We start from the raw sequence: 72,089 nt of genomic DNA, 5'->3' as shown, positions 1-72,089 counted from the left end.
CTTAAAAGAGGCAGAAAAAAGTCATTAATGGAGATGCAGCAAAACTCTTGCAGGGTTTTAGGAGTAAAATGTAAGTCATTAGCAAAGGGCTGTGGGTTTCTCATATGTTATATTTGACAGTTGTACCACTTGAAAAAATACCATCAAGATATTTGTTCTGTCTCACTTGAGTCTTTTGACATGTATAATGATTATTTTCCTTTTCTCATCAATAATCTCTACAGGATAAATCCATTAAGTGTATTTTTCCCCCATTTTAACTTGACTGCCTCAGCAACACATAAACATTATTTGAAGGGTAGAAATAATGTTTATTAGTCTTGGAAGAATAATTCATTATGACGCTGTAGTCTGTCTGGCTGTGGGGACGTTAGTGGACAGTTGCAGCTGGTAGGGGACTCAGTGGGGTTTTCAGTATTTTGCACAAATACAGCATACAAATAGGCTACACTCCATCACAGGATATGGAACCTGTATTTCCTATTTGAAGCAGCAGTCTTCATTCTGACTACACATGTTGATATTCCAAGTCTTTGTCTTTGGTTAATTTGTCTTAAAATGGCAAAACATGGGAAAAAAGAGAAAATGACATTAAGGCTTGGATCCTAATGTTGGCCTGTCGTTCTGTAGTCCGGCTTGAGACTACATGTGTTGCCTACGCCATTGACGTGAGAGAAAAACTGATGTACTGAGAAATTATCATTTGATCAACACAAAAATATGTTGTGCTCAAATTCACATGACAATGTGACAGCTCACTGAGTTCAGATTTCATGAGAAATTTGTGACCTATAAAACATGGTCACATGCCAGAAAAGGCTGAGAAACCCTGGTGTAGTGACACCACAAAAATGTCATCTTTTTTTTCAGTCTGTTGCACAGCAACCTAGCTAAATTTACTAAAGCTAAAATGCTATTGTGAATTTTTCTTCGTTAAGACAGATGAAAGGTCATGATGCCTGGAATAGTTTGTCATACCAGAGAGGATGTTGCTCATTAGTGGCTATTAGCAGGAACACTGGAACAAGATGTACAGTGATGGTGGCTGGGCAACTCAACGGGCCATAGCATTCAGATTAAGCTAAGCCAACTGGACCAGCCACTGTGGTTTAGCCTGAGCAGATAACGTAGATATAAGGCCAGGTCAAGACACAGAGTATGTGCTCTTTGAGTGGGAATAGGATTCAAAGGCAGGTAAAAGGTATGTTAGGTCAGGACTCCTGTCAACTGTCAAAGGGCTCACTAGGATTACAGCCTGATGCCCTCTGCAGGGCCTGATGATGGGTCGGAACATCATTAACATAAATACTGGGCTTCCATAGACATGCTCAATAAACTTTTTTGCACATTTCACATTTCACAGTTTCAGTGGAAGCGCCACTGTCAGCGGTGGCTGTGTTGAAATAAATCATGTGCAGCATGGTTTGCAGTAAATTTTTCATAGCATGTCAACCATAACATATGATACAGTCCATACCAGTGGCCAAAATCTTTTAATGCTCCGTTAAGGCCTCTTATGGCAATCTTTGGCTGGAGGCATTGAAATGACGAATAAAACATGGACACAGGTTCCACAACTTGATCATTAGTGAATTGCTTTCAACAGTCAAAAGTGGTAAAATGTTAGGATAAACAAGTTTCATTTATGAAAGCAAATTTTCCATGTAACAATACCCTGATGCCAGAGACAGCATCAGAGGAAACAGGTTTTTAGGATGTAAATTTGGCAACACAATTTTATTATCCAAGTGGTGGGAATTTGTCTTTGACTAAAACAACATAATGACATACAAATGTTATTGAAATGTGAATCATGTGGTGCGTTCCACCAAAAATACCAGATGACACCATTGCGAGAAAGCAAGTTAAGTAAGTTGAGTAAAATAAAATAACACTTAACAACAATTGTATGTCTAAAATTAAAATTGCATTGGGAATAATGAACTGTTAAAAAATATTCTCCTTATGCCAGAGGCATCTTAAAAAGCGTCCCACAAGGCAGCAGTACAAACTGTGGTGGAATTAATACCAGCTGAACCTTTGTGTGATAAATCTTTGTTTATACGAGCTTCACGAGGAGCAACTGAACGCACCACACCTCCGGGTCTCCGTGGTGGTCAGGTGACCCAGCAGCAGGCAGGCCATCCTCGGCTTCTCCTTCGCTTTGGCTCCAATGTCGGAGGTGTTTGCGCCTGGAAGAAATGGACTCTGGCAATGCACGAATTTGATCATTCAGAGATCCGATCAGCTGAGTCTGTGAATGGCGCCAAAACAGGACCCTAAACCTAAATTTCAAGAAGGTAGGTAGAGAAAAACAACACGGATGAATCCCTGTTAACGTCTGTGAGGGGGGCGGGTTTGTTGATGTTGATGCTGCTGCTTTTAGCTCGACAATAGTGGTCTCCAGGGAGGGAGACACGGCTCCAGAGCCTTTATTACTGCCCATATACGTGGGGAATTCATTTAAAACATAAAGCAGTTAACGTATATAAAAGGCGAATCGCCTTAAAATAAAGCTGAAGAGGTAAAAGAGACGTTATTGTTTGGCTAACGGTTTGCTAGCTTGCTAAAATGCTATGTCTGAGCTAAATCTTTATTTATTAGTCGCTGACAAACAAAAGAATCGCCGGAGCCATGTTAGTCCAAACTACATTAGTTCAACGTCTACCTGAGGACTTTAATGGTAGTCTAACGAGTTATTCCACTAGATTATGTTGTGATCATTTTGCGTTTTTTGCCTCTCATTTGTGTTTCTCTTTTCTCGCAGGTGAAAGAGTCCTGTGCTTTCATGGGCCATTGCTCTATGAGGCAAAGGTGTGTTTCTGTGCTAGCGTTAAATGTGTGTTATTAAATAATTGCTTATTAACTGCAAAACAAATGTCAGCCAACGACTGAAGCAGGCCTGTGTGTTTTCCTGTTTCACAGTGTGTAAAGATCAACATAAAGGAGAAGCAGATTAAATACTTCATTCATTACAGCGGATGGAACAAAAAGTGAGCAGATTGGTTTAGATTAATTTCCTGTCTGCAATTCTATCAGACTGCTGTGCTAATTTTCAAATTTTATTTTTAAAGTTATGGAAATTGTAATTTTTCTTTTTCAGCTGGGATGAATGGGTTCCTGAAAGCAGAGTTCTCAAATATGTGGACAGCAACCTTGCGAAACAAAAAGAGCTTCAAAAGGCCAATCAGTAAGTTCCCCTTTTTGTGCGTAACGTTAAGAGTAACATAATTTTCACTTTGTCAATTAAATTTTGACCATGAATGTATTATTTCCTTTATGAGTTGGAACTTAGTGCTCTTCGACAGTACAGTATATGAACAAATATCACTAAAGTATATTATTTAATGATCCTCACTCACTGTTTCTTCCCCAGGGACCATTATGTTGAGGGAAAGATGAGGGGTTTAGCACCAAGTAAGAAGATTGCTGCTGTGCAGCAGAAAAATGTTGATCTGTAAGTGTCCACCTTGTTTTCCCATCTCTAATAACGCAACATATTGTAAACACATCATAAACGTTGACATAGTGTTGGCCTGACAATATATATTGAATGGAGTAACGCATGTATGTACTGGATGTAGTCATTGTGTAATAACATATTTATCACACTTATAATGCTTCTCTTTTGCATCCTAGGAAAGTGAAAAAGGCAAAACAGAAGAGTAAGTAAACAGTTTCTACATGTTTGTAGTAGCTGTAACTCAAGTATATTTTGTTTATTTAACCCAAAATCACACATTTATCCTGAAAGGATTGTTTGTTTAGTCACCCGTAAGGCACACTGACATTTAAATATCACAAATAAATGTTCACAGTCCATTTTAGTGAGTATCAAAGTATCTACGATATGGCAAAGATGTTCCATCAGTTTATGATATTAGGTGATATTTGTAATTTGTAATTACACCTGTGCAATACCCATGCTGTCTGATCAGTATCTTGATGTGCCACACCTGTGAGGTGGATGGATTATCTTGGCAGGGGAGAAGTGCTCACTAACACAGATTTTGACAGATTTGTGAATTCCTAGAAGTAGATAAAATTGGCTAAACCACGAACTACCTCGATCTCAGGTAGTTTGTATTAAAACCTCTAACTCATTTCTACATGACTTGTTTAGCCCCAGGGCCGGGTGAAGGTACTAGCAGTGGAGAAACGCCCCAGGGACCACGGAAGAAGAGGGCTCGGGTCGATCCCACTGTGGAGAGTGTACGTATCATTGGTTATAATAAACATAACTACCTGATTATATAGCTTAAACATGTCATAGCATGGCATTTCTTTATGTGTAAAGCTGGGAAAAATTTACTAACTTTATTAAGAAGCCATTTTGAGGCTTTTGTAGAGTCATAGATTGAAACAATAACTGAGTATTTGACCCAAGACATCCTTTCATAAAACTGCACAGTGAGCGTCCTTCCTGAGGTGTAAGCAGAGTGGGGACATATTGAGATGTCAGGGTGAAAATACACTTAGTGTCCAGATGACTGTGAAATTTGAAATGAAGGGCTATTAAAAATTGTTCATTCTTATATCATCCTGCTCGCAAAGTTGTTTGTGGAGTCAGTTATTTGTGCATGAATGTGACCGCTGTCCTCTGTGGGCCACAAAACCTGAACATTTGAGGGTGGTGGCTGGTTTCAACCACATTATTCTCTTCTTGCTGCCAGTTTCTAGCAATAGGAAAGATGCGTTGGGATACTGGGATATTATTGTTAAAAATAAAACACGATTAATATGCAAAGCACCTGTATTACATCATAATCCAAGATCTTGATATTATTTTAGTTATATTGAAAGAAATGTAAATATATTATGAAAAATATATTTAGAAAATGTCAGTATGATAAAAAACAAAACTCATACATATACCTGCATAGCAATAAGAACTGCAACTGCAATTTATACCCTTGTACAGTTACGTTAAGTGCCTATCTGTACTGTTATTAGCGCTTTTATCCTTTTAAATTTCACTCTCCAGAAATCCCTATCGTATACTGTGGCAGTAAAGCCTTGCAGTTTTATATGTTTGTGTTTTTGTGAAATGTTCTCTACAGACCCTTGAACACTGTAGCGATAAAGGAGAGGCATTGCCGCTCCCACACACCCATTGAAATAATCAGTGTGTCTGTGTACAGGAGGAGATGTTCACTAACCGTGTGGAGGTGAAGGTGAAGATCCCTGAGGAGCTGAAACCCTGGCTGGTGGACGACTGGGACCTCATCACCCGACAGAAACAGGTAAAAAGAAACACCCATACAAACCATAACAAGTTGGTGTGTTTGCTGGATATTTACTTCAGCTATGATGACTTGTGGACATTAGAACGTTGGCTCCACAGTAAAGGAAATGTGTGTATAGAAAAAAGTTCATATAGACATCCTGCTTTTAAAATCTACCTGCGGTAAATGTGAATTATAGAAATATCTAATTAACAACCGTTTTTATACTAATTGATTTTTGACTAAACCAGGTAGTGAATCACAGTGTCAATCTTGAACTCTTTTGTCAGAAAATGCTTAAAATCTTCTTAAAGGTTGCCATGAAAACTCCCCTGCAACAGGTGGTAGAGTGGTAAGATGTAGGCTACATCAAAGTCAAAACAGGATGCTTTAAATGTACAATTTAGCATTGACAGTAAATGTCACAATTAATTTGAAAATTACCGTATTTTCCGCACTATAGGGCGCACTGGTTTATAGGGCGCACTGTCAATGAATGGTCTATTTTTGAACTTTTTTCATATATAAAGCGCACCGGACTATAAGGCACAGTAAGCGAAACAAATCAGTCAGATAAGTCAGTCAAACTTTATTAAAAAACAGGTGCAGGTATACCGTGAACAAGTCACCAGTTCATCACAGAGCACATAGAGACGAACAACCATTCACACGTACGGACAATTTACTGTCACCAATTCATGCAGATACAGGGATGTGTTCAACACACACACATACACACGTTAAATCAAACGTTAGCGTATCACAATAAAGCGGATGGAGAGATTATGTCTTTTCATAAAACGAAAGCACCAAGAAGGCCCGCCTCGAAAGTCATTGATATTAATGTCCCGTGCTAACGCTGTTGCCTTCATTCGAATCAAGACTGTAGAGGCGCTTCTACTTGCTGCTCTCTGTTCAATAACCCACTGTTCAATTTTGTCCTCTAACTGTGGCCATCTCGCGTTGTTCCTGCGGAAACTCTGTGTGGTCTTCTTTACTTGGCGCAGGTCATCTTCTTGCTTCCTCCACTTCCGTACCATTGATTCATTAATGTTGAATTCTCTCGCTGCTGCTCTATTCCCGCGTTCTACTGCCTGAGTGATAGCCTTGTGTTTAAAGTCTGCGTTGTAAGCATGTCTCTTGACAGGTGCCATTTTGGGGTCACACTGTAATATTATGGTGAAGCACAGTAGGCCTACTGTATGTATTACTCCCCGACGCTCATGACTACGAGCGCCGTGTACCACACAAAATCGCTTCGCGGTCATTAAGCACAACTAGTCCATATATAGGGCGCTCCGGATTATAAGGCGCACTGTCTGGCTTTTAAGTGCGCCTTAAAGTCCGAAAAATACGGTATGTGTGGAGACCATTATGCTTGAAATGTCTTTTAAAGTGAGGATCACCGTGATCTTTTGACTAAATTAAAGTTTTGGATAAAGAGAAGACTTTTCTATTTGTTTCTAACAGTTATTCCATCTGCCTGCTAAGAAGAACGTAGAGACTGTCTTGGAGGACTATGCAAACTATAAGAAATCTAAAGGAAACTCGGACAACAAGTAAGAATAAATACCCTTAATTCCTTCAAATTATGTGAAAGTAGAGGGACTTCAGTATCCTGTGATAATCTGTTCCACCTCATCAAGCCACCCATCACACAATATTAATTTTTCTGCATTAGTATCCTTAACTTCCTTGGAATAGTATGGAATAGATTACAGGCAGTTTTGACAATCTTGGGCAATTTAACCAGCGTGTTAAATTATGGAGCATTTCCTCAGCCATAATTGGACATCCTGCAGATCGAAGTCTATAAATAACCATCATTATTGTAGTTACCTCTTTTTAACTCATTTACAGCAAATCGTATATGCTGCTGGCCATTTTCCTTTACATAACTCATTTACATGTGTCTGTCTTCTAGACTACCATGATATTTTATTCATTTCAGTAGATTATGGAAATTAACTTGCTAAGATTGGATACTTGCTTTGAATATAAAAGCATGCAATGAAAGGGGGATACCCAGTTAAATCTAAGCTGACACATTGGAAAATGGTAGTGAGACTGGTGTGTTGAAGTGCTCCTTTATAAATGATAAACAGTTCCTTTCTTGGAAGGTAGCAGGACAAATGTTGTGTTTCAGGGGGAAAAGCAATGAAATTCACCAAGTATTTTTTGCAGCATCCCTTAAGTTAATGTTTTTCTTCTGAGTCAGATCATGGTTTGTGGTGTTAGGTTAGTTAGTTATTTATCTCAAGCACGTTTTCAAATATGTATAATTTATGGTTCTTTAAAGCTGCCATCTCTGAAGTCTCCATGGAAGCTAACAGAGAAACTTGACTTTTCTCTCCCCATCCACTTAGGGAGTATGCAGTAAACGAAGTTGTGGCAGGGATTCGGGAGTACTTTAACGTCATGCTGGGTACTCAGCTGCTTTACAAGTTTGAGAGGCCACAGTACGCTGAGATCCTGGCTGAACACCCAGACATGCCAATGTCCCAGGTGTACGGAGCTCCCCACCTGCTGCGCCTTTTTGGTAGGGACACAAAGTGAAACACACACACACACACACACCCACCTGTTTGTTCCTCTATCCCTGTGGGAACATCTCATTGACATTCTCTAGCCCCTTAACATAACCTTAACCATCACAGCTACTTGCCTAACCTTAACCCTACCCCTAACCTTAACCCTACACCTAACCTAACTGGAACCTGAACCTAAAACCAAGTCTTAACCCTAAATTTTTGTCCCCATGGTGACACGAGTCCCAATCAGTTAGTGTACATTCAGGTTAAAGTCCTCACCGGGAAATAAAAGCATGAAACACACACACACACATACATTAGACACCACTACAGGCAATCAGCATGAATGCAAATGACTTAATTTGATTCCTATGTATGTACTATGGTTGCATGAATAAATTAATTTTTTTTTTTTTGTTATTGTCTGTGTTTTTGTAAAAGAAATGTCAAATGGTCTCTACCGAAGCTTGTGTATTGTGAACACTGAGAGGCATCGCTGTTCTTCACGTTAACATTTTAAGTAAGGCTTGTGAAATTATGGGAAACAGTCTTCGTTGTTTCCGCTGTTTCGTCCAATGTTAAATAGGCTTTTTGTTCAAGATAACCCACAGTGGGATGTCTTGGACAAAAAGCTTGATGTATATTACAGCATAAATACAGCATGATGTTAATTGAAAAACATGACCTATCAGTGAATTGTTCAGATTTCACAAATGAATAAGCAAATGAATCATTTTAACAAAGCTTGTGTGGTGGTTCAGATGAGCTCACCACCTTTAAAAATTGATTGACAATAGACTCAAGTTGGGAAACACTCAAAAGGTCATGACCAAGAGGGTATCCTCCACATGAAAGTAGCAGTGAGTGTTTAACTATGTCCTTTGATACCCAATTAGAAATTATCATTTTAAATGTATGAATAAGTTTGTTATTTTTAGATTATAATAACTGCTCTTTATGTCTTCTGTGAAGTTACACTATAGTGGCTAACGTCAAATTGCACCAGCTAGTGTTGGGCAATTTTACAACACGTGCTGTGAAAATAGAGATTTGTCATCTGGTAGAGATTTTGCTAGATGGTTTCTACTGAGGTACTGTAGCTATCTCTTAGATATTTCTCGTTGTATTCGGCATGATCAACAATAGACTGCTCTATGGTAATATGTACAAGATTTGTGCATCGATGTGATTAAGTACCTTGATTTGTCAGGTATTTAATTTACTGGATTAGCCAACATTCCCCTTTTTGTTATTTTATCAAAGTAGTTTTGCATTCTATAAAATGTTTATATAAATTATATAATAGGAAATATCGCTTTTGCAAAATAAAAATACTAAATATTTTATCCTGTTATTGCAACAAACTGTACTCAACAGCTGTATCCCTAAAACAGCAGATTTACTGTATTGTTGCAGTTTCATCAGGATGCCTCGGTTGTTTGTGTATACATACGTGTATATACACATGTATACATATGTGTGTGTATATATATATACATGTATACATATGGATACACAGGTGCATCTCAAAAAATATGAATATTGTGAAAAAGTTTTTTTCTGTACTTTATTTCAAAAAGTGAAACATTCATATTTTTATATTCATTACATATAAAATATTTCAGGCTTTTTTTTTATCTCGATGATTACGGCTTACAGCTCATGGGAATCAAAAATTCATATTTCAAAATATTAGAATAAAGAATGTATAATACAAAAATGTCGACCTGAGAAGAGCCTTTTAATCTCTTAGTCGGGTTCAGTACACACAACCACAAGCATGGGGAAGTCTTCTGACTTGACAGTTGTTGAGAAGACACTCGTTGACACTAGTGTTGGGCTGATAGACGATGCCATCGTCCATCGGTGATGGCTGACAGACATCATGACAATGAGCCAGCATCGTGATTGTAACACCCCAACCCCTGGCCCTGATTCTCCTTCAGCCTGAAGTCTCCCTCTGGATTGCTCCTCACATATGTTTTCCTCCCCTGACAGTTCGTATTGGAGCCATGCTGGCCTACACTCCACTGGATGAGAAGAGTCTGGCTTTGCTGCTCAGTTACCTCCAAGATTTCCTCAAGTAAGGTTTAACTCAACTTCTGTGTGAATATATATTTGTAAATGTGTAAAGTGAATTTCTTTTGACCTACCTCATGCTTGTGTAAATTGTGTTTGTTTTGGAACTGTAATTGTATTCTATGTAAACTGCTCCTACTGCAACACTGAACTTTCCTTTTGGGGATGAATAAAGTACCTATTTATTTATCTATCTGTCTACCTCCCAGCACACCGCCAGACTCTCCATGACTTGTTCGGCTGATTCTCAAATGTCATGTTACATCCACATTCATATTAGTGCAGCCAAGCTTGTTGCAGATCCCCAAAACATAAGCCAACAAATCGATTTTCTGCTCCGGGAAATATTTTTATAAAAATATTTTTGCTGAGACCAATTCGTATGACAACATTATTAATTTCAAAATGCTGATAACATCAATTTGTAAACAACATTTTTTCTGTTGTAGCTGCTCAAGGTGGAGAATCCAAAGATTCACAAGATGAATCTGAGGCATTGATTGATTAATAGGAGAGGAAAGAAGAAAAACAACATTCTGATGCACAAATTAGTTTGTTTGTTTTACTTTTCATCTCATCATTTTTTTGCGAAATATTGGACAATTTTACCTTTTTGAGTCTTAAACAGTTTTTCAAATAAAAGTATCTAAGAATTTCAGAGGGGAAATCTCAACAAGTGCTCAACAACTGCATCAGCTTAGACATCCAAAATGTGACAAGGGGCCCCCGACTTGACACCTTTTTTTTGTCATAATGGGGTCATAATCAAAAGATGTTGGGAACCACTAGTTTAGTCTTTAACAGTATGTTGTATTTTATAAACTTATCGTCTCTGATATAAAATCTTCATCTGTAAAGTAACTACTAACTCTAGCTATAAAATAAATGTAGTGCAAAAGGGAGTAAAAAGTTAAATATTTGAGTCAATATTTCTGTCTGAACTGTAGTATAGTAGAAGTTTAAAGCAGCATGAAATGGAAATACTCACTTAAAGTACAAGTTCCTCTAAATTGTACTTGAGTCCACCACTGATCACATAATTCATATTCAGAAACATAATGAACAAACGTAACTGAGCAAAAGCTCTCAAGTAGCTTTTTGCTCCTTGCTGAAGTGCCGAAGTGTTTTCAGCTGGAGCACCAGAATACAACAGTGACAAATGGTGAACACACAGAGGATTTCTTTTCTTCAGTTACTACATTACTATGTATGGCAGTGTGGCTTTACCAGTATCATTCATACCGTTAATGAAGCAGAGGCAACACATTAGCTGTAGACAAGAAAGGACAAACATTGTAGAGAGCCGTGTTAATTCAGCCTGATTATCAGGCTAGAAAAGCCAATCATCAAAAGACTAATCATGTCGCAGATGGATTTAAGTAGCTGTAGTTGTACGAAACAGTGGTGAAGGTCACATCAGTTGGCACACTGCTGATGAAGTATATTGGGGAAAAAAACTGTTGTGATGATGTTTTTTATACATTTTCTATGGAGTCAAGAAAGCTGTCTGACATTTTCTGAATTAAACATGCAATTTCCAGTAGAACTTGAACTGGACAAGACTCCTGTCAGGACTCTAATCTGACAGGATGGAGGGTAGAGTAATAACTTCCCATTCTTTTAAATCCTGTTAAAGATCATCAGACTATCTTATATTAGTATAAAAATAACTTTACATATTTGTTGGTAATTTGATACCAAGCTTGACATGAGGAATGTTGAGGGACAAATTTGTTTAATCTTTCAGCAATAACCAATTTCTATCCCACTCCACAATGACAATCAATGTAACGTTTTCCTCAGGTACCTGGTAAAGAATTTATCCACCCTCTTCAGTGCCACTGACTACGAGGTCGCGCCCCCAGAGTACCACCGCAAGGCTGTGTGAGAGCTCTCAGCACACAGCACTCCTACTGAGGCACATCATCCACATCTCCCAGACCACATGTAAAATAACCAGTACCACCCTTTTGAGTGCAGACTTGGATGAGATTTTTCACTTGAACTGATACACTTCCTCCACAAAGGTCTCAGGAGCTTGTCACCGCTAAGAAGTAAAACAAAATTTAGGAAACTGTTTTTAGCAGAATCTCACCCTTTATCTCTCACTTCCTTGAAAACACACAAGAAAAAAAAAGTGTTTTCGGTTGTAAAGTTTCCACAAGCAACTTTTTGGTGTTTTTGTGCATTCCATCTGATAAATATTTGTTACTGTTGCATGTGTGTATTTATTTGTGCTTATTCTGCCACATGAGGTGCAATTTAATGCTGGACCACATGGTCAACATTTGGCAGTTCATGTTTTTGTATCTGTATCTTGTGTATTTGTATTAATTTGTTAAAAAAATGTTTCTACACAATCTCTGCATTGCTTGCTGGGTTTTCTTGTTCATATCTTGTAAATTATTTGGGGTCATGGCTGTTCTTTCAAGATGCATTTTGAAAAGTGTCACTCACTGATGAAATAAGATGGGGGAAATGGAGGAAAGGCTCTCAGTCACATTAAGGAACATCAGACATCAAAGACTAACACTGTAGACTGTGGTTTAATATTCATCTGACAAGGCAGCGAGCAAAATCATCCATCTTTCATGTACATGTTTAGTTCATGAAAAATATAAAATTGTGCAAGTGTGTGCCACATGAAGGAGTGGTAATCAAGACAATTTAAATCCAAAATGCCCATTACTATACAGTGACAAAAAAGCTTGGTTTAATTTGTGATTTTGTCTTAAAGACTTTCTAAGACTTTCATGCCCAAGAGGCATTACTGGCAGTGAGTTACTGATGTAACAACACATGACAGACTACAAAATACATATCCCAAGATTAGTATGGATAAATGATTAAGAACAAAAACAGCCTGCAATAGAAATCCATTCCCTAATTTACATATTTGTTTTAAATTAGAAAGTTCATTCAAAGTCATTCTGCAGAAGTAGAGGAAGCAACATGCTGTGCGTGTATGTGTATAAAGTTTTTTATACAGGTCAGTAGATGGGCCCTGTAATATGTGCTGGAAAGGACTCCAGGGGACCTGAAAGACGTACTGTGTGTCAGCTGAGTTTTTATTTTTGTAATTTAATAGAAAAGCAGTTTGGGAATATGCACACTAAAAGGTCATAATTTAAGGTCATCTTTAAGCCTTTTTTTGCTGTGCTGAAAGAAATATCCAGATACTTACACATAAGTAAACATAACAGTACCACACTGGAAAGTTATTCCATTACAAATAAAAGACCTCGTAATTTTACTGAAGTACAAAAGTATTAGTAGTATGTACTTAAAGTGTTCCTTATGAATGCTGTATTATACATATTATTGGAAAACTATTGTTGCTTTCATTTGTAAATACTGTTGTAGATGGTCATGGTGGGGCTAAATTGAACTATTGTTGTGTAGTAAATATTTTATAAGGTCACATGTTTTGTATGTAAATGTGTGATCGAAAAAAAGTAGTGATTAAAAAGTAGACAGGAACATGAAATGGGAATACTCAAGTAGAGCATTTCGGTAAACGTACTTAGATACTTTCCACCACTGCTGTCTTGACCACATTTTTGCCTCAGGGTTCTTTGCAGGTTAGTCCTACCGTGACATATTTATAAATATTTAAAACAAACTATATTACTATCTTAGTTAGATTCAATGCATGTCCGGATTTGCTTTGTGCTTGGGCAGTTTCACGTTTAAGGACCCAAATGCAGGACATGAAGGCAGAAGAGTGACCAAACTTACTGCGGTGACAAAACTCAACAAAGGAAATCCACAAACAAAGGTAATCCACAGGACAGCAAGTCCATAAACAGAGAATAACGTGGCTGTTGAGAAAGGCAGGCAAGCAGACACACGCGACAGAGAGACAAACAACAGCCCAGCAAGGACAGAACAGAAATGACAAACATTTAAGCACGATGATTGACATACTGAACACAGACAGGTTAAAGAATACAAGAAAAGAATCAAACTACAATTAGAACCCGAACCCAGAACAGACAAGGCAAAACTGATTACAAGCATAGACCAAAACCAAACAAGACAGGAAACAGACTGAAACAACACTCATAGCACAGAACAAACAAGCAGACTAAATAACTAATACAGACAGACTAACTCCAAACAAAACAGGGAAACAGACTAAAACGAGGATCAGGACATAGAAACACAGGGCAAACAAGATCAAAATAATACAAGTCCAGACAGACTACACCAGGATCGAGACGATGCACTAAATCAGTCCCCCGTCAACCATTTGGGCAACAGCTCGGGTTCAACTTAAAAAAAACAAACACTGCAACAGACGTGGATCCATTTGAAATATTTATGCCTCAAACATGTTAAACTATACATTGACACTCTGTTTATATAATAAGTAAGTAAGTACATTTACTCAAGTGCTGTACTTGAGTACAATTTGATGTCTTTTCTTTTCATGCCCCTTTCTGTTTGTACATTTCAGAGGAAATATTGTAATTTTTACTCCACTACAGTTATTTGACATCTTTAGTACCTACTTACTTTATAGATTTTTGCTAACAAAACATCTGAAAATATCCAACAGAATATAAAGTAGAGCTGAAACAATTAGCCACTAATAAGTCACTTTTAATGCAAAAAAAATGTCATGATTCCTTTTTTTACTTTATTATTTATGTTAAATTATTGTAACAATTCTAATTTATATTTAATCATTCTTAATTTTTAACTATTTGGTTAGATAAAAGAAGCATCTCTGTGTCTTTGGGCTCTAATTAATTGCGATGGGCATTCAGATTAAATTAATCCATATGAACATTAATCCATAATAAAATTAATCATTTGTTGCACACCTCAACTAACTACAACGGTAAAGTTTTGCTTTTACATAAATACATAAGTATTACTAATCTAATGATATAATACATAATAGTATAACAGTCAGAGGCCATTTTTCTGTATTGATTACTTTTACTTTAAGTAAATTTTCAAGTGGTTTTCAAGTTTAATTTTCAGGATATTTACTTGTAACAGAGTGTTTTACAGTGTGATATAGCAGTGGTGGAAGACATACTGGGAGCTTGTACTTACTTTTTATTTAAGTAGCCTAAAAGTACAAAAGTCGCCTATTATGGGGCTAATTGCGAATGTACTTAGAGCTGTCCACCACTGGGTATTAGTACTTAGATTTAAATAAAGGATCTGAATATTTCCTACGCCACCAGTCCTCCATAGTCTCCTCTGGGCTGTATCATCACTTTTTTACAGTCCCAAAATTATCGGCAGGCTAATGTGTTTTTGCGCCTCCGGCCGAGACAAACGTCACAGCAACGGCAGCGATGCCTCCATGGTGACGCTGCTACACAGTTTGCTCAGACAGAGACACATTTCACAGTATGTAGCATTTAGCTAAGTAAATATTTCCTCAAAGTAAATTATGCCATGCAATAAACGACGGTAGGGGACGGAGGGCAGCTGGAAACCACAAAAACAGCCCCTCCACTGCATGTTGCAGTAACCCTCCTATTATCTATTGGTTGATTGATTGACTGGCTGTTTAAGTAAACCTATGAGTGAGAAGAGAGCCCTAGCAAACGCGAGATGATTAAAGACCACAAGGAGGCAGCATTTCCCCCTCCTTTTGATCGATTCTCCCAAAAACTCAATATCCACCTGTTTTACCCATATCTGTTGATTTGTATTTCAAATGATGGCAATGTAGGCCCTAGTTGACAACTAATTTATTTATATGAACATAGCCAGTGGTGGAGGAAGTACTCAGATCAATTACTTAAGCAGCATAAAAGTACTAAAAGCCTACCACACTGTAATAATATGTAATTATTATTACTCATGTATTAATGTAAAAGGATATTACTTGTTGGTTGAGGTGGAGCTATTTTTTAAAACTATTTGTATAGGACTGCAACTAATAATTATTTTAGTTAAGGATTAATATCCCGATTATTTTCTCAATTAATTGATTGGTTGGTTTGTAAAGAAGAGGAAAATAGTGAGAAATGCCCATTACAAGTTATCATAATCCAAAGTGACATGTACTCACAATGCTTGTTTTGTCCAACCAACAGTAATCAATATTGTACTACCAATGATTGTACTTTCTTAACTCTACCTTGTTAGGAACTGATTTGCTCATTTGAATGTCTCTGCTAATTATTCCGGCTTGTGTACCAAAGGAAATAAATAAGCCTAAACCAAACTTAGATATTTTTATTTATATAAAACCTGAAGTCTAAATTGTCTTTGGTATAAATACTATTTTAAAGAGCAACTTACATCAACGGATGATGTAACATCTTATTTACTGGTTCTAGTTCAGGCGTAAACAGTAAATACTTTTATAACCTATATAATCATGTGTAATATCTGTTTATCTTCCAGTCCTATTGTATATTATTTTATATTTGTGTAAAATGGCAGGATAATACGTTTCTAGGACCAATCACAGACAAAACTGTGTAAAAGTGTCCTGTACTGGTGTAAGTCAGCTGGATGGTTTTATATAACGACATATCGGAATCAGAATCAGAATCAGTTTTATTGCCAGGTATGTGTACACATACGAGGAATTTGACTCAGGATTGTATATTGCTCACGATGTGCTTACTTATACAATAATAAAATAATAATATAATAAAATAAAATCAGACACAAACTACAGAGTAGACAACACTAATATACACACAGTATGAAAAAAACAATATAGACATATAGACAAATATTGCAGTAATCAGAGTGCAAAGGATGCAAGAGTAAACTATTCTCATTATGTACATGTTGAAGTACGACCTTATGACCTGACGTAGGTGTATTGGTATACAGTATATACAATATGACATAGTATGAGCAGCACTGAAATAAAGAATGGTGAATAAAAAAATAATAAGTGGAAACCAGTGAACAGGTGCTGATTAGAGACAGAGTTACTGGGTTATTGCACAGGAATTGTTCCTGACACTGTGAGTCAGAAATCAACTGTTCATCAGAGTGATGGCTTGTGGGAAGAAACTGTTCCTGAGTCTGCTGGTTTTGGCGTACAGTGCTCTGTAGTGCCTACCGGAGGGGAGGAGCTGGAACAGGTTGTGTCCGGGGTGAGATGGATCTGCAGTGATGTTTCCTGCCCGTTTCCTGACTCTGGAAATGTATAAGTCCTGAATGGAGGGCAGGTTGGCACACTGTAGAGTGAACAGCACAGTATAAGTGTCATAATTTCTTATCTACATTTCAAGCATTTTTCTCACAGATGGTTATTTTTTATCCACCATGATAATTGGAGATAGTAGGTAGTCTGTGTTTGTTCTAGAAAGTATATTGCTAAGTTTGAGATATTTCAGTCGACACATATTTTTATTCCAAGTATAACTTACAACACTGTTTGTATAGTTAAGTAAATAGGTTTAATCACTGGTATTTATATTTAGATGCAGATAGACATGATTGTTTATATTAGATAATAAATGCAGATAGTAAGGACAGTTCATTTATTCTCAGGGTTTATTGGAGGTTGTAGATTCCATTCTACTTGTCTAATCCAGGCAGAAATGGTGAATCAATACTTCAGCTGCTTCACTGAGGTAAAAGCAGCAATAGGTCAGTGTGAAAACACATTCTTAAATGTCTATTTTCTGTTATAGTAAATAATAATATTAAAGTATGTTGTTCCTAATCCAATTGTTGAAATATTTATATATAGCTACTATAAATATCCTGTATATTATGACAGTTAATGTGAATTCAACAGTGCTGTCATAGCCTCTATACTGACAAATATAAATATTTAGGCTTTATATTGGATGAGGATCTCACTCTTAGGGAATGTGTTGGCAGGTATAGCACTGAGATCAGTATTGAAACTGCAGTCTTTGTTTGCGATGAAATGTTAGTATAAAGACTTTACGTTATTTTCCAACAAACAATGTAGTTTTGTCACTGCAACTCTGTTTTTGGTGACTTATTAGTCTGTGTGGTCTGGACACTTATATGTGCAAACACATAAAAACTACTTCTAGCCTAGTACTACTTACAGAACGTGGTCAAAGTAGTGGTAGGTCTAACTCTTTTATATGGTCTTGCCCGGTTTGCAGTAAATCACACCATGTTTTATGAGTTTATACGTTTTGTGTGTAAAGTAATAACAACAGCCATCAGATAGATCTAAATGGTGGCGTTAAAGGTAGGAATATTCCGCCTGAAATTTGGGCTGGCCTAGAAAGTGTTATTAAGTGTAAGGTTAAGATAGGTGTTCCCTGACACCTAACAGACAGCTAACTAGGCAACAGACAGTTTGTGTAGTTATTAAAATAAATTACTGTAAATAACAGATAAGGAGAGTTTTTATTCCAGCTTGTTTATACATTCATAAGCACTCTCTACAGGTGTTTCGGCTTCAGGTAAGTCTGACGTCATGCCAGGTTACACCAGCGCCATCAGAGAATGTCTAAAACTGCACTTTGCAAGGAAGTCCCGCCTTCAGACGTCGCCGATTGGATCAAAAATAAACAGGACCACGCATGGTTCAATTTGATTGGCTCCACCCCTTGTCAATCAAAGTGCGAGCATAGTTTGCGGTTAGGCGTCAGGTGAAACTCGCTGTCTAAGGAGAAGGAGACAGATAAAACTGACTTCGTCTGAACTTTCTGGAAAGTTTATTGTACTATCTATGAACTTACTCACCAACGGAAGCTTTTAACACCAGAAACCAACACATGATACAAGATGAAGAGCCTCAAGTATCGGTTGAAAAAGCACGAAGTTACAATCACAGTAAGTTGTTTTTTCCTCTATTGACTAAGTTTTGCTAAGATTCTTTGTCTCTTACCATTGAATTAGCTTTGTGTTAATCGACCTCCACCACCTTATGGTAGACGTTGTGTTTTAAGAGCGGGGGGTTATTGTTTGTATCCCTGACCTGTCCTCAACAACCACGTTAACCTCGGTCATGTTCCCACGGCGGCTGTTGTGTGGTTGGAAAATACACCGCCAGCAAGTTTAAGCACCTGCACCTTTGCTCGAGGGGTGGATGTGGCCGATTGTTATACTGCGTGCAGTCAGGTTCACTTTTTTTTTATTGATCTGGCCTAAATCTATGGCAGCTGACTGTGTTGTTGTTCTTCACAAAGGTCAGAAAGAAATCTCCGTGAATCTGTGCACCAAAATGCCTCCTGGTTGTTATTACCGGGGACTGCCATGGTCTCTTGTGTGACTGGAAATACAACCTCACGACCCCAAGAATCTGGGTTTTCAAACTGTGACTTTTATTGAAGCATCATCTCACCAACAGATATAAGATGTTTGGTAGGATGAAGGCTTAGCCCAACTTACTTGTTTATTAGGTACAACTAGGTAGCCTAAAACTAATACAGTCTAATAAGACAGTAAGTGGTTATGTAATGTAAACATCTTTAGAAAAGGTGTTTAATCAACTTTATTATCATTTTAAGGATGTAGTTTGTGGTGCTGTTGAATAATATGTTGTACTGAGGGGTGTTTCAAATATTTTGTCCACCCCATTTATATCAATAATGGCAGATTAAATGAAGCTTTTCTCCGTATAACACCACATCACCACAAACTAGGGCTGCAATAAAGGATTATTTTCTGGATTTATTTGTTTTGCCTGTAAAATGTAAACTGCAGCCTCAAAAATGACCGTAAAGTTGAATCAACAGGTCTCCTTTCAGCAAAAACATTATAACCTACATAGAGGTCATATTTTGCAGGATTGTTGTTAAGCTTCACTGGTTTTAGCTCGGTGTTCTTGATAAACTGGCAACTAAGTGTATATCCTTACATAATAGAAATGCAATAATCCTGCAATAAGATATAGGATGCTTGTATTAAAATATTACATTAAAACCTCAAATGTCTATAGACTTTTTTGCACTTTGTCGCAGAGGCACCGTGGCACCATGGACGCCCCATAAGTTCCTCCAGGAATGTTACAGTGACTTTGTTCACAGGTTGTGTTGCAGCCAAGAGTATTGAATGAATAACACAGTATAATTAGACATACAGTATATGAATTCATCAGGTCTATGCTTTTCTGCTATGTTAAGTAACCCCATCATAGGCCTTAATGTTGAATTAATTCTTCACAATCTAGCAATGGCCCTCTGAGCTTAATGGACAGTCATTACAATTCTGCCCAGTTCAACGTGCAGTGGGTGTTTGGCACCGCACTCTGTTTTCAGCTCCCAGCAATTACCATGAGAAAGGCACAAAGCCAGAGGAGCTGTGTGTGGTAAACTATCTGCCCCATTTTAACGGGAGGGAGGGGGGGGCTTTCAGGAATGAAATGGTATTGTGTCCTCATTGATAGTTGTCTCACTCCTTCATCCGGAAGCAGAGACTCCCATTTTCAAATTCAAGCAGGCATTTTTTTGTACCTAGGAAACACACAAGACATAGAGGTCTCAATGATGATTTTATAACATTCCCATTGCATTCCTCTTTGCAGACAAATACCAAAGGAAAAACAGACAGATAGCGGTGCCCTTACAGCCATCACTATAGGTCTATGTCGATTTAAATGTTTTTAAAGACAGTTCTGATGCGTGTCTTGCTAAAGACAAAGGCATAGTATCATAGGATCATCACTACCTGTTCCAGCTACGTCCTGAAATCTTTTGATGTTCATGGAACATAAATTAAGAAAATCAGTCAACATGGCATTACATTGACAGCAGTGAGTCTTACTGCAAATGTTTCGGAAGCGTTCTTCCCTCATTGGTTCACAATGCCTGGGAGCTGAACTGACTCACTCTTTCCTGGAGGGGTGACTAATAATTAAGAAAAATACTTTTTTCCCAGTAGGAGAGGCGAGGGGGAATTCAAAGGACACTTGCTTTTAATATGCAAACAACAGTAACTGGCCAGAGAAAACAGATCATTTGAGGACAATGTATCTTCTTCCAGTCCCTGCACAGTCTAAATTTATTATTTAACTTATCTAAAGTAAGAATTTATGGATTTACTCTTTTGCTAAACTGAATTTCCAGACACAAGCCATACACTTCCTTTTCACACTCCACTTGACATTGTCTTGCAGTGATACTTGTTGAATTGCATTGTTTTCTGACATTGTTCTACAATCAGGTTTGCCTATCAGGTATTGGCAAGAACTTATTTCAGCCTGGGAATGCTACCTGTTAGCATTCCAAACTATTTAAGGTAGCTGGAAAAGAAAACTGAAAACTTTGTGACCAGGATATAAAATGCCAAGGCACTCCCTCAAAACCAGCTGTAGATTAGAGGCAGGGTAAGGTCTTTAGTTTGGGTTGAGTTTATGGTAATTTCTTGTGTACAATTTTTCTGTTAAGAGTGATTAATTGCAAAGCTTCTCGTGACTAGCATTGTCATGTAGCTAGCATTGATATATAATTATTGATTAATCTGTTGATTATTTTCTTGTAAAGTCAATTAATTGTTTGATGTAAAAATAGTTAAAATGGCCAAACAGCCCAAAGTGACATCTTCAAGTGTTTTGTTTTGTCCAACAAACAGCAAAACTTGGAGATATTTTGGAACCTGGTGAAATTTAAAAAATGTCTTCCCTTAAATCACTTTATAAAATAGTTGCTGATTAATTGTTGCTTGATTAATGGAGTTATTGATTAATCGCCGAGCATTAGGCCTAGAATATTCCTTAAGCTTTCATGTTTAACCATTATTAGTTTTTGACACATTTTGTCAAAGGTTTTAGCAAGAAATTAAAAAAATATAATTATTCTGTCATTGGCCTATGATAAGCATAAAAAAAGCAAAGGAAAATATCTAGATAAGAATTTTCCTCAGCAAGATAAAGAGAAAATGGCTGAACTGGTCAGACTTACATTCTCCAAACACCTTAGTAGACCACAAACCCAGATTTGTGGAAAATGTTTCAGCCTCAGCAAAACCTGATGGTTTTTCTGAGCTGTATCTGCAGAGACAGGAGGAGACAGAACAGCTTAGGGATGAAAATAAAAGAAACTGGATTTCCTGGTTAGATTTGAGATTGGTCTGAGCTGCCTCGCACAGTCACAACTTGTTGTCACAGTGATCATCTGTCGTGTCAGTTGGGGAGCTCCGCTGTGTTTTGGGTGGATGGCCAAAATGCACTAAAACCACTTTGTCGGACAGGTGAGCTGATTCACACTATTATCTCAGACATTGTACTTGTGACTCAAATATTCTGCAGCCTACATGAAATGAGGTCTTTCTGAGGCAGATTGGAAAGACTGGTTGTGATTGGCTCTGGCTTCCGTGACCCAGCAGTGCCCAGTGGATGTTCAGGATAACACACTTTGAACTATTGTCGGTTTAGCTGTGATGGATTATCTTCTCATAAGCTGCAAAGCATTGTTAACAACACACTCTGCTGGAGAAACAACAGTATATTGAATATGAAACAACATTTTTACGAGTTTTCTTTGAGTTTTGCACATGCATTCACACTCTCCTCTTCAAGTGGGCCCGGGCATGGTTAGGCTGGACTCCGGCACGGTACGCATCTAGTGCACAGCCTGAATTCTACCAGAAGTAGAACAAAGACAAAGTAGTGACGAAACGCGCTCTGTAGTGCTGTTTGTCCGTTTTCAGCTACTGTAGAAACATGATGATGCAACATGGCGACGTCCATGGAAGGGGGGGCCCCGCGGTGTATGTAGATATAAATGGCTCATTCTAACTTAATAAAGCATAATGGTTTATTATGTAAGGTCTTTATACACCACTGAAAACATAGTTATGGATCCTATATTGCATTTCTGTCGATAGATATTCAGAAATATTGCACACTGAACTGGATGTGGGTAATGTTGCAAATCAATGAACAAGATGGTCAGACATATTTGTGTGATGAAGTCGCTAGATTTCATTTGTTGGATTATCCCCCAGAAAAAATCATATTGCGATTATTTTGACAAAAATTGTGATATAAAATCATGATTTTACTGGGAATGGTCATATTTGCATTTCATTTTCACTGAAAAAAATGTTTTTGATTAATTGATCAGCTCCATATTGTTATGTTTCAAATCTATATTGCCTTTCCCTATCAGCCAACGTACAACAATTTGTTATAGCTGTGATCATCCAACAATACATTTGAGTAATGTTGGTGCTTGTGTAGTCTTGGTATAAATGTTGGGAATGTGATGGAAACGGTTATGGTTAGGGCTCTGAGGGAGGGCAGTGGGTTACTCACTACAATTGTGCATAACGTGTGTGTGCATGTCTGTCTGTGTGTGGGTGTGATTACAAGTGAAGTGTGCTCAAATGAAAGTCATTCAGTGCCACACCCAATATGGTTCGCCGCCTTTTGGGTTAACCATCCCATCAAAGACATGTTGGAATGTGTGCAGCACTCCCTGTGATACAAAAAGACAAATTTATTCCAGCTATTGACAAAGATGTCTGATCACTGACTACATTTTCAAACACATTCACAGTCAGAGAAAGGCATTGTTCTGATAAAAATAATTTCTTCCTGTGCTTTTTGATGGGTGAAGAGGCCTCTCCACATCACCTAACAGTGTTAGTTATCCCTGATCTTTCTGTCATGATGCTATGTTGTGGTGACGTGGCTGTCTTTGTGCAAATATTGGAGAAAAACTTTGCTCTAAGCTGATGTTTGTATGGTAGCTTTAACGTTGTAGAGAGTGTTTCACACCAAAGAGGCAAGAAACCCTTCAAAGTGCTGCTTGAAGCACAGAAAGAGTGTTTGGCAGAACAATGGAAGATTAAGTGAGGTCTGAGTCTCACCAACAGGATATCTTTGGCTTGTGCAGCAGTGTGATTTCAGTTTGTTGCAAATCCTACGAACTGAAATCACACTCAATAAAAACACCCAATCTGGCTTATTTGTCCTCATATTTAGGCTGCTATGAACAGTAATTTGTCATAAATTAAATGGTACTTTGTGGTTCTTGTTGGTAAAATAAAGCAAAATATTATACTCTATGGTGCCATGTACAAGCTGCATTTTGACTGTTTACATGTTTTTACTAAGATTCTGATTTTGGGGAATTATATCTACAGTTAGGTTCATTAATATATTATGTTCCAGTAAATGCTTTATGTTAGAGATAGAGTGCTGCCTTGCTTAAATTTCACTAAAATGGAAGCACTAAAAGAGAGTGAAAGAATTGGATTTAGGTGATTACATCAAAAATTCCACTGAGTAATGCAACTAATAATCCACCTATTTTACAGCGATTATGGCTTGCTTTGTATCTGAGCATAGTCACAGTAACTTTATAATGAAAGGATGCTGTTTCCATGGTTCCAGCTTACTCATATTTCAACCTTTACATTATGAGTGTGCATTAAAGGGAAAACCAACAAGAAATGGCTTAGTATGGAGTCAGGCTGCCACGAGCCTCCAGAACAGTTGTCATACTTTTGTAAATCATTTGGTCTTAAGTATATGGTGGTGGAGAGCATTATCTTATATGTTGGTCCAAAATCTTTCATAGGTGTGAAACAACATTTTATACACATCATTATCAAAGTGACCAAAGCCCAGCTGCACGGAAGCATCTGCATTTGAAATGTTTCTCACTCTTTTATTCAGGTTTTTCCTTTCATTTGTTCACCGTCAGTAGCTATTGTGGGAAAATAATCACGAGTCATTATTTCCGTAACATGAGATTTTATTGTTCATTTCTTTTGTTGCATACCTCCAGGAAGGATTAGCATTATTGTAAACACTGCCTCTGAAATTCTTCAACAGGGAGGGATTGAATTTCCCTCGGGATAAATAAAGTATATATATATCTCTCATCTATCGATATCTGAAACGAGATCATCCTGGTGAAGGACAGTTAGTTTGGTGTGTTTAGTTTGCTGTTAAACTAAAAACACAAATCCTTTAAGATAAGTTAAATCTTAAAGGATTTAACTTATCCTTTAAGATAAGTTAAAGGAGGTAAATTGCCTTTGTGTTTTATACTGTGTCAGTGTATTTTACCAAAATGCTTTTTATCTCACATAGTCAATTGTTTTGTATTCTGCGTTCACCTGGCATAAGTCGTTTGGTTTTGAAGGGCTTCATTGGGTGACAGGTTGAACACTTACCTATTGAGAGGCTTCCCTCAGGCAAAGACACAGCAAAATGTAATGAAAGGGGTAAGCATCCATTCAGGTATTTGCAGCCTCTCCAATATAGACAGCCATGTGCTCGACCGTTAATTATATTACAGCTTTAAGCAGTATATGTGACTCACAGCTTTAATGGCAGCAGGGCTGTTTATTAAACCTGGATCAAAAATTAATTTTGCTGCCCAGGGGATATCAGGCACTCACACTAATATCAAAAGATTTACGTCAGACTTGTCATTCTCTCTGCCTTGATAAGTTGCATCATGACCTCTCAAGGCTTTTAACATCCACTTGTATAGTTTCAGGACTCATGATTCAGAACTCTCTTTCATTTGTACTGCTGTATGTCTGCATATTTTCCTGCTTCTTTGTGCTCCTGATCACACCTTGGATACAAGTCTCACAATTGCATCCATGTTTCCCTCACTTGCTTTTGCTTGCATCTTAGTCCATCCATAGGAAACCATGCAAAGGGAGAAGAAACGAGGAAATATGTTTTTGTAGAAATGAGACATCCTTTCCTCAAAAGAATCATGTGAAGTGTTCACAGCTGGCTCAGCTGTTAGTCGGCTTTAACAGCTGTAGACTTTTGATGGAGTTTGTGTGTGCACATGTGCACTTTGATAATACAAAAAAAGGCGCAGTTATTGCTGCCCGAACAGCATGTTTTCTCTCTGTAGCTGTCACCTGTTAAACAAACACCTGCACATGAATAGCAACCTGCATTCTGTATTAATACTGCCTACTGTGTCCTGCTCATATTATTTATTAATTGTTTGCATCTGTATTTATTGATATTCAGATTGATATTAATTCATTATTGAATAACCCAGACTATGATTATGGTTTTGGAAATGATTTAGGCAAAATATAAAGGGTAACTCATATCAAACCCAAATCTCAATTATCAGCCTCACATGTGACTGAATGGAAATTACATTAAATGATGTAAAAAGGGTTTCTTGCTAACGGACAGATTTTCCGGCTTTCTGATTTTAACTTGATCCATAATAACAGCAGTAGGGAATAAAAATCTTAGTTATATTTTTCAATCTTTCTAAAACTGTCTATTGTCTGTGTAAAACACTCACTATCCTGACAGTAGTACTTGAGACAGATAATCAGTATATTACAAAAATCAGGCTCCTCCTAATGCCATTTCAGTGGAGTCGCAACTCCCGGGTCAAAAAGATCAGAGCCAGGAGTCTTGCGGTAACGCGGTGGCTGTCACTGCTCGTGCACTCCTCCTCGTGCATGCTCTCATTATATCTGATCAGCATCTTGATATGCCACACCTGTGAGGTGGATGGATTATCTCGGCAAAGGAGAATTGCTCACTAACACAGATTTGTGAACAATATTTGAGATTGGGCTGGGCGGTATATAAGGTATACCGATATAATTTCAAAAGAGATATATGAAATTAGACAAAACCGTTTATACCGATATAGTTTGATGCTGAGTTAATGTTTCCGTAAAGTCCTGCCAGCATTTGCTCCTCTCTGTCTCCCTCACCGTGCAGCCCCGCCCCTCCCTCTGCATCTGCACACAGCCGTCTAATCACAAAGTCTCTAACAAGATGGAGGGAGACACAGTGCTGGTCGACACTGTTAAAGACCTGGCTTGTAAAAAAAAAAAATACGGTTCATTCACTGTTTCCCACACATACACATTACTTTGGCGGGCCGCCCAGATTAGGGGACACACTGTAGCAGTTATCAGAGAAACACAGTGATTACGTTACAAGTCGCAAAACTGTGGATATTTTACGAGAGCGGACCAGGTAAAGCAACAGTGAACACACCAGTCAGATGTTACTCGTTAGCTACCACGTTGGTTTTCTTTTGATAGGCTACGTCATCAACTCGCCTCCTCAACACGCAGCTCAGAATCACCATAAAAAAGCCCCTTTTCCACTGCACAGTACCAGCTCGACTCGACTCCCCGTTTTTTTGGCTTTTCATTGTGTAAAAGTTGTACTTGTACCTGCTACCAGGTACTTGTTTTCGTTATCACCTCGTCTTATCTGTCTTCACATTCTTATGTGAAGTATGTTGAAACGTTTTAACTTCAATCAAGGCAGTTGTGTGTGTGGTGTCACTATGACGACCGGCTACACTGAAGGGTACTATCTCCGGGTACTATCTGCAGTGGAAAACAGAGGACAGCCAAACCGAGTAGAGTAGAGAAGAAGAAGGGCACACTGGTGTGTTTGCAGCAGAGGTACCTTAGGTCTGTGAGTGGGAAGAGAACTGAAGGAGGTGAATTCAATAAGTGAGTGATACTTAAGATGGAGAATGCAGTAAAGAATATACAGTTCTGTTTTTTCTGCGACTTTATATAACGTTGCCCACCACTGATGGAGAAAATAAACGGAGCAGACATACATGGAGAGAGAGACAGAAAGAGGTGGGGCACGCTGATGTGTTTGCAACCGAGGTACGATAGGTCTTTGAGAGTGTGGAAAAGGGATCTGGAGGAAAAGGAGGCAGATTCAATTAGTGAGTACACACCTAAATGCTAGCTAGAGCCACCCTCTAAAATTCCAAACCCAAGGCTTCAAAAAGGTAGTCCACAAACTAATGCGTGACGTCACGGTGACTATGTCAACTTCTTATATACAATCTTTCAGGTTCAAGCAAGGACTGAGACTTGCGCACCCCTTGTCTTTTCACTGAGCGGGCATGAGCCTTAAGGGTGAAATGTAAGAGCCTCCTACCTCACCCTTGAAGTGGTGTTATTTTACAAAATAGATGGGAGGAGGTGATGATGGCACAGTAAGGTAGAGGAGCTAGATGGAAGACTGTATTGTTGGGAAGTCGAAACAGCTGTCTTTCCAGTGTTGTTTTTAACAAAAGGAGGCTCGGGGTGCGGCTGTGAGAGCGAGCATGATGGCTCCAAACCTCTGGAAGTGATCACTATCTGTTGTTTTAGGTGTGTCTTTATATTAGTGTCAAGATAATGGAATTGCTTAAATATTTATCAGATGAGCTCAACAAATTTGGAATTCATTTGCTTTTTCTTTGCCTTTTTCTTTCTGAAGTTTAGATCTCCTGTGCTTCTGTGTACAACACTGAGTTTTACAAAGTGATTTTACAATTTTAAATGCTACTAGTATGTACATAGTTTGAGCCATTACTGTGTCACATTTTTGTAAAATGGTGTAATCAGACCACAGCAAGAACTTAATTTCATCCACACAGGTGTGTGTCTCAACAAATCTGATACCTAACTCACATAACCACAGTTTTTATGGGTCATCAGAACTGAAACCGTCATGAAACTTTTTAAATGTGTGGGCCACTGCGACAGCTTGGAGAGGTCTGTAATAGTCTACTCCTCTGCAGCAGTAAGTGTATGTGGCTTTTTCCTGTAAATAACAGTTTATAGCAATATAGCAGTGCAGTAAAGAATATACAGTATATTCTATCAGCAAGTACAGTAGATGTGAGACAGAGATTCAGGTACAGAAAACTCATCTTTGTAAGATGTTTTTAAATTGAACATTTACTTGATTTTAAACCTGGATGATGTAACATGTCTGTGACTTATCTAATGGTAACCATATCTGTGCTACATTTAAGACTGTTTTCATATAAACGGAGAACTAGCATCTGAACAAAATGTCTGCTGAAGCAGAATCACTATTTTCAAAACTGCAGTGTTACAGAAAGAAAGATGAGAAGTTTGTTGATTTTTATAATAATAAACATCACCCTGGTGTGGGAACTTGTATGTTTTGCTGCCTCCTAAGCCCCTGAGGAATCTATCTCAAGCCGATGAGCAGCCGTTATGGCCTTGAGCACCTACTGAATTTTATCAAGCAGAAACCTCTCCTTCAGCAGGATTACGCTCCAACTTGGAAACGCCCAGCAGGCGTCCTTGCCCCTTTGCTGGTGGGGGGAGAAGGTTTGGGATTTTAAAAATCCGATTTTCCTCCCTCCCTACGTCATTGTCAAAGTATGCGGGGTTTTTTGCCTCTTGGGTTTGAGTTGGTATAGACTGAATGTTTAATTTTAGTTAATCATAGGTCAGACTACAATGCTGTTGAAATCTTCTTCTGAAAAACAAACGCCTGTCAGACTAAATTACTCATCTGCTTTCTGCCCTGTCAGGAAGATGTTCATGCTATACAATGGAGCAAAAACTGCTGTCAATACAAGGGATCTCACAGTACCCAATTTTGTCATTGAAAAGCACTTTCTTTTTCATCCACATCAATGAACTGTACAATTCATGACACATAGCTAAAGATTTCATTTCTGAAATGGCATTACCCAGGATCATTTATCCAGTGATGTTGTCCTTTTATACCAGTTATATGAGATGTATACCAATTTATTTAACTTTCATATAGAGCGTTTTAATCTGCTTTCAGATAAGTTCATGAAATGTGCTGACTGAAACAGCAGCAGTCACTTCATCACAATCAGTAAACCAAACACTTGACATAAAGAGAAGCTACTGGCTTGCAAATGTCACCCCCTGTAATGCAGAAGTACAAATAGAGGTTTAATGTCATGGCAATCAGCCTGTTACAGTATGTTTGTATTGTTTCTTGATAAAAGTGGAAATTGATGCCAGATGGTGGCTCTTTGGAAAACTCTGGGCTCAGCAAAGTCATTATGGGACCATGAAGTATATCTAATTTCATGACCCCTCAGTGGCCTAGTAGTTCATATCATCTTTGGTCAAAGGACCAGCTGAGATCCCCATAATGTCTCTATTTGATTTTTATTTATTTTCTGAAAAATAAAAAAATATTCCCTTATTTCTAGAGCAGATCTTACTGCATTTGTCACATAGACATATTATAGATATATTCACTGTAGGAGGCAAACTCTCAGACAGGATCAGCAGAAGTTTGTTTTAGGCTGGACGTTGTGTTGGCTGTAGGGTGTGTAGCGTGACCGTCTGTGTTTTTAGGATTAATGTCTGGCTCCATAGAGGCAGCCATGAGGTCATTTCAGCAGTGTTACCCGTCTTTGTTCCCATGGTGCAGAAGTGATTGCCTGCATGGGGCAGAGAGCTCACTCTGTTTGTGTGTGTCTTTGTTGGTATCTTGTTTTTGTCATGTCAAGTGTGGAGCTGCCTCTAGGGGGTGCACGGCAGGAAAAATGTAATGGTGACGTAGTAGTGAAACAACTACAACAATTATTGTTTTTGTGGAATTTTTCATGAAATATTACCCTGAATTGAAAAATTTACCTTTGTAAATTAAATTTCAAATTAAAAACGTTATTAATAGTTGGCTCAAAGGGAATGGCTACTCACTTCTTTCTTTCCCAAAATACCTCCCTCCGTACAGTTCGGCACGCAGGTGAACTGTGGATTGATTGCAAAGTTTAACCATCACAGTATGACAAAAGGTTTTACTGCCACTGTTACTTTTAAAGTAATAAATATCTAATGTTACAACGAGATGTAGAGTTGTAGTGAAAAGAAGACCGATGCATGCTGTGTTTAAGCGCAGAGAGTGGGTAAGGGGAGAGTGACTGATTTAAAAGCCGTTATTTTCAAGAGTCTCACGGAGTGAAACCCCGTAGCTGTGACTTTGGGCATGTTCACTGGTGTAACAGGGACACTGCACTGCTTGTCATCCCAGAAACAGATCATCATATTTTGATGTTTATTGCACCTTCAGTAATATCGACTGCTTTCTCTGCATTGTGTTGATAGGCTATTATTCACAACAAATATGCATTGCGCAAATAAATAAATGGATTAATAAGTAAAAACCTAGAGAGAGGGTTTGGGGGTGCCGCAACCCGGTCAAGATGTAGAAGGGGGTGCTTTGCCTAAAAAGTTTGGGAACCGCTGAGTTAGGGGAACCATGCAGTTTGCAGACTGTGTGTAATATGAATGGTGTGTGTGTGTGTGTGTGTGTGTGTGTGTGTGTGTGTGTGTGTGTGTGTGTGTTGATTAGTGATGGAGTGATTATCAGTGTTGGGGGAGGTTAGCATGTGAGAGAGGACTGAGCTTATTGACTGACTTTGGGTGGGCTGCATCTGACATCAGACCCCCACCACCCCACACACACGCGCATGCACACATACGTACAGTCATGCATGCTGAGCAACAGGAGCGCAAAGATTCTGCTGATAGAGGACATACTGCTGTGAAATGGCTCAGACTAAGCCTTGTCAAGCTGTTCTGTATGTGTTTTTTATGTTTGTCTTTCTGCAGATTAGAGAATGTCTGCCTTGTCAGAAACTTTAAGTCAGTAACACTTTTGGTAAACTTGATACGTTTTTGCAAAAATCACAATTGGGGCTGAAACGATTCATCGATTTTAATTTGATTAGTAAAATGCATTGACGCAAATTCTTTGCATCGAGGCTTCATTTAATACATCTAACTCTAGCACACTGTTTCGCACAGACAGTACTGTCGCACATCGCACTTACCTGTGTGAACACGACGTAATTAAGATGGCGCTGTTTTGGAAAGTGGAGGAAGAGAGAGAAAATAGCGGGGGCTGACGACGAAAGTGTACAAATGGGATTTAGCTTTCTTTTAGCTTGAAATAATGGGATTATTTCAAGCTAAAAGAAAACAACCACTCTGTAATGTTACAGTCCGTCCACCGTAAAATGAAACTTATATCGCCTCGGCAACAGCATGATGGCACCTGATCAGAAGGCACCCAGTGTTCTGCCAGCGACCAAAGACAAAGTAACAGTAACTTTAGCATTTAACTGAAATCATGATTGATTGTTGAGTTGAAGGCTAGCCAAAGTAAGCCACAATCCTCAGCTGAAAACACACGTGTGTTTGTTGTTCTCCTGGTTGGGCCGTGAGTTTGGGTCGTGACGTCACAGTCATGGGTTAACTGGGAGCTGCACCTTAGTATAACTTGTATAGCACTCAGGTGATGTTTGTGTTGGTTAAGCAGTTGTCTGGTTGTTGGTCTGTTGATGATGTTGGTCGGATGTTTGCTGTATGACACGCTATGAATTTCCAAAAGGACTAATAAATATCTATCATCTATCAACATACACAGCTGATCTCATTACCGGAGTGGGGAGCCACGCCGCCACCGCCAATCAAAAGCACTTCTTAAATTGTGAATCGATGAAATAATCTATAGAAGCTTTGAGTACTAAAATCATCATTAGCTGCAGCCCTAGTCACAATACCAAAGGCAGCATGAGAAAGAAAGTCGGGGAGCCAATTAGTGCCTTTGTTTTCAACACCACCGCTGGCTTCAGTGGAGTCGACAGGCTAAAGGTTATTACTGGGCTACTAGACAAATCACTCGTTGTTAACAATCACTTGAAAAAATGTCCTATTAGGTTAAGGTGTCTCATTTAAGTTTGCAAGTAGTGTAATAATTTATGAATTATTAATGTTCAATGTTTAAAGGAAGTCTGCTTAACAACGACGCTTTACCGTTATCTGCCGTCGAGTCAGTCAAAGTAAGGAAGAACAAATATATGCCCCGCTCTTGTTATCATATACACACTATGTCTTCTAACTTTATAGCCCTAAGTTGTCTGGTAAGAGTTGTGTTTGAATGAAGGTTTTCTTTTGACCTGACTGCTACTGCAGGATGTGAAAAGGAAAGCAAAAAAGAAGCAAAACGATGTTATTTACTGCGTGTCGACTTCATTTTCATGTATGTATGTTGTGTTGCATTTTTAAAAATGTGGAAAGTCGATCTCTTTATCATGGCTGCCTTGGCTCTGTTTAGTGAGTTTTGTTGAAAGTTGACTGTGATGTTCTTGTTGCTGATTAGAAAGAGGGCGATGTGCCGTCAGTCTGCTGCTTCTTCTCAAGGTCCACATATATTAAAGGCATTTTCAGATGTGGAAGGAGACTTTTCCAGGAAGACCTGCTTACTCAGAACTTGGTCATAGTAAAGAATAGGTGGAGGATTTGGCAAGTTACTACCTGCTCTGTATCTACCTGATCTTTATCTTACTCCCTGGGAGTCACATGTTCAGGAATTTGATTGCTTTCCTAGATTCTCTACAGCAGTTCAAATGTCATTTTCTACACTTTAATTATTTTTTATTCGTAATACATAAATGTGTTTCATTTTAGTTTGCTTATCAGAGGTATTTACTTTTATATAAACACAGATAATAACTTATAACAGTTGGCAGATGTGATTTGTATGAATCTATTTACTGAGGTTTCTTAAAGTGCAGTGTATTGCATAACTGGTTGCATACCTTATTGTGTTGTAACCTCTAACGAAAGTGATTTGTTACCAGATAGCAAATGAGAATTATATTATGGACATGTTTTTTTTGCTTAGCCTAGTCAATTTGACCATTCCTTCAGTCACATTCTTGCCTGTGTGTGTGTGTGTGATGACTTGTTTTGCTGGACAAGCAAGCATCATCACTAGTATTTGTGTTCAAGTACCAGCATGCCCGAAGACTTCCTGACTTAACCTAATACGGGCATGTAAGACAAAAGACTCCTGTGGTGTTTTCCCTATTATTGCCTCATCATTGCCTTGAGGTGAGAGTAAAACAACAGATTTCAATAAAATATTCCCTTCAGATACATGACCTTAAAGTACCACTGTCATGCGTACAAACATGGGTGGTAGACACTCCAATTATTCTGTCTATTTTCCTGTTTGTCTTCCACCCTGGTGTGTATTCCCTTATTGTTTCTAATGGCACTGAAAATGCAAATTTTAATGGTGTTTTGTTCTTAAAGAAAATTACTACCTTGTTGATTTACTGTAGTGTTTCTGCATTAGTGACCTAAATCGTTCCTTACTGGCTGATTAGAAATCATTTTATAGCCCCACGGCTGTCTGTCTGCCCTGTTTCTGCTCTCTTTTATTTCCACTTCATCACACCAGCTGGAATAATATCAGCCATATATCAGCAGGCATCTACAGCCAAAGTCCATATCCCCGCTTGTTTTTAATTCCTCTGCTTTGGGACATTGTTATTTCAATGATGGCTATTAAAGTGTGTCAGCTAAGCTGCTGACATTTTACAGGAAAAGGATAGGCTACTTTAACTTCACACAAAAGCTGCAGAACCGGTGCCTTCATAGTAGGCCTACACGATATGAGGAAATTCTGCAATGTAACATTGTTCAATAGACAATGAGTTGCAATCAATAAACAAATATTAAATTGTGCATATTAGCTATACAGTTCTTGGGTCAACCTGGTTGTCTTTAACTACAGAACAGGATTAGGAGGAGGAGGGGCTGGTTTGTCTCAGTTAGCAGCTAAGTTGAGCTGAGGGCGGCTGTTGCTCAGGAGGTAGAGCGGGTTGCCCGTTAATCGGAAGGTCAGCAGTTCAATCCCCGGCTCCTCCAGGCTGCATGTCGAAGTGTACTTGGTAAAACTGAGAGACTGCGGACAGTGCAGATTAAAATGCTGTTAAACAGGTGTATTGATAAAGTTGGCTTTTTAAATGTGTTTTATTGCATCTTACAGTAACAAGGAGGACACGAATTTTTGTTCTGAATTGTTTCAGTATACAGCCATGATAGCTCAGTCTCAGCATGCTAACCTTTGATAATTAGCACTAAACAATGTACACCTGACGGTTTTAGTTTTGCAGGTACTTCATCATAAGTACTGCCCTTAAAATTTTGACCTGATGATGATGATGCTAGAATAACCAAAGTTGTTGCTCTTCATCCTCTGGGCGCCATAAATGTCTGTATAAAATGTTGTCTCAATCCATCAATTTGAAATCGAGATATTTCAGTCTGGACCAAACTGGTGGATCAATTACAGTTTAGATGGAAATTTTCTCTATTTCTTTATTTCACTCTCTTCATAGAGTAATAGATTACTGACTTGCTTTATTAAAATGGATTTTTATGTAATAAATTCATCCTGTCATAAAATATGCAAGTTTATTTTGTGTATTGTAATTTCATACAGTTAATTCCATCTTATAACTTTTATCTTAATGATTCTGACTTCAGAAGCATGCAGTTCACTTACTAACCATGTTTTTAGAATATTTGACAAGTGTTCCCCTTAGAGCCCTCTTTGAAGGCATGTAGGTGTTCTCTCTTCTGAGATGAAACAAGTATTTTTAGCAACAATTCTTCAATAAGCTAAATGTCTAAAAAGCCCATTAAGGGTGCAGTAAAATCTCCCAAATCCATTAGGGATACAAAGCCAGCAGAGATAAAAAAAAATAAAAAATAAAATAAAAAATCATTACCTTGAGAGCGATTCAATAATAGACATCAGTATTTTCAGATATCCAAACTAGTGCAGCTAGTTTGGCATAACTCATGAACAACACTTTTGTCTTTCTAGAACTGTCTTTTAGAAAGTATATTATGGCCTCCCTGTTTTTCGTGATTCTGTGGAGTCTTTACTTTGGAGTTTGCAAGGGCAAAGTTCACAGGGTTTGGGCAACTGGAAAGCTAATCTCCTGCCCTGGCAGCGGGTGTCGGAAGTAAAAGGAAATGGCAAGGAACAGCTTTGCCCTCTGGGTCATAAGTCATCTAAAATGGTGTGACCCAGCAGCTGTACTGACTAGTCTCCATGTTGGATCTATGGGCAGCACAAGTGAGGATATCTAAAGATACTCGCCAGTATACGTTTAGTAATCCAGTTTACCACATGGGTTTTATTGTGGTTTTTAACAGGCTCAGGCTTAACTCAAATACTGTAAAACAGACCAAAGTTATCAATTTTGGAGGGCAGCCTGCTCTAGGCAGATTTACATAGTGTGCATACTTTTTTTTTTTTTTTAAACTGACTTTTCACAAACTTGTATGAATTATTAGATTACAAAAAATATTGGCTGCATTGGTGACGATCTAGGTGTGCCATAGCACATTTGGTGTATTCTGGTGCAATCAGTGCATTGGTTCTATATTTTTAGAGATTTGTTTACTTTTGAATAATTTTTTTTATTAGTTTCCTGTCGGTGTCATGGAAGCTCCATTACTGCACATTTGCTTTCACTCGATTCATTGTTGTAAAACAAGAGAACATGAAAAAGTCCCTTTTCATTTTTTAATGGGCAGTTTTATAGACACTTGTCACTAATCACATGATGCATACTAGTTTGTAATTTAGGTTCTTGTAATTTTGTAATATAGAAAAAGTTGTGTGCCACCCATAGTCACTCAGCATGTCATATTCAAAAATATTATGATAATCTGTTCCTCTCAGTATCATTTCTATCTAAGGGCGGCTGCGTGGTCCTCACGCCAGGCTCTGTAAACCTCTGGGACTGTCATGGCGCACAAAACTGCAGAGAGGTTTGCGCAGAGTTTGGCCTGGGTTTCATTAAAACTTTCCAAAATTATTTATAAGATAAATTGGCTTCAAAATAAGCGATTCTCCTGCATAGAGAGAATCAACTCTGGAGACAACTATTGGTCACCATTTCCTCTGTGTCCCAGAATATAAACTTTGGTGATTTGGACCTGTCATTTTTCTGTTCACCACCAGAGGGCGGTTCTGTCTGTCCTCCTGTATCCAGTCCACAAATTGACCACAAGAGTGGTCCTGTGTTAACAGCTACCCAGATATGCAGCTAGTGCTTCATGTACATACCAAAAACAGAGTGCCTCTCTCCTCTGGACGCCTGGCCTAAACCATCAGTGGGGATTTGGCCCGATCCAAGAGGGACTTTCACTCTGAAGCGTCAATTTACCTGTTGCGTAACAACAGTTTAACTGCAAGCATGATGTATTTCTCACCTCTCCACTTGTTCTTTTACGCATTTGTTCACCTTATACCTTGCTCTCCCCCTCCACCATTTCTGTCTCTGCCCCTGAGGGGTTTCATTTACACTCTACATGCCCAGACAGTTGCGCATTTCACCACATCATGCAAAGGTCTATGGTCAGAGATTTGAGGGGTGTGTGTATTTGTTTGGCTGGAGGTGTAAAACTGCTTCTGCTAACAGCAGTCCCAGAAAAACCCAACTGATTGTGAGAAGATGGCAGCAGGACGGATTGAGTAGCATTTATTTATCAATAACAATTTTAGGAATGACTGACTTAGAAAATAAAATGTTATTACAGGCAATTACTAACCAGATAACCCCTTTTTTTGTTCCCTTCTTTCTTAATAGATAACCACCCTGGCCATTCTTTGTTCCAGTAGTGTTTGTAATTTAATTCCCCTTCTTGGGTAACAGCTGTAACTCACAATTTCTAGAGATTTCTGTGACACAGTTCCTGGTATTTGAGCCTGCTCTTAAGGTGAACACTGATGCAGCTACAGTTTTGGCTTTTCCCTGCCAGGGTATATTGCACCAATAAATCAACATGTCGCTGAGATATTCACACAGCATGCAGCTATTTTAAGGTCACAAACAGGTATCTCTGAGGATAAATGTTATATATATGAACAGATGATTGGTGTCGTGTTTGGGCCTGTTCGTAAACTAGAAGCTAAAACTAAAAATTGAATGCTTACTGTTGGAAAGTGATATCTTCAGAATGTCTCATCTCTGAGTCAGTTTTCTCACTTGAAGTTTGTTTGAACTAGTTTCATTTCATTGGTACTGGTATGTTTACCTCATGACAGTTATGACACAAATCAGACAGTACGTCATAGGTAAATGTAGTTATTCAGATAAACATTTAGACAGTTAAATGATGCCCTTGCATGGCCATCATCCTATTATGTGTTTATAACTGAAGTAAATTGGTCTTTATTCCAATACTACTTGGCCCATAATAACATTGGACCAGTATTTGTTGAGAACGCAACCATGACATTTATTTAGGGATATAATGTCAGTCTGAAGTTTGGTCGACCACGAATGTGCAGACTGAAATATCTTGACAATTACTGGATGGATTACCATAAACTTTATAATTTCCCCAGAGGATTAAAATCCTCTGACTTTAATGATCCCCTGACTTTACCTCTAGCATCATCATGAGCTTGACATTTAGGATTTTTAGTGAAATGTCTCGACAATTATTGGATTTATCGCCATTAAATTTGGTACAGACATTCATGCCCCACTCAGGACAAAGTAGCGCTACAATCAAGTTAAATTTTGTCCAATGCTGTGTTTTATGACCAAATACCTGCAAAACTAATGATATTTCAATCAGCCTTGGCTATACTTAAGTAGTTATAGCAACTGTTAGAAAGCTAACACACTAAACAAAGTTGGTGGACATGTTTATTGTTTGGTCATGTTCTCTCATAAAAATGGCAAGCTATAGCATGCTTTGTCATTTGTACTTCTAAGAAACCAAATTGAGCAGTTTGATGTGCATCACAAACAACAAAATTCAGCAACCTGTAACTCTCTGTATTACGTATCATAAGAGAGAACCTGTCCTTCAGACAACTTTGATGAGAAAGTGTCTTTTTCTCTTTGCTTACCATGCAAAATGTTTGCACTTTCAAATGCATATCCACTTCACCCATAAAATATCAAAGGTTTACATTTCATGACATAATGTCTCTTCACAGATGTCTCCTATGGTCACCTCCCGTGAGTCACGAAACCACAGTCAGTGACTGCAGTTTGGCATTAGGCATAACTATCACTTAACACATTGGCATATAGCTTCATGTTTTGGTCTAGGCGTCAGTCTGTTATCAAATGACCAGTAAAATATTTCTTGCTGGTGATTTCACTTGTGAGGACATTAGAGACCCATTAATCTGGCCAAGGGCTGAGCGAGACGGGAAACTGAGGTGTTGGGAAGAGTTACAGCCTGTAGACAGTGACGGAAAACCTGAACTGAAGATGACAAAAGTCTCGAACTGAAGTATTAGCAGACACCCAAAATAATCTGTGAGGACAGGTAGAGGCCTAACCTGGCTCATCCAGTGTCGGGCGATGTTTTGCCACCATGGTCACTGTGTTTAAATGGAAACTTGTGTGTGTAGAAATGTGTGTTTGAGTTGCATGCAACGAGGTGTTGAATATTGTTCCAGCATCAACATTGCAGAGGATGTAGTGTAATCAGGAGAAGTTGCTAGTCCAACCAGTTTGTTTCTTAGCCTCTTAGTTACCTGCATTTGTGCACAAGTTGAACATATTACAATATTTTTTTAACTTTACTCTGCACTGAATGACACCTCTTTTCTCTAGGGATGGCAAGATGGGTCGGTTAGCATGCTAACACACTAAACTATTATGTTGATGTAAACATTATACTGTTCCTGTTAAACAGGACGTGAGCATTGTCATTGTGACTAGGGGTGGGAGAAACAAATGACTCGATTAACAAATGTCAAAAATCGATTATTTAAATGTGAATTAATAATGTTGATGGAACACTGAAGCGCGGAAGTGCAGCGCCCAGACAGTCTGTTTTGTGCACCTAACAACAGAGACCAGTGTTCCCCTGTGTCAGGCACACCATTTTACTACCACCCTACTAAAATTGAACACATTAATATCAGTGCACAACTTCTGATTTTCACTGTCACACTGTTTGAGCACAGTAACGGTCATCGCTTGGCTGTCTTCCTGGGAGTCTTGTGGGTGCGAATGAGTGGGTGAGCGAATTAGAGAGAGAGAGCGGCAGAAAGTGACAGTGAAAGATAGTGGAGTTATTAGAGATATTAGCAGTAAGTTGTCAGTCTGGCAGTTAACGTCCAGTGTAGGTCACAGTTTGACCGTTAATAAGTCTGTCGTTTCCCCAACAGCAGGAAAGTGAAGGCGGTTAGCGCTAACAAACAACTCCCTTGTACAGCACATGTTTTGGCTGCTTTGTAACTCCAACTAAATCAGTAACAAAGTAAACGGTAATGTTAGCTGTGTGTCATTACTACTTAACGTTACTTGTCCAGGGTTGAGAACAACAGGTACAAGTTAAACTTGTGTACAGCTGTCCTGTACACATGCTGTACATCCAGATACTATTTAAATTATATTTAAGTTTTCAGAGGAAAACTGGTTGTTAAAGAAAAGATGGTGGTGACCAGGAGGAGATGTGGTTAGTAATGTAAATTAGGGAAGCAAGCCAAGTTAGTCCTTTGAAGCTATGGAGGAGACGTTTCTTTTAGATTTTTATGTGCAAATTAAATTCTTAGTAATCATCCAGGTATCACATAGAAAAAAAGATGCATGATAATTGCTTTATAATCGCATCGCAGCCCTCTGAATCCTAATTGAATCATGATGTGCCTAGAGATTCCCACCCCTAATTTTGACCATGCATGCCGATGGTAGCATTTAGCTCAGCATCACTTTGCCACAGTACGGCTTCACAGAGCCGTTAGCATGGTTGTAGACTGCTGGCCTGTAAGGGAATCCTGCAATCATTATTTCTGCAGCATGATTGGCTCGGCCTGCAATGAAATCTGTTGATTTTGCATCTAATTTTGGTATGGAGTAGAAACAGGTAAATTGTTTTCTATGCAAGGAAAGCTATAAAAATAAAAACCTGTAAATACTTTTTTTTTTTTTTTTTTTTTTTTTTTTTTATTATCAAAATGTACATATTCTGCAAAGGAAGCTAAAATATCAAAATGTTTGTTTTTCCAGTATTCTTTAGTCCCACACACAGCAGATTGAATGTTGTTGAGCTCAGTAATTTAAAATAGACTTAACACATATTCATGTGTGTGAATTTGTTGTCATTATTTCAGCAGGATCCCATTCCAGCGCGTGAAAGTAAAGAAGGGACACATTATATTGATGTCATGAAATGAAACTAGATATCGTCATGTGTTATCGTCGTCATATTCACTGGTTAAAGACTGCAGTACAGTTGCATGATTCAAGTTTAGATCATTTGACTAAAAGAAAAGTGGAAATCCTATCCACAAAACATTTCTCATAGACCTTATCACCCACACAGTTTAGACCAAATATCTTCGAAAGGCACCAGATCAGTATAAGAAACATCAAGTTATACTTGAGATTCTTCATTGCGTCATATAGACCAGCTCTCCTTGAAAGTGAGGGGCTACTGCAGTGGTAACCCTTGCTTGCTAACAGCCCTATCATTTACTAGTACATTAACAGATTCCCAAGCAAATACACACACACACACACACACACACCCCAGAACACCCATGTGAGATATTTACGTGACTGATGTGCAGTATGCTGCGTGGCTAGGTGCCATTTTGGCGCCTTTGTCTCTATGCTAGGGTGAGCAGGTTTCGTAAGTTGACACCTACTTCTTCATATGACATGTCATGTGGAGGAGGTCTTTTTGCATGTTTGTGGATATCAGTACCGCTCTGTTAACGCCAGTCTGGCAGCAGACAGTAACACGAGGCCACAAGGAGCTGATGCAGTGTGTAAATTAAACTGGTCCTTGGAGTGCTGTCTCTGCACTTTTTTTTTTTTTTTTTTTTTTGATATTGATATTTTACCTAATAATAAAAGTGAAAATTGGGATTTTGCAATGTGTTTACCAAGTGAGTACTATTAGGGTAAGTGAAGAGGCAGTGTAGTTTTTGGTGGGGCTGCAGTCTCAGACAGCTGGTTGTAAAAAGGCTGACATCTAACCTTGCTACCGTGCTGCTAGGATCAGGGGGCTTTGGAGCCACACCACCCTCTTTAGATGGATGGGTTAACAGCAGCTTTTGGCCCAGTAGTATCCTGTGAGGGTCAGTGCCAAGACCACTTCAAATGTGCAAGCCATAATCCCGTCTGACATTAATATTTTCAGATGGAGGCAAGCAGGGAGCATAGTGGGGGGGTGGCAATGTAAGCAAGGTCTTTTTGGCTGGCCTTGTTTCATGCTGGCAGTGGTGATAGACACTAAAGCCATTACTCATGATGTAGGTATGTCCAGAATGTATTCTTAGCCCCTGTCTTCCTATCAGTCACTACAGAAAGGTTGGAGGGTCAAAAAATAAAGAGGTAACCAGTCTGCAGGGCTGTCTGCACCACTGCTGTTTACCAGGGAGGGGGTGATATTTTAAACCTGAGAGAGCTCACATATTTACCCCGCTGAGCCTGACTGACTTGCCATTTGGTGGGGTGAAGACGCTGGAGACCACTGATAGAGGAGAGAAGAGGCAAAGAGAGAAGCCGTTCAGTTACTACTTCATAAATAGCTTGCAGCATTTACAGATAGAACGCAGACCAGAGAAGAAGAGTATCAGAACAAAAGAAGACAGTTAAACAGATTTGAGGATAAAGGCGTGAATAGAGGGGAAGACACTTGTGGGAGGCGAGAGGTAGCCAGGCTGAGCTGACTTTTCCCCCAGAGGAGGAGTTGCAGTTGCCGGCCAGGGCAGGTCCCAGGGCTGGCAGGGCTGGCCCTAATGCTTCTCCACCTCCATTCCTTCCTCCTTTTACTCCTCCTTCTCCTCCCTTTACCATCACTCAAACTGCTGTGCAGTGATGAACTTACAGGCAGAACCAATGAGCAACATAGGAATGCTTAGAAAATCCTGTCAAATGAACATATCTGCCTCGAGTGAGGGAAACTCCAGAGGTTGAGTTTTCCATAGGAGGACCTCCACTGCAGAATAGACGGTCACCCTTTTGTCTTCTCATCCGCTTTTGTTGCACTCACTGGTTGAGTGTACTGAGAAACTGGGATTTTTTTACACACTTTTCTTTCTCCGTTTTTGCTTTTGTAAACCGGAACACTGGCAACCTTTTCAGTAGCACGGTGCAAGGACCAGCTCCACTCACCCAAGATGAGCCGCTGGCTGAAATGCACCTCTATGCACTTTGTAGGTATTCATTGTCAGTTTGTCACCAGAAGCTGTATTTGTGGTTACAGGTTCTTCTGTTCTTACACTGTGATCTACAAATCTAAAAGCTGTGCTTTAACAAAGTGGTAATGGAGTCAAGGAATTCTTCCTGAGGCAAATGGGGAAGCTGGGACAATTATCATGGGTGGATCAATTCAGTGACTAATGAAATACTTCATAACTACAGTATATTGTACTTGTTGTTGTCAGAAGTGATGATTTCAATTCACTGCGGCTGTGTGCATGCAAACTGCTTGTGTTTGAATCTGAGTTATGATTTGTGTTTGTGTTCTCTGTTCATTTTTGACCTCCAGTTTAAAGTACCCCAGTGCTTCCCAGAAGCCTTAAGACTGCTCTGTTCTCATGCTTTGTGACCATCACTCATGGAGGGATTTAGTTAAACTGCAGTACAGCACATTCTTGGCACATTCTGCGTTAACTGAAGTCTATTATTGTACCACAAAAGGAAAATTTACATTGGCATTGTTCTTGTGTCAGAATAGGCTTGGCTTGGCGTGTCATTATGTGTCACTATTGCATTTAACATCAGCTGAAAAAAAGAGAACCAAAAATTTACTTATATAATAATACTTATGTAATAAAATATTTGTTCAACTATTTGGTTTGGGAAATACTGTCAAACATACCATATGTCTGATGGTCACTATCATCATTGTCAGAACACAGACTGGAACAAGTACGATGATCGGCTGATGAAGGCGGTGGAACGTGGGGAGGTGGACAAGGTTGCTGCTGTTCTCAGCAAGAAAGGCATCATTCCCACCAAGCTTGACGTGGAAGGACGCTCTGCGTGAGTAAACATGGACACACACCTATATATAGAGAGAGAGAGAGAGAGAGAGAGACACACACACACAAACACACACACATCCATGTCTAGTATGTTGACATTCATAGTTAATCGCATGAATTTCTACAACACACTTTCAACAGATAGAAATCTATATTGAATTGAATAATCTACTTCTAATCTACTCTAACCATGTGCGTGCTGCTTACATTCACTACTGTATATTGGTTTTCTCTTGATTGTTACCATCTACTATGCCTGTTTGGAATATTTGCAAATCTAAAAATGCTGATCATCACAAATTCCAAACATTGTAGTGGTCTCCCCACCACGCATTCCTGACCCAGATTCCCAGATAAATCATCTATAGATGGGAATTCCTTTACAATTGGTTCACTCTTACTCAAAAATAGTTTTACCTCTTAGCTCCTTTTATGACATCAATGCCAATTCTCCCTGCATGACCCTTTTTAAAAAAGAAAAATAAATAAAATAAATAAAAACAATCCCACCCCCTCCAAAATTTCCCATGGCTATAGTGATCCTGTTGTACATTTAAACCTTCATCTAGTTGCCCTGCATATGAAAGGAATTGCACATTGTGTCGGTTTTTCGATCCAAAAATTTCCCTTTTAGTGTCCATCTGACCGGCGGTCAGTGTGGGAGTTGGTATAAAGAATGTTTGTGGCCACTGAAGGCTTGACCACATTGGCCAGAGGCTGTTTACGTAGTCCCCACAGGAAATGACTCCCTGCAGATTCAGATCAGATCCACTCTGGTGCTTGCAACACCAACTAATATATTTAGGCCCAGCTGCAGGCTATTATCAGAATCAGTTGACATCTTGAAGGACCATGTTTTAGGTTTTGGGGGTTTTTTGCTTTGCAAAAAGTTGGATTTATACTTTTCACAAGGTTTCAGGAGAAGAATTGGGTCAACAGAAAGATGAGAGGAGGAAATGGAAGTTATTGGGGAAGAAATAATAATAATGTTGCATCTTAGCCATCCAAGACCGCAGATATTTCAGGTATCTCATGCAGAAGTTTTTGGTCCCATTAATGGCCATAACAGCCTGGCCTTGGAAAACAATGCATTGGGATGTTCATAAAAAATGGGTATTTGTTTATTCCTAAATTAAACCAGATTCCAACACCAGCATTTTGGGAGGCCAGGCGCCCTCAGTTTAATCCTAGATATATGAAGAAGTCACTGGTCTCTGGCCTGTGCTTCAGGTTTATTTTGACACAGGCTTTGTTTAAAGCATATAACTATGGAGCACCAGATCCCAGAAGCAAAGGTGCAGAGTATTTTCAGCAGTGTGTGAAATCCTCTTGTGGCACCACCGCAAAGACCAATGATTGTATATATGCATGCGTGTAAATAAACAGAATTATACACACAACCTGATAAATACCTGGTCTCATAATAAGGTGCCAGAAACCAGGACCGTGGCTGCAAATTTTGCAATGACAGACAGTCAAGGTAGTTGTACACAAACGCAGTCATGGTTATTATTTAGCGTTCACCTGCAGGGCGGACAGACCACAACTACAGTAGTTAACTATAAAATCAACACGTTGCCTTAACTGAAAATTTATGGAAAGTTAAGGTCATGCTTTTGCCAAGTTTACCCAAAACAAAGTGAACCACAATCACAACTCAGCAAGTCTGCTTTTAGTTCAGTAGGCCACACACAGACCGTGTGTCTATGGCTTCCAGGCCTCTGCATAAGCCAACAGAGGAATGTCGAATAGCGATCCCTTGTAATCATGGACCTCTGTGGGGAAACTAATTACAAACTGTTACCCCTGATATATATAATTTGGAGTGCCCTGTATTAGCCTCACTATGTTCAGCTAATAAATTCGGCTCTAACTGTTCTATCGCAGCTTCCAGCTGAGTAAACAGTTTACAACTCTGCCATGGCATTAGCTGGAACCCAGGGAGGTAAGCCCACCCATCACACCTGCTCATTCTGTGCAGTTGTGATTGCTAGTTGACTGGGGCTTAGCAGCAAAAGAAGTCCACATGACAGCATGCCACTCGAGACACTCGCTTGGTCCTGCAGCATAAAACTGGCCCATTGTTTGTCAGGATTAGTAGTAATGAATTTTATGCTCAAGTGTCTTTTAAGTATAACAATAGCAAGCTGTGAGTTTCACAGTTGGATATGCATGGTGTTGAGTCTGATTTTATGACAGATTGAGAACAGACCGAGTAAATGCACTTGATGCAGGAGAACATGCAAACTCCACTCCTACCAGGAATCTAACCAAGGACCTTCTATCTGTGATGTGACAGTGCTGCAGTGCTGCCCCTTGAAATCTTTATTGATTTGCATTGTGTTTTTCCTAACCACTAGACAGTCCTTGCCATTAATTTTATTATCATATAAAATCAATTGACAATTTTAAATGACATGAATCTCACTTAAGAGTGGTAATCTACAGAACAAGGTATTTTTTAATCTGCCACAGGCACGGTATTTTGCTTGTTTGACTGCCTTTACACACATTATCATATGTGGCTCAGCTACCAACATGTACTCTCTGGTTTACTCTTCCCTGTCCATTCTCTAAAAATAGCAACCATATCCTGTAGGCTGTCAACCTGAAAGCAGCCAAGGAGCAGGTGTAAAGGTGAAATCACATAGCTGAATGTGCTCTCTTAAAGTCAGACCCATTTGTCTTCTAAAATTTATCTCTAACCGTTTTACTGAGGTCTCCAGCTGGGTAAGCAGTATATATCTCAACAGAGTAAATTATTTATGTTATGTCCACAGTTGTTTTTTTATGGAGGACTATATACTATTTTTTATAATTCTTTTCAAATCAAACCTTTTGCTTGTATTCCTAATGTAGTACATTCAGCCTGCAATGTATTGGGAGCTGTTAGTGTCACTTACTGTCACACAACTCATCATTCGTTATTCATCAACATGTCATGAGGAAGTCCACTACCCCAGTTCAAATTTGCAATTATATATTTTTGACTCCATTCAGAACCATACTTCAGTTCCCCTCTAGAAAATGTTGTAGATCATAAACTTGGCAAGTCATATCACTTATATCCCCCTAATTTGGATAGCTCTAGTCTGCTGCCTGTCTGCTGTTTGCCCCGAGAGGTCAGGACCCTCCACTGCTCCCCAGAGAACCAGCATCTCTAGGCCATCAACACGGCTTTTAATACCCACGCCAGTGTTGAGGTGACAGCCTAGCTGTCTCCTTGGCAGATACCTCGGGGTTAGTGTATAAACAGGTTCATGTGGCTTGATGGGTGACATACTGAGATTGGTTTACATACAAGTGCTTTGCAGACCTTAATGGCTAGTGGCGGCAGTGCTGCTGTGGGTTAAATCAGAAGGGGAACAGGAATGTTTCCAGTCAAACGTGATTAAAAACATGTTGGCAAACACATGGAGTGGAGAACTGCTAAATTGATAAGGCAAGTAACAAGGGAAGATTATTACCATTTATTAAAGTCCTATCAATATCAACACAATGTCCCCTCCAATTACATTGTTCCAATGGTGGAGCCTTCACAGACCAAAGAACAATGGAGGACACAGAGAAGCCGCAGTATATGTGCAATCTTTTTGTTTTTGCCGCAACTCTACAACTGTTTTTTATCATTTGACAGTGCTCATGAAAATAAGCAGTGAAGCTGATACAGTAGGAACATGCTATTTGGGTATCTCTTGGTTACCATGGTCTACAGACCCTGAGGTTTCTTGTTATTTCCTTTGAGAATGCAGATCTTGCTGATAGCCAGGGGCCTGGTGTCCATTTGCAGTACCCTTCTTGTTTCACCATCATCTCTTCTGTTCCTATCCTATCACTTTTTCACTTGCCCTCTTCTGCTGCACTTTGTCTATTCTTTTGACATCTGCCTCAGTCTCATCCCCTGTCTGTTTTCCTCTCTTAATTTTTCTCCACCTCTTGTTGTTTCTCAGGTTTCATTTGGCTGCAACTCGAGGACACCTAGACTGTCTGAATCTCATTCTGGGACACAGCGTTGACATCACTGCAACCGATGCCACTGGTGAGTTCAGATTGGATTAAAGCAGTACCATGGAGCTCTGTTCATATACTTGATGTGTATCTAATATTTTGTCCACCACCGTTATTTCTGAGTGTACAATAAAACTAAAAGCACCTTGCAGTATAACATAATACACAAACATTTGACAGTTTTACTTAGTAAACAACCAGAGAATAACTTTTTATTTGTAAAGGCTACATCCACACCAATGATTTTCTTTTCACATGCATAACTTTTGCTGTGTTTACGCCTAGCATCCTCACTACTCATGCGTTTTCGAACCCCTAAAACGGGGACTTTTGAGAATGCTGCTTACCCAAGCGGGAAGCTTCCGGTCTGAGACGTGAATCTATTGCGGAAGTCCTTTAAACCTGCATTCTATTGAACGGCAAGCAGGGGGCCGGAAGTCCAGTTCCATTAGAAATAATGGTAAAATGACCCTACTTCTCAGCTGAATAATTACCTCAGTGAACACTTTCATAATGATTTTATGGTCTCAATCGCTAGTGTCAGGTCTTCTTCAATACAGCACGATGTTCATTTAGTAAATTATGGTCCCATTTAGAGGAAAATGGACCATAAAGCAGAGTATGCTTCAGGGCGGGATTATCTGTGATTGACAAGTCGTTACCATGCATGTCAATCAGGCTAGAGTGACTCGTACCCATGGCACTGTGTAAATTTAACCAGGGCCATTGAAAAAGCGTATTAGGAGTTGGCTGTTCATTTTCTCTGGCGAGTACATTTAGTTTTAAAAAATCAACATGGTGGAGCCCTATCGGCCAAACTCGAGGCTTGAAAACGGCAGTCCACAAACCAACAGGTGACATCACGATAACTACTTCCACTTCTTTTATACAGTCTATGTGCTTACCCCATTTTAGTTTAAAAATTTCAGGATTGCGCTTTAGTGTGGCTGGGCAGAAACAGAGACCATCATTTCCATGATTAAAAATAAACCCAGGGGTGATTAATTTCCACATTAACACATTATCAAATTAAGGCAGACTGAGGTACTTAGTGCCAGAATATGATGAGTATGTGTTAGGCAGAAAATTGGTTTCATTAGTTGTCTGTTCTTGTTTTCTACTATACCGAGTTCTGCTCAGCATCAAATGTGTTAATTTGGGATGTGACATTAGGCCTGATAATGAGCAAGAGACATGAACTGATCCATCCCAACATTCAGAGACAATGAAGACGTACGGTTCAGGCAGCGAAGCAAAGATGGGTGCAAAAAATTCCAAATACGTCCTGCTTCCTGCTCTAATTTTTACCAAATAAAGCTTTTGTACTATTAACCTAATATGTTTTCAGTAAAGTTTTGCACTTTGACATATTTTAAATCTCATAATTTTAACAGTACACACATTGTAGGTTCTCCAGGAGGATTGCATGGTCCAACTACTTAAAATAGCCAGCCAAAAAAACATTACTGTATTATTTAATCATTTTTCCTTGGTGATCCATTGTTACTGATGAAATCCCTTACTGTACAGGTTCTCTGTTTAGATAACGCAACATAATTTACGTCAAGCTGTGATTCACAAATTGTCTCCTGATTGACGCAATAGGATTGAAACTCACAGTGTCTGATTGGGTAAACCTCAAGGCACGCTCTAAGTGATGCACAGTCGTACGGCGAGAATTTGGTGCTAAAAATATAAACCCTTGATTGTGAATGTACTTTCTGATTGATGCATTTATCACTTTCAGGTAAAAATGCTCTTCATCTGTCTTCAAGAAATGGACATTCTCTGTGTGTACAGAAACTCTTGCAGGTAAAGCGCATTTGTCCTCCCTTTGTTTCTCTTTGCACCTGATTTATAGTCACTGCTGTGAGAAAATGAGAGTGCCAAATGAGAAGATAATATCTGATAATGTTCTTTTTCCTCTTAGGGTATTGTTTTCTTTTGTTCTGTTTTTTTGTTGTTGCTCATGTGTGGGTGTGTTGTGCATCTACACACTTTACTGTCTGTATGTACCACAGAGCAGCTTCCCAGTCACTGGCCAGTCAGAGCAGTTTCCCTTTCAGCTTCTTTAAATAATTATTGCCAAACAGCTCTGGCAGCTGAGCCCACTGCGTACTGGTCAACAGTAGGCCCTGATGAGTCACCAAGACCCACTGGAGGATTTATGTGTTTACAATGAGGGGGCTATCTTCAATATTGTGCTCTCATAGCATTGTAGCCCTTCCCCTTGCCCCCACTGCCGCATGGCAGTGATCTCACTGAGGTTGCGGCTGTTGGCAGGAGGTTGTCAGTGGTGTTGACAAACCTGCCGTCCATTCTCGGTGCCGTCATCACACCAGACATAGCAGCTGGACGCCAACACCCACCGACTCCACTATCTCCCTCCGTCAGCCCAAACCCTCAAGCTATAGGATATCCCCGACTCCGTCAACTCCCATTGCCGCTCTGCCCCCCCACCCCCACCCCCTTCGCTTTGTCATTTGAGTGTGCTGCTAATTTTTGGCCCTTGTTGCTAGAGAGAGTTGGGTTTTTATAGTGGGGGGGGGCATAGCTTGCTGGCAAGCTTTACCCAGCAACATCAGGCTCCTGTTGGCTTTGAGTCCTCAAGGCTTTCATAACAGCCCCTCATCACCACAGTGGTACAGTCACTGGTGTTCAGCCACCACCTGCTGTTACCTGCTGCAGGTTCCGCTGCCAGCCAGTGGAAATAAATGATTTTGAGACAGCTTTGAGTAACTGAAAATCCAGGTTTAGGTCAAATACTCAGAATAATGACGTTAGCTTGATGTAATTGCTAACAGAAAAATGGGTCATATTTGACCGATTGAGTTGGCTACACAGGCTTTAATGCAGATAGCCAACCACTGGTGGGGGTACTCACTCAACGGCATCATATCCAGTAGTTTCATATAGCTGGCTAAAAGACTATATGAAAATCATTCCATGTTAGCTGTAGACCTGTAACATACATTATATGGTCAAAAATTTGATTTTCCTTTCTCCAGTCGACCATCATCCCATTTGTTTAAATTTCTCTAACCAACCACTACTAAATACTTCTCCAGTTATTTTCATAATCGTTTAAACAACAAGTGTAGTGTGTCAGTGCCACTGAGGAGGGAACTTTCTTATGTAGGGTTCTTATATAAATAATAAATGGTTATTTATATTTAGTCATACTTATATTTTGACACCGCAGGGATCCAGGGAAAGTTCAGCACCAGCGAAATTATTTGCTTCACTTGATCCTGTTGTGCCAACCTGTGTTTTTGTTATTTTACAGCACAACTGTCCAGTTGGAAATGTGGACCTACAAGGAAGGACAGCTCTACATGATGCTGGTAAGACTACACTCCACTCTAGTACTGACTCTACACTAATCTAGAACTGACTCAACTCTAGTACTCACTTTACTCTACTGTAGTATAGTTCTGACTCCTCTCTGGTACTGACTGTACTGTACTTACAGTCAGGAACTTGCTCTACTCTAGTACTGACCACTCTTCCCTAGTACGGTATCTGCTCTAGTACTGACTCTATTGTGGTCTACTCCAGTCCTAACTTTACTTTAAACTGGTCCTAGCTCTACTCTCCACAGGTATTTTACTATAGTTAATGTCTTCTACATTACATGTTAAACAAAAAAACATTGTTATAATGAAAAAGTGATGTCTTGATTTTAAAGAGAGTATTTGTTTAGCTTTTCACCATGACTTTTTTAACATATAAGCTCGGGTCCACACTACTGCTTGAGCCGATTGATTTGAGTTGATGTACGTGTGTTTTTCAGTAGTTAATGGAATGAAGTAATTGCAGTTGTTTCTACTCTTTTTCTCCACAGTCATGGCAGGCTGCTCCTCCAGCGTGAAACTTCTCTGTGACAGCGGGGCTTCTGTGAATGCCAGTGATTTTGTGAGAATTGATATTTCACTTAATCTCACACAGTTTGTTGTCATGATCTCTTCTACCACTGTAGAAAGGCATATTGATCTGCTTATTCCTTAAAGGCTGTTTTTTGTCAGTTGTCAACTTGTCATTTACTGCATGCACGGTCAGTTAGAACAGCACAAAAAGGTATTCACGAAATGTTAGTCCCTCGACTGAGCGCCCTCTTTATTCTTGATTTCTCTTTTTTGCTTTGAGGTGAGAGAGAAAATTGATTCATACGGTTGGACTGTATTGTGTTGTAACTGTGATTCTGTGGATGGATGTATTTGTGTGTAATTATGTGTCTGGTTTTTCTCCAGGATGGCAGGACACCTCTGGTGCTGGCAACCCAGATGTGTCATCCACGCATCTGTCAGCTGCTGCTGGAGCGAGGTGCTGATATCACCATCCGAGACAAACAAAACAAGTAAGAAACATCACCCCTCATGGTGGTTTGTCTTTGGTAGCGTTGGCAAATATCCATTTAAATAATTGGATATTTGTGTTGCTTACAAAACAGATGCCGTAGGTTGATAACTTATGCATTTCTGTTGATTTCCTTGTAGAGATAGTCTTTCTGAATTTAATGTCAAGTCACAGAAAACACTATAAATTCTGTACTAGCTTTGAACATTTATCATGTATTTATCATATGTTTACCATTTCCTATCAGTTGCAAAGGGGACTATACAAATATTTCAACAAACCCTGGTTTAGGCAGGTGATAGTAAGTACTAAAAGTAGAAATTTAAAGAAAACATCATTTTGGAAAAAGGAGACATTAAAAATTACAACAGTAATAAGATGCCATTTTGTGCAGTGCATTTGTGTATTTTCTTTCAAATTAAAATATTGACTCTGCATACGAGGCATACAGAAGTCCTGGTTTGTTAAGAGTTTAACAATTCACAAAATTCATTGCTTAATTCTGTACTTTGTCATGTCGTGATTTCTTAAATTTTAAACGCATCACATCATAACAGTACAATACTTATTTTTTAAATTGTAATGGAAAAACAACTAGATGTGGTGACAAAAACAGGATCAACTCAGATACCACAGTGACGGCACTGAATTATTCAGCAGTAGTTGAACATAATGCATGGTGAATTGTTGTTTGTGCCTCATTCAATGTCACAACTGTTTCATAGCTAATTTGTGCATGGTCTTACTCATAAGCTGTCTTTGTGGACCCTCTCAGGACAGCGCTGATTCTGGGCTGTGAGTATGGCTGTAAAGATGCAGTGGAGGTGTTGCTGAAGAGTGGCGTTGACGTGAAGGCTGTTGACGGCTTGGGTCACGATGCATTTCACTATGCTCGCCTCAGCAAGAACCCGGAGCTTGTTGCGATGGTGAAAAGTTATCTCGACAAAGCCACCAGAGGTCAGATGGCAAAACACCACCAATAAACATTAAAAGAAAAGCACAATTAGCATGATTATTGATAGCAACCATGACTAATCAGACCAATAAAGAAGGAAAGATGGCTTCTGAAATGTAAACTTCGGTCTGACTCATGTGACGTAGTAGGTAGTGCTGTTGTTAACCAAGTACTTGGAAAAAACATCCCTCTTACAGAATATCACCTCACCATTTGTTTCAGAAAATATATGGTACATACAGATTTTCAAGGTGGAAGATGATTTAGATGAAGAGCAACAAGTGTGTAGACTTCAGGTAGATTATAGATATATAGGTAGGTATTATAGGTAGATAGACCAAATTAGTATTTTAAGTATTAATTCAGTGAGTAACTGACTTTCCTAGGCAACACAAAGTGTAGCACATTTTGACTACACTTTGGAAAATGCCAAACCATAATTAATGCAGGCTAATACCCGGATGCCGTTTTGCTTTGAATTTTTATTGGTTAACTATTTTACACTTTTACATTTGCTCAAAAACCTACAATAACTATCATTGCAGATAATAAATATTGTGGCTCCATTCTGTCTGGATTTATGTTTTCTTATCTTTGTCAGTTTTCAAAACTTCTCAGTTTCAATATTTTTAGCCCTAGTCTTGATTTTCACAATTATGTCCTCATTCCAAATTCCTCCAATATTTCTATTTGCTTTTGTCTTTCTTTTGTGCATTCCTTTCCTTGAACATGTTTTTAAGCAACACTGTTCTGTAAAGGTACCTGTTTTTGTCAAGTCTTGGTAACGTATGAAAGGAAAAATGAAATCTCAACTTACTGTTTTCTCACATTGTTACAGATAAAGAGGCTGCAAAGATAGAACAGTGGAAGCGACAGGTAATCCTGCAGCATTCAGTTTATTGGCTCAGATCATCCATTATACGCCACCTGTAGTGAGGGGCAAATGTTTTTCTCCCCACGTCTGTCATATTTTAGAGGATCTTCATGTGTTCATGTAGCATGATGGGATTAGCAATGAACAGACATTTGTGTAGCCATTTTGTTTCCACATTCCCTTTGTTAAAATTTGTCAAAGGCCAAGGTTCCTTGCAGCCCAAAGCTGCTGTTGTCAGAATCCTTTCTGTCCAGTATTCATATGCTAAGACACTTTGAGGCTTGTGTGGGAAAAACACACTCAAGATTCTGCATTTTCTGCCCATTGTTCCACATTTCAAATAATTTCCTTTTTAGCTTGGTGTTGTTTAGTACAGCCTTTCTTTTTTCATTTTCATTTCTGAACCTGTAAGGTACTCACTGCTGCTCAGATATACATGACTGCCATCTAGTGATTATTAGTGAGAGTTGTTCCACACGCTTTCATATCCAATGGTAATGTTATATCCTCAAAACATGGTTGTAAAAAGGATCCTGTCTTATCTGCAGCATTCAGTGGAGAGATCAGAGGCAGCTGAGGTTAACAGAAGGGATCAGATCATACATGTAAGTGCTGTATAAGTTCAGCCTCCCTATTCCACACAAACACACATTCACTTTGCTTCATAAACACTCGTTAGCAACTTTCACGGCATTCGAATTCGAGTATTTGCTTGAATTAATTCAAAATCAATCATCAAGACATCCATAAAGTACTGCTGGATTATTTGTTTTTTTAACATGCAATAATTAGATTTTGCTTTGTTTATTTTTGTAAGCTTCATGGTTTTATGTGTGGATGTGTGTTAGGAATTGGAGAGGCAGAATGAGACCCTGCAGGAAAGTCTCAGAAAGTATCACCAGGAGCAGAAAGCCATGTTCGATAAGGTTGCCATGCTACAGCAACAGCTCACACAGGTAAACAATACTGCTGAGCTAGACCACTAGACAGTGCAGTATTCCATCCAACATGCTTGTTTTGTTCAGTGATTTGAGGGTGCTACTAGAGATTTGGCCGATGAATAGAAGCAAAAATAATAATACAAGCTGAGCTGAGTAAAGCAGTCTGGCCTGATATCATAGTCCCATGTTCTGCCAAGATATTAAAGGTAATACATGAAAAGGAAATGTGTAATAATTTAATTTCTGACCACTGGTGTTTCTTTCAAAGGAGGAAAAACAGACTTTTAATGCTGATTGCTTATGTAGAAGAATGTAGTGAGCATATTTAATTCCCCAGTATAAGCCGGCAATATCCATTCACAGGAAAACAAGGACCTTTTTAATGAATGTTTTGTGGCATTTTGTCAATTATTAATCCCTCAATTGATTCAATGATCTTATTTTCATCTGCAGGAAAAGATAACTGTGGAAGACACTCAGAAAGAGGTATGAAAGAAAAATGATTGCCTGGACATCTCATTCACAATTTTTTTTGTTTGCAAGAACTTTACACTGAATGCACATTATAATCAACTAGTAACAACTAGTAACTCTCATGAGTGCAGTCAGTAAGAGCAAATGGGAAAGGAGGATGTTGCTGGTGCTGTATCAACACACAGCTGTACATGTGGAAGTGAAGGGAAGGGAAAAGGAAGGTAGCACAGTCTGAAATGCCACACGATTGTGACTTTATAGCACTGGATAACATCCTTCCAGGTCCACACATTTAGAATTCAAGATGGAGAGCTGTATTTTGTTTCCAGAAACAAATCTTTAAAGAGAAAAATGTCTGTCTTAGTCTTGTTGTGAAAGTAGATAAAGAAAGACAAACAAAAATGAATCCCACATTTCATGTACATAAGTCGTGTGCTCTTGTATGTTTCACAAATGAGGCACATTCTTCTCGAAGTTGCTGCTTGATAAGTGATAATGTGTTAGATTTTGGTACTAAGAACTCTTCTCTTCATAGTTTAAAACCAATAATTTAAGGTAAGATAATTTAAGGGTATGGTCTTTGTCGTGGTGTTGGATTTCTCCAGAATCGCTTACTCCACTTTTAACCGTTACTAGCAGCACTAAATAGAATAAAGCCGTGGATCAATAGTTCTCCATATTATTTAGTATCTTGGACACAGAGGCTCTTATGTCTCATAAAGATATACTGTCCTACAGACCAGATGTGTTCTCATGCGTTTGGATGTAAACATTTCCCCGCATCCTCTATTCTGCTGCCTTAAAAGGTTTGACATTAGCTACAGTTTGCTGCCAGGTATAGTAAGTATCTTTTGTTAGTTTATAAACATTTTAAACAGTTAACACATAGTCCTTAACAAATGGTGTGGGCAGGTATTTTTGAGCATTTCTAGAAGATTGAAACAGTTTTTAAATCTGTATAAGATCTACATGCCTTTTGTAGAATAGCAAGTATCAGTTCAGTTGAAGTGTTTGTATTCCTTTTGATATGAATAAAATATTCTTGGAAAATAACTATTGTATTTGCCATCATTTAATCAGTGATTTATTCATCTGAAACCGTATGGTTACTCTCACTTGACTCACATATGCCTTTGCTTTTCTCGTGGTTGAATCAGAAAGAGCAGTTGAAGGTGCTACTTAGTGCCAAAGAAAGAGAGGAAGGGGCTCGAGGCCTGGAGACTGTCAAGGTCCAGCTCCGGAGTACTTTGGTCAGTGACTTTATATGTATCTGATTTCTAATTTGAGGCTTTAATTCTCAGGGAAATCAATGCATTCAAGAATATTATTGGATTCATACTTAATACAGTGCATTCAGTTCATTTGGTATTACTGTAAGTGTTCAAGTTGTTTTTTTTTTCAAATTTTTTTGTCCTGAGAATTCAGGATTCATATCTGAAGTCTAAAAGTGAAGTCTAAATGTTCTGTTTTTGTTGAAACTGATTCGTCTTTAGGATTATTTTGGAGGATTTAGTTTGTGGTGCTGTTGAACTGTATAGTATCATGGCAGGTGTTTCTATTATTTTGTCCACCACATTTATATCAGTTAGGCTAGGAAGAAGGAAGCACCTCACTGTATATTGCAATAAAGCACCACAAATTACATCTTCCAAAACGACCAGAGGGCTGAATCAACACTTCTGTAAAACAGTTTCAACAAAAACTGAACATTAATAACCCTAATGAAGCTAATGAAGATTTATTGGAGGACTGTTATTGTATTAGACTTCATTAGTTTTCAATTCTCATTGTACCTAATAAACTGGCAACTGTGTATCTGCTTTGAGAAAATACTTAATAAATGTAGTGAACATTAGTGTTAAAAATACAATTTATTTGATGTCTAAAAAGTCTCAGTTCTACCATTTGTAATGAGTATGCGTATATTTATGTATTCACAGGGGGACTACTCCGGGCAATCTGTTATCAAAGGTGAGCTTCCTTCCATTTCTTGAATCGTAAAAAAAAAAAAATTTATTGCATTTTTTTCATACTTCAACAGTAGAGTATGAGAAGAGTTGAATGTTTTGTTTGTCTTGCAGGCAAAGAAAACACTTTGGTCAAACAAGCTCACAGCCTGGATTCTGAACAGGTACGTTTCTTGCAAATGTCAAAATATACAGGGTTGGTAGTGTACATGTAAGCAGTCTGTGTCAACAATGGTACAGTGGTTACAGTAGCCATAAAAATGACTAATGGTAATTATTTAATCACATTTAGTGTGTATTTGTATCAATGTGCTTTTTCTCTTTCTCTGCAGATGCTCCAGAATCCTGTCATGTTGCGTTCACTGTCCAGACCTCCAGAGAAGAGTCAGCCTTCTGTAGGCTGGGAGCTCTCCGGTGAACTGGATGCACTCCGACATGAACTTGAGGTGGTCAAGACAAGACAGCAGGCAGCAGAGGAAGAGACGGCGAGACTTCAGGCTGCCCTGAACCGTAAAAATCGAGAGTGCCAAGAGCTTGTTCAGAGCCGAGACACCATCCAGAAACAGGCTGACCAGCAGGTTCAAGAACTCGAGGACGCTTTGGGGGACGTCCAGAAGAGGATGCTAGATTCTGAGTGTAAGGTCAAACAGCTGCAAGCCCATGTAGTCGCTGTTAAGGAACATTTAGGAGGCCAGTCAACAGAAGAACTGCGTGCCCAGCTCCAGGATATCAAAGTCAAGTATGAAGGGGCTTCAGCCGAAGTGGGTCGCGTTCGTAATCGCCTCAAACAGAGCGAGAAGGCCCTGGAGGAGTACAAGAGCAGCGAGAGCCAGCTAGCAGCTGAGGCAGAAAGGCTGAACCGAGACCTGGGAGCTCTCTATGCAGAAAAAGATGGACTGACAGAAGCCCTTTTAGAAATGGAAACCAAATTGAAGGAGGCCCAGTCTAAACATGGCAACACAGTACCAGCTGAGAAGTTTGACAACATGAAAAATCTGCTGACCAATGCGGTTGACGAGAAGGAACGGCAGCTCGCTGAGCTGAGGGAAGACTATGATCGTGTGCTGGAGGAGGTGGCAGAGCTCCATCGAAAGATGGACAGTCCGTCAGCCCAGGGAAGCTCAGGGGCGATGTCTGCTGAGGAGCAACAGAGGATACAGGCAGCCCTCGAAGAGCAGAATGCTTCGTTGAAAAGGAAACTGGTCGACGTGACTGCCAAAAGCCAGGCTCTAATTCATGAAGTCGAGGAGAGTGAAGAGGAAAGAGACATGCTACGAGAACAACTGGATGCGCTCAACAGCAGGATTGAGATTGACTTTATACCCATGAAGAACCATGAGGAAGCTCGGAGGGACATGGTAACAGCTTTGGAGGAGCTGGAGGACAAACTGGTGGAAGCCAGTGAACGTTATTGTAAAGCAGAGGCACAAGTCCAGCAGCTTCAAACTGAGGGGGCCACGCTGCAGGAGAATATCAGCCGTGTCCAAAGTGCCAATGAGAGACACCAGAGTGAAATGGACGCTCTAAGATCTCAGAATGCCGACCTGATGAAGAAACTTGAACTTTTGCAGAGGAGATGTGAAGACAGAGAGAGAGAGTATACGCAGCTGAGCACACAGAGCCAGACTCTGAAACAGAGCTTGGATGGAGAGTATGTTCCTAGACAGCAGCACGAGCAAGTGAAGATGGAGTTAAGTTCCGCCTTAGAGAGTGTTAAAGCAGAGATGTTGAAGTTGGAGGACAAGGAAAAAGAAAGTGGGGAAAAACTGAAGAATGTGAAAGAAGGAAATGATAAGTTGAAAGAAGAGCTGGAAAAAGTTCTGTTGGAGATGAAAAATAACTATATATGCATAAAAGACCACAAATCTACCACAGATAAGTTGAATGCTGCTGTGGTTGAGGCAGAGAATAGAGCAAACGAAGTGTCAGCGATGTATGTGTTGGCTCAGGAGGAAGCGGTAAAACTTACCCAAGAACTGGAGGCCCAGAAGAAAGAACTTGATACCATACAGGAGGCTATTAAGTCTAAGTTTATCCCACTGACAGCGGCCGAGGAAAAAGAACACTCTTACAGTGCCCAGGTGAAGGAGTTGACAGTCAAACTGCTGGAAATGGAAGATAAGTATAACAAAGAAAGGTCTGCCAGAGAGAGCAACAAACAGGAGAAAGACAAACTTAAAGATGAGATTGAATCTGTTCAGCAGAGACTAGTCACTACTCTAGTTACCAGTGAAAAGCACAAGGATGTAGAGGCAGAGTTTAAGAGTAAATTAGAGGCACTGACTCAGAAGTTAGTCAACTTAGAGCAGCAGCACAAGGAGGTAACATTACAGAAAGCTGATCTTGAAGACCAGAATGTCTTCTGCAACACTCAGATCCAGAATCTCCAGGATCGTCTGAAATCAGAGTTGACTCGGATAGCAACATATGACACTGAGCTTAAAGCCCTCCATGATGCCATGCAGCAAGCCCAGGCCGACTGCAAAAAAGCAAGAGAGGCACAGCAGGAAGAAGCCCAGAGGGTTTGTGCCTTACAGAAAGAACTGCAGGAACACCACGGGGATCAGGCGTCTCTGCTGCAACAACAGACCATGACCAGGGAAGCCCTGGAGGCTGAAGTCGCTAAGCTTCAAATGGCTCTCCGTGAAGAGGAGGAGAACAATGCCCAGAGAGCTGAAGACGTATCTGCCCTGCAATCTGAGCTCCTTCAGGCCACACAGGCTCTCGACGAAATTCGTTACAAGGAAGACCAAATGAACCAGCTGAAAAAGCAGAAGCAGCAGCTGGAGGAAGAGGCTGCCAACCTGAGCAACAAGCTACTGAGCTTGGCAGAAGAGTGTGAAGAGGCCCATCAGGAGTCAAAGCAAGCGAGGGAGGGTGAGAGCAGGGCTAGGACAGAAATGGAGGCTGTCCAGGAGAAGGGACGCGCCATTGAAAGAGAAGTAAGGGAGCTGAAAGAGAGATATGATGAGTCGCTCAGCACCATTTGTGATCTTCAGAGGAGGATTCAGACATCATCTCAGCAGACTGAAGCCAAAGACAAGAAGGTAGTAAGAATTTGACATTTGAGTTGAATAATTTATGGGTTTTGCTCTTCTCAGCCATAGTTTTATTATTGAAACTACTGTGTGTTTGACTGTAACTAAATGTGACTACTATAGATTAAAATGTATTGTGTGTCTTCTACTGATTTAAATATTCTTTCACTTTTGTTATGTGGTTGATAAAGTAATGAAAAATGTCTCTAACGTGTGTGTGTGTGTGTATGTGTGTCAGATCGCAGAGTTGCTGACAGACGTTGAGCGATTGAAGCAGGCACTTAACGGTCTTTCCCAGCTGGCATACACAAGCAATGCGCCCAATAAGAGACAGACTATGCACATTGACACACTCCAAGCCCAGATCAAGAGCCTACAGCAACAGCTGGCTGTGAGTTGACGATTATGTAAACATATGCATGTTCTGCTTTATATTTAATTAGATTCAGTGACTGACTGAAAAACAGCTGTAGGAGACATTAAGTTCCTAATTTCTTTTACATTTGATTGAGTTATATTTTTATAAATTCTTTTTTTAAGTTTTCTTGACATTAATGCAGCAACAGTTTGCCCTCATAATCCTGAATCTCCTCACATTGGTCATTTTGGTTTGTTGGCAAATCGCTAGAATAAAAGAAGAATTCAACAATTCAATCTCCATTGCCGTAGTTGAATGTTGCCAGCAAAAATGATTATTCAAAGCTACACCTACTACTTTCATATACCATGTAACCAACTTATAATGTAGAACTAGAATTAAAGCGACTGTACCACATCAGTATTTACAATACTGGCCAGCTGTTGAAGACATCGAAGCATTAACCATCGTGTCGTCTTAATGTCTTTCTCTGTTCTGCTCAATTAGGATGCTGAGAGGCAACACAGGGAGGTGGTTTCAATTTATCGAACTCATCTTCTCAGCGCAGCACAGGTACGTTCTTCTCATTAATCTCTATTGAAGAAGAGAGTTGTCTGGTTTTCTTCCTCTGCAGATTGTATTCCAAGAATGTTTGTCTCATTCCTATGAATGGTCTTAGTTGAAATAATTTAGGTTCTGTTGTTCAGACAGCTTTTTGATTATGTTAAGAATGGAAAATAATAAGGAGGTTGAACTCGGAGTCAGTTATTAGATTTGAGAGCAGAGTTCAAGAAATAATAATTAAACAGATAAAAGTGAAACTGTAAATTGCTTTGGAGAAGACATTAATGATTTCATTAAAACACATTTGATTGTATAAAAGGCAAACCCCATTATCTGATAAAACTAACAGGAGTCAAAAAATACATTTTGGTTACTACAGTTGTTTGGTCTTCATCATTCAGCATTCACTTTGAGCATTTAGCATTTCAGGTTCACTGTGTCAATCATTGGCTGTTCCCAGCAACACCTCTCTGATTTTGATAACTGAACTTATCCTAAAAACCCATTTCACAAATGTTATCCAACAGAAAGTTGTGAGAAGTACCATCCACCTAGGTGTAGAGGCTGCTCCAATGCACAGTGGGTCTGTCACAGCAGCAGCAGCATGGCTCAAATTTGCTTGCAGTAAACAAACTACTACTAAAGGGTTGTATTACACACTGGCAGTGCATATTAAAACAATGAATAATTACATCATTGCAAACATGCAAAGGGAAATGACGTTTATGAAATCACTCCTGTTTTCTCGAATCATTGTGCTGCATTTGTCAAATAAGGATCGGATGATAATAATAATAATAATATATAATATAATAATAATAAGGATTCGTTAATCAAAACAGGACACCTCAGAAAGACAAAAATGGTGCAACAAAATATTCACTCAGCCCACATGATTTAAACATATGTAAGTGCACAGTGGACAGGAGTTGAAGTGCTGAATGATCTGTTGTGTGAGTTACTGAAAACAGAACCTCCAGTGAGAATTATATGGTGAGATTAACTAAAGCCCATTCTTGACTGTGTTTCCCTCACAGGGCCACATGGATGAGGACGTCCAGGCCGCCTTACTACAGATCATCCGCATGAGACAGGAGTTTGTGTGTTAAAGCTTCCTCCGATAAAACAAAATGCTACCTGCTGACTCAAATTCACCAGTTTCACTTCTCCCACTGCAGAGTTCCCCTGCTGTGGCCCCTGTGGGTGCCCAATGTGTGTGTCTGAAATTAATTTTTTGTAGCGTGGCTGCACTTTGGTTCCCCAATATCTCTGTGTTGTGTAAAAAGTGAATAACTACATTTTAGATACAGATGTCTTAATTCAGCTGCAGTAGAAACGCGGCAAATCTTTATACAAAATGTGTTCTTATAGTACAGTATGTGACGAAGCAATTCCATACAGTTATAAATTCATTTTATATAGCTTTAACCCATTACAATATGGGAGTTATTTGAAATGTAGGTCCCTTCCGTAGATTACTCTTGAAATGCTCGGCTGAAATGTTACATGGACACGAACACAAAGACCACTTTTCACATTCCCACCTGACAGTCAGCTCTCATAAAGTATGTTTTTGTGTTAAACAGCAATGTTTGCTCGATTTTTAAGGATAGCTTCACATTTTGTCAAGTCTGTTTTATGGTGCCCATATGAACACTGAAAAAGCTTTGCTTGTGTTAATTATTTGTCCCGTTCATACTGACCATTAAGAGATCCCTTCCTGAGGCTCTTCTAATGTAAGTGAGGAGGGATAAAATCCAGTCTTCAGTTCCTGCAGTGGTGGATTCAGAAGGTTATCTGAAGTTAATGAGTTGGTAAAATCACATGGCTATCTTCCAAAGTTGGCAGTGCTTCCTTGTTGTGCTGCAGTGACAACACAAGGGGAGAATGTCGTGCTAAACACACGTTAACTTTGAAAGATAACCGCTTGATTTCCTTGATGCAGACTGCTTAAGCCTCATTATCTTCAGATAAATGTGTTTTGTCCCCCATCACTTACACTGATAACACATTAAGAAGGAATCTTTTAATGTCCAGCGTGAACAGGAGGAACATTAACAGCAAGCAAAACCTGTTTCACTGTAGAAATGGGCATGTGAGTATTGTTTTGTGTTGTGAACACATCCTTTAATACAATACTCAGATACCCATCTTTACATTGAAGGAGTTCTTGGGCTCTGTAATCTTGACTGGCAGTAAAGAGATGCCCTTGTAACATGAGATGGGGATTATGTGCAAAAATAGATTTTAAGTTTAATCATAGCTAATGTGGGGCTTCAGAAGTATGAATTAACCATGTGAAATGGGTTTCTTTCAAGGTTACCTTTCATATTGGTATGAAATTCCCCAGACTGTGCTGATTTTTGAAATTCATATTTGCACAGCAAGAGGACAGAAGGAGGATTTTGTCCTCCATCTGTTACATTGGAAAAGCAGTATTAGGGGATCCCTTCACATCCGGTGAGGACAGAAGGAATGATTACAGCATCCAGTAACTATCTATATGTACATATGGGAATCTGAGTATTGTTTTAGGGCAGACTTGAAAGAATGTCATCCTATCCTTTAACCTTGTTCATGTCAGTTGTTACACTTCGGCTGCTTTCTTGAGACTGTACTCATTTTGTGGCACAGTTATTATTGTCTTCAGAAGGTCCAAACTAGCATGTGTGTTTTCAGAATACATCCAAATGCCAAAGATCTAAAGAGGGTAATATTATCCAAATCTAAAACTACTCGCCATTTTAGTGGAAGATAGTGTTGTGACAGATTTGGAAGAGCTATAAGTTATGTCACTCACACAGTCTGGACATGGTTTGTGCTGGATTTGAGTCATGGGGGGTGTGGAGTGGAGATCTCTTGCTGTGTCCTACAGTTTGCAGTGGCACGTCATCCTTTTTGTTGAAACCAGAGTGTCCTCTAGTGGTGAGACTTGGCAGGCCAAGTTGATAGAAATTGTAATCAGTGTGGCTCAGGGGTAGGCAGTAGTTGTTTTTGGGGAGCTGTGAAATCTGCATGTTTGTACTCAACACGGGAAATGTATAATAAATCTTACAGCTAGTTGAGACAACACAAAATGTGAATGTAAAACTACATTGACAGAGCTTTATCTACTCAAATCTGCTGCTTTGCATCACAACATTTTAACCTTTTAAAGACGGCTAATGACCCAGCTGAAGCTTGACATAATATAAAACCTCATTTATGCAGCAGTGAACTTTTCAGCTCTCTTAGAGCAAAGCTTGCGTGCCCCTGAGCCAGCTCTTTGTGACTCTTGATGGTGTAGTGTAGTGGTGTTGTGATTGTTGAGCGAGTCTCTTATGCCTTTACACTGATATATTTTTCATAGCTTTGTACTACTTTAATAACACTACTACAGTGTGACAATTCTGATATTCAGCAGGTCTGGAAGTAGAACGGCACAAAACACGTTCAGGGTAACATTTACCATAGGATGCCATTTGATAACCTTAGAACAGATTCCTTTATTTATGTGGACAGACAACATAGGAACGTTAGTTATTTGAAACACTCCTGTCTTTACCTTTCAGCTAACACACCTTATCAAGTAAACAGTCTCTTTTTATATGTTGGCCAAAAAAAACTCTGTTAACACCAACAGATATTTTAGAAAATTATACATCTTGCATTTTGTTATGCAGATGTTAGGGATTAACACGAATATTTTGGGATACTTCTTTCTGTCTTTCCCCTACTGTTAACATACACTACAAATTGAATCCAGTAAAATCTTTAAATAAATATACTGTATACCAGTCTGTTTTAATTGGTTGTTTTCTTTGGCAGTAATATTTGTGTTTGTGAATCAGTAAAACAACATTAATAAAAGTGCCTAACATAGAAAACTACATCTTTTGTATTGTATTTTGTCATTACTACACAGACTTCCCTTATTCTGTGAAATATGTTAATATCTACACATATTTGGTACAAAGGTTTGTACTGACATTCAATGTCCCCAGATACTGTATTTTAATGACTTTGGTCAGACACTTTTGATGTGCTTTCACCATCTAGTCAAACAATACCTATATTGGTTTATGACCAAATACCCACAAAACTAACGATATTCCCATCAGCTCCAGCTGCATTTGATGTCTTGTGCTAATTTTAGCATATGCTAACACACTAAGATGGTAAACAGTTTAGCATTTAGGTGAAAGTGCAGCCTCACAGAGCTGCTAGCATGGTTGTAGATTCTTAGACTTGGTATATTAAAGGCCCCTGAATGTGCAATGGGGTTTCTACATGAAGAAAGAATTTCTCTGCCAAAGTCACAACAGTTTGGGTTATTTCACTTGAGAGATTTTCAGTATTTTGATTTTTGTCCCTTTTATTTATTTATTTTTTTTTTATGGTTTGAAGTGGGCAGTTCTCCATTATCAAATGTGATAACACAAACTTATGTTCACAAATAAGGATTTAACAACATTTTAATCAATTTTGGATGACACTTGTGGGGTTGCCTCTCCACCTGTCAATCAAATCTGGTCCAACCTAAACAATCTAATTAATCAGAGAGTTTTCCTGAGCTTTAATGTTGATTGTTGCTCATTTAATCAAAATTACCAAGAAATACCAAGTTTTCTGTGCCGCACGTTGTGTAACTATACAGTATATGCTCCCACACTGCTGACTTCTTTTAGCTCCACACATTTTTACTTCCCTTGTGGGAACAGCTCGGTTCATGTGGTTTCACTTTAAGTACAATCAACCCAGGAATGAGAGCGAGTAGCTCTTTGGCACACATTGCTCACTTTTATCTTTGAGCCCGTACCTCTATTGATTTGTCTGTTGGGTCTTTTTTCTCTTCGCAAGATTTATTTTTCATTAAAGCTCTCTTTGCCGGGATGCTGAGAACAGAGGTCATGGCTATTTCAGTTATCTCATTTCAGATAAATTCATGGCATGCACAGTTACTGAGCACAGGGGAATTTCCATTTAAAAAGTACAATGTGGTTAAATTGGTCTTCGCTTCTGAAAATAATCAAGATTACTAATATGCAAAAAAATCATTAATACCATCTTAAAGCAGAACTCCAAGTTTATGAGCAAGAGCTAATCCATCCCTTATCCCATCCTCTGTTCACACACACAAACGCACAACATGCACACATCCTCTAATTGATACAAGACTTGTCCTGGGTTGGATTTCTTTGAGAAAAGCTTGCTGGTTTCAAGTGGCAGCCATCCCTCCTTTCTACTCCTCCTCCTTCCTTGGTTTTATGATTCTCTTTCTTGCGGTCTGCACTGAATAAGCTGTTCTCAGCAATTATGGCAAATACAATTCAATCTGTTGGTAGATCTCTCTTTAATCTCATTTCCAGGGTCCTAATCAGTCCCATACATCCACTTGCGGCCATTTGGTTTACCACTGTAACCCCTTCCCCGGCCGCAAAGAATCCCATCTTTATAAAATTCGTCATCTCAAGAAGGATCAGAGACTTTATTTATGTTGGAATAAGCCCCGGCCGTCCACCGCATACATCATGAGTGGTAAACTGGCTGAGGAAGCAGGCGGGTGGTTATATACACATCAGATACACGCCCACATCTTTGCTTCCAGTCCTCTGAGCTGTCACGAACGTTTGTTATCTCACACAGCAGTGTGCCACCTCTGCGGCACGTATTCCCCGGAGGAGTTGCTTTGCATTGTTAGCCGTACAAAAACTCAGAGGCCTCTTCTTGTTTTTTAAAGGAATTTTTGTTACAACTCCCTGACAGTGAAGTGAAATTGCTTTATCAACCTCTTCTCCTTTTCTCCTCATTTTTGTCACCTGTGTGGTTATTTTCATTCTCTCCTATGGCCAGATTAACCTGTTTGGGGGCTCCAGGGCCAAAAGTTCACTGTTATGCCCCCTGATGCCACTGAGTACTCCGGTATTCCACTGATTTAACATTGCACGGCCTGTAACATTGGACTCATGGTGGATAGTTTAAAAAAATTTAAAAAATCAATGCAGCAGAACCACCAATATTGTCCCACACATTCTCCTTCCATATATAAAATCTGGTGCCTACATTACCCACAATGCAAATTTACCACCGACAGTTCTGTCAGAGATACGGGTGTGTTATGCTAGTTGTGGCTAATGTAGCCTAAAGCCACAAGCCTCAAGCAGAAATGAGGAGCGGGCTACAGAGGTCCAGTAAGCTCACTTCTCTTTAGCTCCACACCTCCAGATTTTTAAAATTTTCAGACTTGTCGTCTTCAGACTCAACCAATGCTGCCACAAGTGACATCACTTTAAATAATTTATCAGACTTCACACAGCTCCATCTGGTGCTTTGTGCAACTTTTTTCACAGATGCAGTAGTACTCCCCAAGACACTGATGTGTAAAATCGGTGAGGTTCCCCTTTAAGTACAACACACACAGCACATTATAGATGTCAGTTTCATTATATTTTGAACCCAGAAACAAACCAGTGCTCTGACATACTGGAATACGACCTGCCACGGAGATTCTGTATGTCAGTTAGTTTGTGGTAATTTACAAAAATTTTATTGTACTTCATCCGGCCTTGCAGTCTTGTCATCTATTTTCTTTTCCTCCTTCTCCCCACCGCTTCCTTCCTTCCTGCTGTTTTACCTTTTGTCTGTCATCCTTCCTTCCTGGTTAATTTCACAGGTCGGGTCAGTCAAGAGGTCTGTGCCATATTTGTCTCTCTGGTGTAATTGCTCAGTATTTCTCTGTCTGTAATAGGCCATTACTCAAGCAGTGCCGGCCAGCCAGCTTGTGAGGCTACACTAGGGGCAGTGAACACGAGGCCAGGGGCCCCTCTTTTTTCATTAGTCCCCTGAGGAATCGGACTGCTCTTGGCTCCAGGCCGAGACAGGCGGGGCCCCTTTAATGTTTTTGCAGCGCTCCAAAGCACTTTGTTGCCTCAATAAAGTTCATTTATGGGATAATAAGGCTCTGGAGGACACATGGTGCTGATTTGAGTTGAATGGTTTCAGCATGGCTCACATTCCCAAAACCAAGCCCTGTCTCTTCCATCTCTTTCTTTTATTTCATCTTGTTTCTTTTTCTTTCCCCACTTCTCACCTTTCTCTTGCTCCTCACCTCACATCTCCCTGTGCTCTTTATCTGCCGTCATTTATTATTCTTTCTAACACTTTGGCAGTGTAAATGTCTGATCCTGGGTTGACCTGGGATTTGCACACCTGGGAATGAGTAGCAGCGAGGGGGCAGAAGGCCCTCTCATTTCCTAGGATTTATTCCAGAGCTTTGAGGGGGGAAGGTAGTATGGGTATATGAGAGAAGAGAAGCGATCAGAGGAATGAAAACCCTCAAGCCCCAAACATTGGCAGGAGGATCAAGCTTTACATGCCAAGGCTACACCAGAGCCGAGTGCCCCGGACATTTGCTGTATCAAAGGTGTGGTATATGTTTTGGATACATGCGTTAAAACAGATTCCTGTTCTCTGAGGATGAGTTAAAACACACGCACAGATAGATTAGAAACAGGCCCTACCAACCTCCACTTCTTTTTTTATCCCTTTGGTTATTACACATGAGGCTTACGTGAGTGTTGGCCATCTTTCCCTGAAACCCAGTAAGGACATTGTACACCACTGTATGCTAAACGGTTTCATCTGAGTTCAGTGTTTTTCTTTTTCCCTCATTAGTAATTGGTTAACCTCTAATGCTTAGTGTATCTGTTCAGCTTTTCTTCCTCCCTTCATTGACTTAGCAAGAAACAGATGGCCCCAAACCGCCACATCTCCCTCTCCCTTCTGACTGTCATCCTTCCCACCACTTCTTTTACAATAATCTCTCGCTCTCAAACGGAAAATCGCCCCAGTTTTGCATGTCTGCTCGTGGCGCAACACATGAGACTGTGTATGTGGTTTAATTGGATAAGGCTTTTGGGGTTGCTTGGTGCTTGGAAACATGGCTGAGGCCACTTCTGGCTGTTTCAATCATCTTAAAGACATTGGGTTAGGCCGGAGGGTGTTAGCTTGAGCTTGTTAGTGCGGTTGGAAAAGGCTGTGTTTGATTCCGTGATGAGGACTGAATGAAAAGCTGTGAGTCTGGAGGACTGACTTTGATTTGATGTTGGCGTTTGGGAGCTGCTCCATTTTCAATTGTGGTATCTTGGGATGGCATGCTGGTTGGGTAGCCAGTTCAGTCGAAAACAGACCACTGACACGAATGGTGCCTCAGTGCTGCAGTGAAGACTTATTACATGTAAATGGGATAACTGTTACATATTACTCAGGTTTAATTTACAGTTAAAGAATTGAGTGGTGTGGATATTTAGGCTCTGACTTTTTGCAGCCGTACTCTATTTGGAAAATGTTCCAGCAGTATTTCAATATATCATTTCAACAGCCTTTTGGCACAGTAACCAGTAGGAAGATCAGGACCCACCATTTGTGGAATATTTGCAAATGAGGGGAAATGTAACTCACTGTAAAACCACATTTCTGTTTGTTCAATTCAATTAAACAAACAAGATATAACAGGTTTGGAAGTGCTAGTGAACTTGAACTTTGAAGTGAGCTAGGCTAGCTGTTTCCCCCTGCTTCCAGTTGCAAGTTAATCTCTTCCTTGCTCCAGCTTTCCACTTAACACACCAACATTAGAGTGGTTTCATTCTTTTCATATAATTCTTGTGTGACATTCTGAGTGACATGTCACATGTCACACAGAGCTGTGATTAAAGGACTACTTCAGCATTTTGGGAAATATGCTAATTTGTTTTTATGCAGACCGTTAGATGAGAAGATTGTTACCACTCTCATTTCTGTAGAATATATATGAAGCTATCGCCAGCAGCGAGTTGCCTTAGCTTAGCATAAAGACTCAAAACAGGGGGAAATAGCTAGCCTGGCTCTGTCCAAAATCCACTTATCAGCACCTCTAAACCTCACTAATTAACACCAAATAGCCTGTTAGTTTAATCCAAAGACAAACAGAAAAGTAAAAGTGTTAAGTTGTAGTTCAGTACAGGGGTTACTACTTGGAGCGGTAATGCTAAACTAATCGCCTCCTGGCTCCAGCTCCGTACGAAACACACAGACAAGAGAGTGGTATCGATTTTCTCATCAAATTACACAGTCCTGTATCACTGGATAATTAGACTGATAATTTGAGTCTGAAGAATACACAAACAATGTAGAAGTCCAGTTTTCTTGAACTGAGCAACAGTCACTGATTGTTCCATTTAGTAGTGACCAGACTAACTTATAGCGTCCAACTTTGCCTAATTTGCTGCCTCTTGCTCAACATGAATTAGCTTTTAGTTTTGCTTTGTAGTGGGCTGATGATGATATAGTGGTTCGGGGGGTTCATTTCCTCAACAGTGCTGGGATTTCAGTAGCGAGGAGGTTAAAAGGTCAAACACTCAAAGTCTCTCGCCCGTCTCAGTTGTGGTTTCAGTTGCTGAGTTATTGTCATGTTGGATCGTAGATATTAACTCAGTCAAACTTCAAATCAACTTTATAGGATGGAGCTGGAGCTGAATGAGTTATACAAGGCTATATTGTAACACCATCTAATTAGACAGATAAAAGGAAACTCTTTTCTTTGGGCAGGAGTTCACAAGATGTAAACAGGCTGTAAAACAGAGACATCTGTATTCATTCTTTCCTTTCGTCCACATTTGGTAAGCTTTAGTCAACGGCACGCGGCTCAGAATCAATAACTATTCAATTAAGTTCTTTGCCAAGCAAATGTTTAGGAAAGTTATTTTAGCCAAGTTTTGATTGGAGTCGTAAGCATGTGTGTCAAAAAGAATAGGTTTGCATTTGTGGTGACTCTATCTACTTTAGTACATGTTCCGTGTCTCTGACGTTTTCAGTTTTGGAAAATATACAACTAAATACCTTTACTTCAGTACAATTTTAAGGTACCTAAATATTTCCATGATGGGTTACTTCATACTCTATTACATTTTATGGAGAAACATTGTACTTTTTACTTCACTACATTTATCTGACAGCGACAGTTACTTTGCAGATACAATTTTTACATGCAAACTTTATGATCTTATGAAACATGATACAATGTTTACCGAAGAAACAGCCCATCAGTATATAAAGTAATTCAGCTGCAACATCAAAATGTTGTGTACCACTTTCTAACAAGTACACTTACAAATTACAACAAAGATGTACCTGATGGCTTTGTAAATATTCAATAAATGAAATGGTTCATTGATGATCTATGCCATTATTAGTGACTATATTAGGTTGTCAGGTTGTAAAAATTATTACTTTTACTTTTGATAAGGTACATTTTGCAGATAATACTTTTAAAGTTTTACTTCTGGAAGTGTCTACTCTAAGCTTACCTCCCAGCGTGTCATTACATTCAAATTGTTATTCCTGATTAACTCAAACTCACAGCAGACCAGACATCAGTACAATGTCATTACAGTGATCAAAATGTCTTGACACAGATGAGATTAAGAGTATTATAATGAAATAATTTGAGGTTATGCACCTAGTTGGCAAACTATGATTTAGAGAAAAGAACTTCTCTGGGCTTGTATAAAGACCCCCTGAAAAAAAATACAAAATAAATAAATTATGAAATCCTAATTGGTTGTTGTGATGGTTCCACACAGTGAATGGCATCCTCTTTTAATCACTGGCTCTAACCTTTTGATATTCAGACAGAAAAAGACTTGACTCGTCACTTCACCTTCATAACATCCATTCCTGCTGTGCAGTAACCTAATTTAATTGCTGCCCTTTTTTCCCCCCTCATTAAACATAACTTGAGGGTCTAAATACAGAGAGCTGTCTTATAATTGTCTGTGTGTCAAAGTGTTTGCCTCTCTGTGATCTCAGCCTTGTTGGACGATGACTGCCTCTTTGTGTCTTTGATGCAAATTCACAATGATTGGAGGTTTCCGGCATTCCAGTTTGTAGTCTCGTGGGAAGTGCTCCTGTTCATCTGATCAGGGTTATTTGGCTTTGACGAGCTGCAGAAAGGTGTGTGTGTGTGTGACAGAGGGAATAGAGTGTGTGTGTGTGTGTGTGTGTGGATGTGAATACATTCACACGAAGTTTGTGTGTAAGCATGCAGGCATCTCAAAGACCTGACTTTCATGGCCTCACTTCAGAGAGAGCTTTCCTTTGGCAAGATATGCTGCCCTTGGCGAGACCAAAAGGAATTTTTTATAAATCATCTGCACAACAAATACTGAATTCAACCTGAGAGGTCAAAGCCATTCGATGGACACCCTC

The 72,089-nt window shown here is 39.3% G+C and overlaps 2 protein-coding genes across 3 annotated transcripts; both read left to right on the top strand.

Moving 5' to 3' along the window:
* The first annotated feature begins 2,107 nt into the window (after positions 1-2,107).
* Positions 2,108-12,195, top strand: LOC123959305 (mortality factor 4-like protein 1). 2 transcript variants are annotated; one of them, XR_006822264.1, is made up of 13 exons: positions 2,108-2,300; positions 2,768-2,814; positions 2,926-2,993; positions 3,104-3,190; positions 3,377-3,457; positions 3,640-3,665; positions 4,124-4,212; positions 5,142-5,243; positions 6,696-6,784; positions 7,592-7,764; positions 8,198-8,276; positions 9,755-9,839; positions 11,639-11,684. XR_006822264.1 is itself a non-coding variant. In XM_046033256.1 (12 exons), exons 1-12 carry the CDS (start codon positions 2,261-2,263, stop codon positions 11,721-11,723), a joined length of 972 nt encoding a protein of 323 aa, XP_045889212.1. In that variant the 5' UTR covers positions 2,110-2,260; the 3' UTR covers positions 11,724-12,195. The 2 variants fall into 2 exon arrangements, 1 of the variants encoding a protein (XP_045889212.1); XM_046033256.1 differs by lacking the exon at positions 8,198-8,276 and having other exon boundaries at positions 2,110-2,300; positions 11,639-12,195.
* Positions 12,196-18,380: 6,185 nt separating this feature from the next.
* Positions 18,381-64,735, top strand: uacab (uveal autoantigen with coiled-coil domains and ankyrin repeats b). Its single transcript, XM_046032629.1, has 19 exons — positions 18,381-18,595; positions 43,199-43,329; positions 47,282-47,370; positions 49,087-49,151; positions 50,626-50,683; positions 51,184-51,254; positions 51,590-51,696; positions 52,471-52,652; positions 53,489-53,526; positions 54,073-54,129; positions 54,373-54,480; positions 54,919-54,951; positions 56,097-56,189; positions 56,880-56,910; positions 57,021-57,070; positions 57,239-59,953; positions 60,183-60,335; positions 60,810-60,875; positions 61,904-64,735. Exons 1-19 carry the CDS (start codon positions 18,548-18,550, stop codon positions 61,973-61,975), a joined length of 4,167 nt encoding a protein of 1,388 aa, XP_045888585.1. The 5' UTR covers positions 18,381-18,547; the 3' UTR covers positions 61,976-64,735.
* Positions 64,736-72,089: the final 7,354 nt, after the last annotated feature.

Source organism: Micropterus dolomieu, linkage group LG20 (assembly GCF_021292245.1).
Source record: "Micropterus dolomieu isolate WLL.071019.BEF.003 ecotype Adirondacks linkage group LG20, ASM2129224v1, whole genome shotgun sequence".
Lineage (NCBI taxonomy): Eukaryota > Metazoa > Chordata > Actinopteri > Centrarchiformes > Centrarchidae > Micropterus > Micropterus dolomieu.
The sequence above is the reverse complement of the archived record's forward strand: the minus strand, read 5'-3'. Positions and strand labels throughout refer to the sequence as shown.

Coding starts and splice junctions, on each gene's coding strand:
- LOC123959305 (XM_046033256.1), top strand. CDS start 2,261: ATGGCGCCAAAACAGGACCCTAAACCTAAATTTCAAGAAG. Junction 2,301..2,767: donor TAAACCTAAATTTCAAGAAG/GTAGGTAGAGAA, acceptor CTTTTCTCGCAG/GTGAAAGAGTCCTGTGCTTT. Junction 5,244..6,695: donor TCATCACCCGACAGAAACAG/GTAAAAAGAAAC, acceptor TGTTTCTAACAG/TTATTCCATCTGCCTGCTAA.
- uacab (XM_046032629.1), top strand. CDS start 18,548: ATGAAGAGCCTCAAGTATCGGTTGAAAAAGCACGAAGTTACAATCACA. Junction 51,697..52,470: donor ATCCGAGACAAACAAAACAA/GTAAGAAACATC, acceptor GGACCCTCTCAG/GACAGCGCTGATTCTGGGCT. Junction 54,481..54,918: donor TACAGCAACAGCTCACACAG/GTAAACAATACT, acceptor TTTCATCTGCAG/GAAAAGATAACTGTGGAAGA.